Below are 72,089 nucleotides of genomic sequence, written 5' to 3'. Positions count from 1 at the left end.
TTAAGTGGCACATATTTTATAATATGTGGTTTGAACAGTCAGAAGAATAGGATGGTATCCCCTGTATCAGGTATTTTGCTTCCTAAATGCACCCTGACTCCCATTAGGTTTTGGGAAGGCTCAGTATAATGTCAGCTCATAATGAGCATTGAATCAACTAAAATCCACTTTCACATAAATTGGTGTTCAGTATAGGTGCATGATTTCTTGACATTAAGTGCTCTTCCTTTTTTAAAAAATTTAAATTCAATTAGCCAACATATAGTACATCATCAGCTTCAGATGTAGTGTTCAACAATTCATCAGTTGTATATAACACCCAGTGCTCATCACATCATGTGCCCTCTTTAATGTCCATCACCCAGTTACCCCACCCCCTCACCCACCTCTCCTCCAGCAATCCTTAGTTTGTTTCCTATATTAAGAGTCTCTCATGGTTTTTCTCCCTCTCTGATGACTTCCCATTCAGTTTTCCCTCCCTTCCCTTGTGATCCTTTCTGCTATTTCTTATATTCCACGTATGAGTGAAACTGTATAATTGTCTTTCTCTGATTGACTTACTTCACTCAACATTATACCTGTCAGTTCCATCCACGTTGATGTAAATGGTAAGTATTCATCCTTCCTGATGGTTGAGTAATATTCCATTGTGTATATATATACCACATCTTCTTTATCCATTCATCTGTCAATGGACATCTCTGCTCTTTCCACAGTTTGGCTATTGTGGACATTGCTGCTATAAACATTGGGGTGCAGGTGCCCCTTTGGATCACTACAATTGTATCTTTGGGGTAAATACCTAGTAGTGCAATTGCTGGGTTGTAGGGTAGCTCTATTTTTAACTTTTTGAGGAACCTTCATACTGTTTTCCAGAGTGGCTGCACCAGCTTGCATTCCCACCGGCAGTGTAAGAGGGTTCCCCTTTCTCCACATCCTTGCCAACATTTGTTGTTTCCTGTCTTGTTAATTTTAGCCAGTCTGACTGGTGTGAGGTGGTATCTCATTGTGGTTTTGATTTGTATTTCCCTGATGTCAAGTGATGTGGAGCATATTTTCATGTGTCTTTTGGCCATTTGGATGTCTTCTTTGGAAAAATGTCTGTTCATGTCTTCTGCCCATTTCTTGATTGGATTATTTGTTCTTTGGGTGTTGAGTTTGATAAGTTCTTTATAGATCTTGGATACTAGCCCTTTATCTGATATGTCATTTGCAAACATGTTCTCGCATTCTGTAGGTTGCCTTTTAGTTTTGTTGACTGTTTCCTTTGCTGTGCAGAAGCTTTTTATCTTCATGAAGTCCTAATAGTTCATTTTTACCTTTGTTTCTCTTGCCTTTGGAGATATGTCTAGAAAGAAGTTGCTGCGGCCAAGTTCAAAGAGGTTTCTGCCTGTGTTCTCTTCTAGGGTTTTGATGGATTCCTGTCTCACATTAGTTCTTTCATCCATTTTGAGTTTATTTTTGTGTATGGTGTAAGGAAATGGTCCAGTTTCATTCTTCTGCATGTGGCTGTCCAGTTTTCCCAGCACCATTTATTGAAGAGACTGTCATTTTTCCATTGGATATTCTTTCCTGCTTTGTCAAAGATTAGTTGCCCATAGAGTTGAGCGTCTATTTCTGGGTTCTCTATTCTGTTCCATTGATCTATGTGTCTGTTTTTGTGCCAGTACCATACTGTCTTGATGATTAGAGCTTTGTAATACAGCTTGAAGTCTGTCATTGTGATGCTACCAGCTTTGGTTTTCTTTTTCAATAATCCTTTAGCTATTCTGGGCTTTTTCTGGTTCCATACAAATTTTGGGATTATTTGTTCCAGCTCTGTGAAGAATGTTGATGGTATTTTGGTAGGGATTGCACTGAATGTGTAGATTGCTCTGGGTAGCGTAGACATTTTAACAGTATTTATTCTTCCAATCCATGGGCATGGAATGTTTTTCCATTTCTTTTTGTCTTCCTCAATTTCTTTCATAAGTATTCTGTAATTTTTAGAGTACAGATCCTTTGCCTCTTTGGTTAGGTTTGTACCTAGGTATCTTATGGTTTGTGGTGCAATTGTAAATGGGATCGATTCCTTAATTTCTCTTTCTTCGGTCTCATTGTCAGTGTATAGAAATGCAACTGATTTCTGTGCTTTGATTTTATATCCTGCCACATTGCTGAATTCCTGTATGAGTTCTAGCAATTTTGGGGTTGAGTCTTTAGGGTTTCCACATAAAGTATCCTGTCATCTGTGAAGAGTGAGAGTTTGACTTCTTTGCCAGTTTGAATGCCTTTTATTTCTTTTGTTGTCTGATTGCTGAGGCTAGGACTTTTAGTACTATGTTGAACAACAGTGGTGAGAGTGGGCATCCTTGTCATGTTCCTGACATTAGGGGAAAAGCTCTCAGTTTTTCCCCATTGAGAATGATATTTACTGTGTGTGGGCTTTTCATAGATGGCTTTTATGGTATTGAGGTATTTCCCTTTATCCATACACTGTGAAGAGTTTTAATCAAGAAAGGGTGCTGTATTTTGTCAAGTGCTTTTTCTGCATCAATTGAGAGGATCATATGGTTCTTGTCCTTTCTTTTATTAATGTGATGTATCATACTGACTGATTTGGGAATGTTGAACCACCCTTGCAGCCCAGGAATAAATCCGACTTTGTTGTGGTGAGTAATCCTTGTAATGTACTGTTGGATCCTGTTGGCTAGTATCTTGGTGAGAATTTTGGCATCCATGTTCATCAGGGATATTGGTCTGTGATTCTCCTTTTTGGTGGGGTCTTTGTCTGGTTTTGGGATCAAGGTAGTGCTGGCCTCATAGAAGGAGTTTGGAAGTTTTTCTTCCCTTTCTATTTTTTTTAAATCGCTTTAGAAGAATAGGTATTTGTTCTTATTTAAATGTTTGGTAGAATTCCCCTGGGAAGCCATCCAGCCCTGGGCTCTTGTTTTTGGGAGATTTTTGATTAGTGCTTCAATTTCTTTGCTGGTTATGGGTCTATTCAGGTTTTCTATTTCTTCCTAGTTCAGTTTTGGTAGTTTATATGTCTCTAGGAATGCATCCATTTCTTCCAGATTGCCTAATTTGTTGGCATATAATTGCTCATAATATGTTCTTAAAATTGTTTGTATTTCCTTGGTGTTGGTCATGATCTCTCATCTTTCATTCATGATTTTATTAAATTGGGTCCTTTCTCTTTTCTTTTTGATAGTCTGGCTAGGTGTTTATCGATATTACTAATTCTTTCAAAGAACCAGCTTCTAGTTTCATTGATCTGTTCTACTGTTCTTTTGGTTTCTATTTCATTGATTTCTGCTCTGATCTTTATTATTTCTCTTCTCCTGCTGGGTTTTGCTGTTCTTTCTCCAGCTCCTTTAGGTGTAAGGTTAGGTTGTATATTTGAGACCTTTCTTGTTTCTTGAGAAAGGCTTGTATTGCTAACTACTTCCCTCTTAGGACTGCCTTTGTTGCATCCCAAGGGTTTTGAACAGTTGTGTTTTCATTTTCATTTGTTTCCATGAATTTTTAAAAATTCTCTAATTTCCTGGTTGACCCATTCATTCTTTAGTAGGATGCTCTTTAGCCTCCATGTATTTGAGTTCTTTCCAAATTTCCTCTTGTGACTGAGTTCCAGTTTCAAAGCACTGTGGTCTGAAAATATGGAGGGAATGATCCCAATCTTTTGGTATCAGTTGAGACCTGACTTGTGACCCAGTATGTGATCTGTTCTGGAAAATGTTCCATGTGCACTCGAGAAGAAAGTGTATTCTGTTGTTTTAGGATGGAATGCTCTGTATATATCTGTGAAGTCCATCTGGTCCAGTGTGTCATTCAAAGCCCTTGTTTCCTTGTTGATCTTCTGCTTAGATGATCTGTCCATTGCTGTGAGTGGGCTGTTGAAGTCCCCTACTATAATTGTGTTATTATTAATGTGTTTCTTTAATTTTGTTATTAATTGGTATATATAATTGGCTGCTCTCAGGTTAAGAGCATAAATATTTATAATCGTTAGATCTTCTTGTTGTATAGACCCTTTAAGTATGATATAGTGTCCCTCTTTATCCCTTACTAGAGTCTTTGGTTTAAAATCTAATTTGTTTGATATGAGGATTGCTACCCCAGCTTTCTTTTGAGGTCCGTTAGCATGATAAATGGTTCTCCACCCCCTGTCAATCTGGAGGTGTCTTTAGGTCTAAAATGAGTCTCTTGTAGATAGCATATGGATGGGTCTTGTCTTTTGATTGGAGCATTTAGTCCATTTACATTCAATGAGTATAGTTGTATAGTATAGTATAGTATAGTATAGTATAGTATAGTATAGCATGGTATAGTATATTCCAGAGTAACTGTTGAATGATATGAACTTAGGGCCATTGTATTACCTATGAAGTCCCTGTTTCTATATATTGTCTCTGTTTCTTTCTGGTCTATGTTACTTTTGGGTTCTCTCTTCGATTACAGGATCTCCTTTAATATTTCTTGTAGGGTTGGTTTAGTGATCACAAATTCTTTTAGTTTCTGTTTGTTCCTGGAAGCTTTTTATCTCTCCTTCTATTCTGAATGACATCCTTGCTGGATAAAGTATTCTTGGCTGCATTTGTTTGTTTGTTTGTTTGTTTTTCATTTAGTACCCTGAATATATCGTGCCAGCCTTCTCTGGCCTAATGTAGGGTGAAGTGCATGTCCCCACTCCGGACTTTGGGCTATATGCCTTTTGACTTGCCTTGGCCAATGGGACTTTTAGCACATCTGATGTGAGCAAAGGCTAGAAAACTGTTCAGGAGTTTGGATTCGACCCCTGGGGCTGCCCCTACCCCAATTTTTAAAACTTTACATTTTAAAATATAACACATATGCAGAAAAATGCACAAAACAAAAATGCATAGCTTGATGATTCATTACAAAGCAGACAGCTATATGGCTAATCATCCAGGTCAAGAAAGGAATATTGTCACAACTTTAGAAGACTGTTGTGCCTCCTCTCTACCTCTGAAGGTGGTATCCAATCCAATATGTATCACTGACTTTCCAAAGTCAAATATTAATCAGTATCTTCCCCTTCTTCCTGGGCAATGAAAAGACCTTAGAATTCTTTCATTCAATGTAGTGCCTCCAGTCTCATTTCATATTTGTCTTTGTTCTATATATATATTTTAAACTTGATACATTATTATGTTTTACATTTAAGGTTCATTTGAATTTATCTACATATTTGTAATTTTTACTGATTTTTATTTCTTTCCATATCTCTGAGCTTCTTTCTAGTTTCATTTTTATTTTTTTATTTTTTTAAAGATTTTATTTATTTATTTGAGAGAGAGAGAATGAGAGACAGAGAGCACGAGAGGGAAGAGGGCAGAGGGAGAAGCAGACCCCCTGCCGAGCAGGGAGCCCGATGTGGGACTCGATCCCGGGACTCCAGGATCATGACCTGAGCCGAAGGCAGTCACTTAACCAACTGAACCACCCAGGCGCCCTAGTTTCATTTTTATTTTGATATTAAAACTACCTATTAGCATAGGTCTGCTGATGATGAGTTCTTAGCCTATATCTGAAAATATTTTTAGTTTTCCTAAATTTCTGATGAGCATTTTTTGGAGTCCTAGGTTAGCAGTAACTTATTCATTGTTCTTGACCTTCTCTGTTTCTATCATGAGGGCAGCAATAGATTTTTTTTTCTTAAATAAAATAGTTTGTATAGAGATAAAATAGTTCTATTGAGATCAAATTGACAATCAGGAAAATGTACATGTCTAAAATGTGCAGTTTGGTAAGTTTTGACGTACTTGAACTATCATGAAATTATGATCACAATCAAGATCATGGACATAGACATAGACCCCCAGCTTCCTAATACCTCTTTATTCTCTTTCCTCCTGTTCCTCTCTCTGCTCTCCTCTGTATCCAGGCAAAAGGGATGTTTTCTTTCTTATAGATTAGTTTGCATTTTAAAAAACTTTATGTAAATGGAATCATATAGGATGTACTCTTTTTTTTTTTTTTTTTTTGGTCTAGTTTCTTTTACTTATCATGATTATTTTCGAGTTCATGTATATTTTAGTAATATTAAAACTTTATTCCTTTTTATTTTACTGTGTATGGATATAGCACAATGTATTTATGCATTCACCTGTTGTTGACACTTGGATTGTTCCTAGCTTTTGATCCTTACAACTAATGCTGTTAGGAGCATGTGTGTATGAGTCTTCATGTGAACATTTGTTTTCTTTTCTCTTGGGTAAATTCCTAGGAGTGGAATGGCTAGATCTTATGGTAGGTGTATATTTAACTCTTTAAGAAACTGCCAAACTGTTTTCCAAAGTAGTTGTAACATACATTTCCACCATCAGAGCATGAGAGTTCTGTTTCCTCCATATTTTTCCCAACACTTGGTTTTGTCATTTTTTTTTTAATTTTAACCATTCCCATGGGATTTAGTGGTATCTTAACCAGTTTTAATTTTCATTTACCTAATGACAAATGATGTTGAACATCTTTTTATGGCTTTATTTGCTATACATATATTTCCTTTGGTGAAATGTCTATTCAAATCAAGTCCAATTTACCAATTTGTTCTTTCCTGAATTGTGCAGTTGCTCGTGTGTGTGAGGCTCTATTTCTGGATTGTTCCACTGATCTGTTTGTCTATTTTTGTGCAAAAACCACACTGTCATGATTGCTGTAGTTTTAAATAAGTCTTGAAATTTGGTAGTATAAATTCTTTAAATGTATTTTGTTTTGCTGAGTAGTTTTGGCCATTCTAGGTCCTTTGTTTCTTCATATGAATTTTAGGATCGATTTGAAAATTTCACAAAAATGTTTACAGAAAATGTTTGTTGTGATTTTATTTGCAAATGCATTGAATCTATAGATTAATGTGGGGAGAATTGACATCTTAAAAATATCAGGTATTTTGCTGTTGGTATGTTGGCATATTTATTCATTTATTCTGGCCTTTAATTTCTTTCAGTTTTTTTTTTTTTTAAGTTTTTAGCATACTGGTAGTCTTGTACATCTTTTGTCAGGTTTGTTTATTCCTGAGTATTTCTTATTTTTTATGTGATTATAATTGGGATTGTCTTTTATGTCACTTTTTGGTTGTTTCTAGTGTAAAGATACTCAATTGATTTGTGCACATTGATGTTACATCCCAGAACTTTGTTACACTAATTTTTCATTTTTGAAAGTGAGTTTTTTTTTTTTTAAGATTTTATTTATTTATTTGTTAGAGAGAGAGAGCATGAGAGAGAGCGTGAGTACAGGCAGGGGGAGCTGCAGGCAGAGGGAGAAGCAGGCTCCTCGCTGAGCAAGGAGCCTGATGCAGGGCTCTATCCTAGGACCCTGGGATCATAACCTGAGCCGAAGGCTGACGCTTAACTGACTGAGCCACCCAGGCACCCTGAAAGTGAGTTTTTTGAAGTGAGTTTATCCTCATCAGATTATTCTAACCATGGAATTTGGGCAAGGGACTGGAGATAAGTTGAAAACATATTTTTCTCCCCCATCCTGGTCCCAGTTTGCCTAAGACAAGGGGTGCTGGATTCTGGAGGGGGAGAAATACTCAAAGGCCCTCCTTGGTGGCTGAGTAGATTGGTCTTACCGCAAAGTGGTCTATTGCAGAAGGCTAAGCCTTTGAATTCTTGGGGCACTGATGGTCAGATTCAGTTTTAAGTGTTCTTTTCTAAGTTGCTTTCCTTTGGGTATACTCAACAATTTGTTAATGTTTTCTTTTAAATACCATAGCCAACTCCTGTACTTTGTTGAACTGAGGGAGTTTTCTCTTTCCAGGTGTGGTTGGCAGAATTCAAAGATGTCTCCCAAGATCCTGTTCCCTATTGTTCATGCCTGTATAATGCCTTTCCCTTGAGTGTGGGTGGGACCTGTGGATATTATGGTATATAACTCCTGTGATTGATGTTTCATAAGGCAAAGGGATTTCGCAGATGTAATGAACATTGCTAATCAGTTGACTTTGAGTTAATCAAAAGGAAGGGTACATGGGCAATCCTGACCTGTTCAGGTGAGCACTGAAAAGTGACAGTAAGCAGTGGCAGACTGTCTCCTGGTGGTCTTTTAAAAAATATTTTATTTATTTATTTGATAGAGACAGACACAGCAAGAGAGGGAACACAAGCAGGGGGGAGTGGGAGAGGGAGAAGCAGGCCTCCCGCTGAGCAGGGAGCCCGATGCAAGGCTCTATCCCAGGACGCTGGGATCACGACCTGAGCCGAAGGCAGACGCTTAACGACTGAGCCACCCAGGCGCCCCCAGTCTCCTGGTGGTCTTGAGGAAGTAAGCTGCCATATTGTGGCAGGAGGGGGCCATGTGTCAAGGACCTGAGGGCAGCCTCCAGGAGCTGAGAGTTGTCTCTGGCCAACAGCTAGCAAGAAAATATCTCAAACATATGGCTAATAACCAGTGAGCTGGCAAGAGGATCTTGATCCTCAAATGAGATGGCAGCCCCAGCTGACACCTTAATCATGGCCTGGGGCAACACTGAGCAAAGGAAGGGACCACTTGTCTGTTTGGGGAATTCTAATCCACAGAAACTGTGATATAATAAATGGTGTTGTTTTAAGCTGTCAAGTTTGTGGTACTTTGTGAAGCAGCGATAGAAAACGAAGATACCAGTAGAGAGCCAAGTGATATGGAACAGCAGCCTCCAAAAGCAGATGTGAAGTAACAAAGGGAGAAGAATGTCGATATGGGGAGAAGACAGGCTGAGGGGAGAAGGATGACAACTGGAGCAGGTTTATGGGATGTTGCTTTGGAGACTCATACAAATACTTAGGGAGGAAACCAAGTAGGTTTTGTATTTCCTGAAGTTACATGAGATAGGGAATCTGACTAATTTGTTCACTGAAGAAAAGTTTTAGTATCTGAATTTTGGAGAACTTGGTGATTTCCTTATCAGATTTTATGTGGCTGGCCTGATGCTAAAAGCTAGGTGTTTACTGGTGAGCAGGACAGACAATTTCTCTGCCCTCATAGACTTACAATGTAGTGGGGAACACAGTTCATTAACTAAGTGCTCACAATAGACCATAATTGCTGTGGTGGAGAAAGGGCAGGTTGCTATAGAAGCATGTAGCAACGGCACAGAATCTGAATTTAGAGATCCAAGTACCCTTCCTACAAGAGGTGAAATATCACTTGATCCTTATAGAGAAGCTGGAGATGGCTAAGTGAACTGGGGATGGTGGCACTGTTTCCTTGACAGAAGGAATATCATGTGCAAACGTCGAGAAGTGAGTGATAACATCAGCTTCACTTTTGAGGAACTGAAGGCGATTCAATATGGTGGGAGCAGAGAACAGGGGGAGGATGGAGTAGCTAGAGATAAGCTGGGCTCAGATCATGGATAGTGTGATAAGCCTTATCAAATGATTTAACTTTCCACTGACAGCAAAGGGAGCCACTAAATATTTTAAATGGAGATGGGCATAAAACATCTTGTGATTTAAAAAAAATCGTTTTGATTATAGTACACAGAATGATTAGAAGTAGGGCATGACTAGAGGCAGAAGGACTAAAAATGTTAAGTTTCTAAAGTCCTTTCAAGGTAAAGCTAAGCTAAAACAACATAGAGTCTATTCTCATGCCAGTGATTCAATACTGATTTTTATTTTAAGGTAACTTCTAGAGTGGACACCTTTCTGTCTTAGCTGGTTCACGTGTTTGGTACTACCTCCCCCAAATCAGATCAAGTTGTGGCTGAAGCCCTCCCCAATAGCATTAAGCGCATGTTCTCTTCCTAGTATAATTAAATAAGTCATTCTATATATGCCAGTAGGTTGGCTATGACTTCTTCAGGAGTCTCATCCTGGCTTGGCTTGCCTTGATGTGGAGCCAGAAATCCTGTTGCAGTACATTCTGAAATGCACTGCTTTTATTTAGGGCTAGCTCATTAGGAGAAGAGATAAGGGGAGTGAAGGGCCACCCTGCTGTTACTTTGTGAGCAAAGAGCAGCATCTGTCTTCTTTCTCACCCACAGATAGGCACTGGTGTAGGTTAATGCTTCCTCTCAAACCTCTGGAACTCTTGAATCATTTTTATTCTTCAGAGTGGTCCAAATGTAAAGCAGATACTACTGTCTACTTTTAATCAATTGTAATGTGGATAAAGAGTCAGGATTTGTTTGGAAAAATACAAATAAAATTTTATTTAGAAAGTTACTGTAACAAAAATCACTTTAGTATATACACAGTTCAACTTCAAGGAAGAAAGTTGGATTAGACCTGGAATGCCAAACATCTGAATTAAAAAAGTTTTGGTCTATTAAGAGTAATTGATTGGACTGATCCATGAGAAAGATTGATGCTCTTCAGGAAAGATGGTTGTAATAAGTTAGTGATACATGCCTAGGCTAGATCTTTTCTAAAGCAGCCTTCTAGATCTGAATTCTATGCTATATATTTGAATAAGAACAGATTTATGCTACTGCGACCAAGTTGAGGGTTGCATGAATTTTAGTATTCAAGACAAAAATTCTAGCTTTCTTCAAATTCATAGGGCTTACATACATGTGTGCCCTATAATTTCCTACTGTGGCAGGAATGTCCTGATCAAGAGAAATTTGCTGGTGTCACTTACAGCAAGATGTTGATGAATCATAAGAGTTCAATATTAAGTATACAGGAATTGCCTTATACATATACTGATTACATCATGACGAGTTTCTATCCTTATCATCTGACTTAGTTAACGTTATTTTGTGAACTCCATATTAAATAAGAATATATGTTTTCACTTTGCCAGAGAGTCCTAAACTGGGGAAGACAGAAAATGACTATTTTGTAGCCAAGAAACATTTTACATACCAACACGTAGGCTAGGACTGACCCATATTCCCTTCTGATTCAGGGTCATTAGCCACATTCTTTTCTCTGCTTGGGATGCCCTTGAACTTAATTGGATTTCTCCCTCCCTCCCTTCTTTATTTTCTCCTTCTCTCCTTTCCCCCCTTTCTCCCCTTTAAAAGTTGTTCAAAAGTGCTTTCCTCACGGAGGCCTTCTCTCACTTTGAAGACTTGATCAGGTCCTCCTGCTTAGGTTCTGATAATTCTATTTACTGTTCTTTCATTAAGATTACCACAGTTGTAATTATATACTTTTATGACTGTTTGGTTAAGGTCTGTCTTCCCCCACTAAACTGTAAACCCCCTAAGATTGAGTTTATGTTGTTTTGCTTTTGCTTGGTGCTCAGGCACATCTATGGTGCTCTGGAACAGAGAAAGGACTCAATAAATATTAGTTGAATGAATGAAGTTTATAAATAATTTTAATATGGTGGGATAAGAGCAAACAAAGATTGTACCAATGATAGAGAGGTCTTCACCAGGGATTTAAAATGTGAGCTATCTTGAGCGATGAGAACGAGTTCACTAAGGGAGAGAATGGAGACACATCCTGTGAAGTGAAAGCTGTGTGTTGACAGAGACAGGATGTATGACAGAGAAGAGGGGGAGTAATTGTATGGCTGATGCCACCGAGGGCACAGAGGGGCAAGGCTGGAATGGCCTGCAAGTCAGTTAATGAAGGCCCTGTGATTCCCCTGTAAGAAGTGTCAGCATTATCTTCCAGAAGGTTATGGGGAATGATTGAAGGATTTTCAGCAGAGCCAATTTGATCACATTTTTACTTTAAAAAATTCATGGAAGGAATGAGATTGGAGTCCGGGACTGTGGTTAGAAAAATACTGCAGGCTTCTAGGCCAGAGATGAAAATAGCATTAACTAAAGATATGAAGTGGAACTAGAGAAAAGGAGATAAAATTGAGAAATATTTCACAGGCACAATCTATAGGACGTCGTGGCTGATGGAATGGAAATGGGGAAGTGTGTGCGAATAGACATGCACTCCTGCTGGGTCAGCCTGGCCTGAGCTCAGCCCAGAGGAGGGAGGTGGGTAGATGTTGGGAAAAGCCGGGCAGGGGAGGGATAGGATGCTGCATTGGGATCCTTTTACATTCTATAAATGCTCATCACTCCCTTTTCTGTATTTTCATGTGGCTTTGAAGCATACAAGAAAAGTTATAAAATTTAGACGAGGAAGGTTTTTAGTTGGGAAGAAAGCACTAAAATTAAATTTTACTTAGGCCTTTGACCAGGGCTTTTCCTTTATCAGGGAAGAATATTTAGTCAGAGATCTAGCCAGTGTCTTTGCCTATGGTTTTCTCTGATTATAAATTCTCTGAGGAGAATGAATAAATTATGGAAAACAATTGAGATGTGATGATATATGCTAAGTTGCATAAAAGGCTGAGGCCCTGGCCGGGCGGGTGGGAATGATGTGCTTTTGAATTTGGTGCAATTAGAACAGCATGTTGTTCTAAGTATCTAAAATTTGGTGGATGATTTATGATATTTTAAACATCATATGAGACTTAAAATAGTGCTAAAAGACTAATGAATGATCGACTGTTGTATCTGTCCATGGACGACCTAAATATCGTGTCGCCAGTTTGAAATAACAGGTACAACAAATTAACTCAATCTGTCGATTGCAAAGTCTGCAGAGAGCCCTAGTCCTAGGGATGGAAAAGTTAGGCTCTTTCTCCCCTCGTGCTACAGGCATAGCATGGACTCAGAGCCTCCCTTCATTTCTAATTCAAATCCTTCAAATTGATGTAAAAGCATTTAATGGATTTTTAAAGGAGTATCCCCCTTAAAACAAGCTCTCTAATGAGTAACAAAGCTAGCTCACTATTTATCAGAAAGCAGATATTCCTAAGACTTGAAAGACCTGAATTATTTCCCCAGCTCTCCAGGGACATGGAATATAAAAACCTTGCTCTCTTCTCTGGACTTTGTTTGCCATCACTGGTGTATAAAATCTGGATGATCGTCCTCCCACTGGTATCCCTCGTGGGAAGGTTGTGCACACAGAAGTTATCATATCTGAAAAATGCTGTAAAAGAAAATCTCTTCATGAATATGAAGGAGTAATGCTGTTGCCTTGGTCCTAAGTGCTCTAATTTCATACTGTTTGATGCGATATGATTTCAGCGCCTTCTTTTCTTAGTGCTTAAAAACATCTAGTTGAAGATCACAACCAAGGGGTACTTGTTTCTGGGTTGGCTTTATGAGGGTAGGTGTCGTGACAGTCTCTGAAAAGAAGCGAGGGCAAGCTGATGTTAGAAGCAGTCACGGAGCTTTAATGAAAAGGCTATGCTGGTACCTGTCCAGGCGTCTGGCATAGAGAAGCAAGACTTTACCTGTCTCCTACCAGAGAAGATTCTGAATGATTGTCCATAATGATACATCCATATACCAGCTGTGCTCAGCGTTGAGCTAAGCCATCTGACTGTTTTAAGCATTCCTGTCTTGAATTTATATCCAAGGAATATCAAACCTTTTGGACAATGACAAATTGAAGTAGACCTCCATAGGATTAACTGATGCTGGCCTGTCAGGCAGCTATAAGCACTGTTGCAAAGGCTAACAATGATCAGTCCTTCTAATGGTAAGTGAAAGCATTTAATTGGATACTGAGATGTGATTGGGATGAAATGTCGAGGGGAAAGTGAGAAATTCAAGGGTATTGGTCTGCCTAGTCTTGTTTTAAAAGAGACATATGCTGGCAAGATCTGTGGTTTAGCATTCTGGATTTGGCATTAAAGAGGAGTTTCAGGGCTTAATAGTTTTAGCCATGGTCCCCAAACTATATCAAATTTAATTACTTCCTTTTCTTGGCTGGATTAAAAGGAAAACTTTAACAAATAAAAACTTGCTCTGGGAAACGTTACAGTTATACTTGTCTAATCTTTTGGAATATGAATCATCCAATAAAATTTAGAAAGAAAAAATTCTGTGTCTTGAATTGATATGCTAATTAGTTTTACAACCCTACAAGTATCATATATGTCCATTAAGGTCATCTTTATGCCACTTTAAACCAGTTGTTTCTAACTGATGGCACAGTCATGGACCTTGCATTATTGGGAAGCTGTTGCAATGTGAAAATAGTGCTTTCTTTTCTTTTCTTTCTTTCTTTCTTTCTTTCTTTCTTTCTTTCTTTCTTTCTTTCTTTCTTTCTTTTTCTTTCTTTCTTTCTTTCTTTTTCTTCCTTTCTTTCTTCCTCTTTTTCTCTTTTACTTTAATAGAAAACACTGAAAGTTTTCATTCTTATGCCTATAGTAATGCTTAAGTTGGTTATGATAAGAGAGAAAGCCTTTCCATTTGTATTTGATTTTACAGCCCCATTAGTATTATGTGACATTTGGGTGTAGAGCAGTGATTCTTAGGTGCTGCAGGGGAAAAAATCTCTACTAAAGTGTTCAACAATGGTGTCAGAGATTAAGTAACCAAAAGGCAAGTTGCTCATTTTGCTTTCTAGAAATTCATGGCTCAGGGGAACTACCAAATAGATAAAGAGCTCATGACAACCTTTGAGTGGACATTGGATGACACTAACACATATTCCCCCCGTCCAGGGAAAATTCCCCTAGCTCAGACTGGTGAAAAAGTGGATGGCTCTGGGATGAAAGGAGCTGGGTATCTGCTTCAGCTCTGTCTTTCATACCCATCTCCTCTGTAAGTGATCTTATTTACTCATCTGTAAAATAAGGCTAGTCTTACCTTTCTTACAAGGTCATTCTGAACATTGATTAAGGCAGCTTTTTATGGATTAAGACAGTCTTAGTATAGACCTGACATATAGTATTTGCTAAATAAATGAGACTTCCCTTCTTCATTTCCCCTTCCAGCTTTAGTGTGTGAAGTTTAGTTTAGTATAATTTAGGGTGGTATCCAACTCCCTCCTCCCATCCCCAAGTGTGGCTGTTGGTTGCTTGGTCATGAGCTCTGTTGCAGTTATTTTTGAGTCCAGGCTTAGTGACGTTGAGTAGGGCTCTGAGGTTGGCCATTTTTTCTGTTCAGTTTTTCTGTAATTTATTCTATTATAAACCCAAAATGTATTATGTATGTGATTATCACAGTGCTTATAATAGTTAGCCTTCCCCCTGCCCCCCCAAATACTAGACCCAAAGTTCCAGAAGACTTTGTTTTAGGTTTGACAGACTTCCTAGAACCAAAAGCCAATTAAATGTCAGATGAACAGATGGAACATGGTAACATAGATCTTTCTCTAAACTGGCTTCTTAGGATGATACTTAGAATGGTTTATTCACAGTACTAGGTTGTGTTCATTGGTCTAGAATAGTTCCAACTATAACATTAATCAACAGCTCAGTGTCCATTTCTATAAAGGGGTAAGATTGGAACAACTGTATGTACTATAGCATACATAGTTTCAGCTGTTTGGTTGATTAGACTTTAGAGCAAAATTATTTCAGAATGATTTTTTTTTGTGAATCAATCCAAATGTGAGGTACTTTATAGTATTATTTTAATGTAGTAGATACACAAGTGGTTATAGATCAAAGTTAGTGTAGAATTGGAAAGAATATTTTTTATAAAGAAAGCTGAGTGCTGAATTCTGATAGCATTTCTAATTGGACGTTGAGGCTCCACATGAGTTTGGGAAAGCTTCTGGGGAGTTGAATTTACCTGAAAAATTAACTTTCAGAGGTCAGTATATAAGATCAATATTCTTAAAGTTCTGTAAAAAATTTTATATCAATAAGTAATGTTTCAGTCTTTTTCCTTCAACTTCAGCTACCCTTATGCGTGTTGGAAGCTAACAATTCTAAAATAGTACATTTTAGAATATACTAGCAATTATTATCTTTGTTTTGGCAATAAATACCTTCCTAAATGTCTGTATCTTATTTATTGAAAGCTCAACAAATGGTATTCTAGAAGGGAGAATTTTCAGGATGCTATCATGGGTCACAGCATGAGATTTTATATTATCACACAGTACCATGTAAAGACTTTCTTCTGCAAAGGAACGAGCAATAATTACTTCATTAGTTACATAAGAGAGTCATAGGTCTTCAGCATAAATTGAGTCTGATTCATCAAGGATATTATTAAGCTGTCAAAATCTGTCAATATGGAGTGTGACAACAACATGTAAGATCCCATTAAAGGGTCATTAGCAAGGATTTCAAGCTCATGCTTAGCATTTTCTCTGAGTTCCTAATGGAACTTTTCTCAAAACAGGATTTAAGTCAGGTGTCTCATAAACTTTAATGCTGTTGAAAGTTGGCTGTTGGAAGAAAGTATTAGTCTTTTCTGAGTTTTTTAGTTCCTGTGTCAGCCAAAATGAAACAGCAAGCAATTAGGTGCAACCATAGTAATTTTCAAGCCTTGACATTTACACCCATTATTTTTTAAATCTGGTAAGCTCTGAAGATGGGCTTCAGTTGATGACATATTAGTTTGTATGTAGAGACTTAAACACTCCTCTGTCACCAACTGAGTAATTATTGAATTTTTGCCATTTTTTGATAGTTTTTTTTTCTGTAGAAGAAAAGGAAGTACAGTTTGTGATGAAAACTTATTTTTTCTTTCATTATACTGTCAATTGCTAGATGGGTGGTATTTGCAAATGACAGTGTCCAACATGAGAGTTAGTGCAATAATTTTTTTCTTTCTATAGAAATATCTGACAACCACAGAAAAAAGAAATGAGTGATTACCACTTTTTCTTGTTGCCATAAATATAACGTAAAATGCCAAATTGATCAAGTCTCAGCATTGTAGGTGATGGCAGATATGATCCAAATAACTTAGTTTTTCATTTAAATGGCAGACAGGCAGAGATTAGAGCTATTCTATCATTTTAATGAACACTAAGAAAAAGTTATCTGTGATGCATAGAGTAACAAGTTGAATTCTTTGAAAACAAAAATAAAAGTTGGAGCTGTCAAAAAACTTTATAAAACTTCGAATAACTAAACAAAATTTCTTATGCTCGTTCCTAGTATTTTTATTATTTATTTATTTATTTTATTTTATTATGTTATGTTAATCACCATACATTACATCATTAGTTTTTGATGTAGTGTTCCATGATTCATTGTTTGTGTATTAACACCCGATGCTCCATTCAGTACGGGCCCTCTTTAATACCCACCACCAGGCTAACCCCTCCCCCCACCCCCCTCCTCTCTAGAACCCTCAGTTTGTTTGTCAGAGTCCATAATCCCTCATGGTTCGTCTCCCCCTCTGATTTCCTCCCCTTCATTTTTCCCTTCCTGCTATTTTCTTCTTCTTCTTTTTTTTTTTTTAACATATAATGTATTATTTGTTTCAGAGGTACAGGTCTGTGATTCAACAGTCTTACACAATTCACAGCGCTCACCATAGCATATACCCTCCCCAATGTTGTTCCTAGTATTTTTAAACAGATAATTAAGATATAGTTTGGAGGGGCGCCTGGGTGGCTCAGTCATTAAGCGTCTGCCTTCGGCTCAGGTCATGATCCCAGGGTCCGGGATCGAGCCTCGCATCAGGCTCCCTGCTCAGTGGGGAGCCTGCTTCTCCCTCTGTCTGCCACTCCCCCTGCTTGTGTTCCTTCTCTTGCTGTGTCTCTCTCTGTCAAGTAAGTAAATAAAATCTTTAAAAAAAAAAAGATATAGTTTGGATAAAAGATGAAAATACATTTTGAAAATTTGGGATCAGATGATGCATATATAGTATATGCATAGGTATAATTTATTTGATAAGATCCTGGAACTTGAGGCCATATTCACCTGATGGAAGGAGAAAGTGGGAGTATACATACACTTGCCAAGTAAAGATTAATTATAAGTGTGAGTGCTGAGCCAAATAAAGGAGTGGAGGTTGGAACTTGAGGCCATATTCACCTGATGGAAGGAGAAAGTGGGAGTATACATACAATTGCCAGGTAAAGATTAATTATAAGTGTGAGTGCTGAGCCAAATAAAGGAGTGGAGGTTGCAGGATAACCTTGAAAATCAGAGTGAGAAGAGCTGGAAGGTAAGAGACCATAACACAAGAGTAATAGTAAGAGGAGATTTAAAGCAATTAATAAGATATTTGGGGTGCCTGGGTGGCTCAGTTGGTTAAGTGTGTGACTCTTCATTTCAGCTCAGGTCATGATCTCGGGACCCTGAGATTGAGCCCCATATGGAGCTCAGTGCTGAGCCTGGAGCCTGCTTAAGATTCACTCTCTCCCTCTCCCTTGGCCTCCCCCCGCCCCCACCATGGGAAATTTATAAATACAGTCGAATTGGAATAATAATAATATTTCAAAATAAAAAGTTTTTTTTTTTAATGTGAAATAATATTTTGAGGATTAAGAATAGAAAGCAGTTTCTCATGGAGAGAAGAAGGAAAAGATGAAAAAAAAAAAACAATAGACAACATCCATGTAACTAACGGACTTGAAAGATCATTATGATTATGGAGAAAAGTTTGAGTTCCCTTAAGTCAGAGTTTTAGGACAATGATTTCTTCAAAGCTGCTGGGATTTATTTTTTTGAACCAATGATTTCATTTGCCAAATCCTCTATCTGTTTTGAAGGCCATTAAGGTCTCTCAGGGATTTTCTTACAGGTTATTACAATGACTCTTTGGAGGAGCTTATCTCCTTTTAATTTCTTTGAACTGACTTCTCAAACTTTTAAAACTCATTACACACTTGTGTTCATGACCTATCGTCCAGGCGTGGCTGCTTTTCCAGCGAGAGTGATCAAGAGGTCTGACAAAGGCAGTTTCCCACCAGCGGCTGCCGCAGCGGACAGCTCAGGGAGCATGCGCAGCTTACATCGCTCGGCTAAGAATGTCCAGGAGCCTCTCATTATAAATAGAGGGATGAGAAATTTCATGTGTGTAGTAAATCACAGTTTATAAAATTCTTTCAAATGAGCTATTTCAAAGGTCACCTTGTGAAGGCTTTATTTTTTTTCTTTCTTTAGGTTAACTCCAATAATTTGTGTGTACCATTTTTATGGAATTTCTTCTATTTTACTGTATTCACAGGTATCGTCGCCTCCTCTTGGCTATAATAAAAGGGTGCAGATCATCTTTTTTTCATTTTTGTACTCCATGTCTAGTTTGGTGCTTGGTACAGTAGGTACCTTATGACTTTTGTTTTGTTTTGTATTTTTGAACAAGGAACATAAGCTTTGGAATAGGTAGAGCCATTTTTTATAGACCTATTTGCCCACTTAGACATTAATGAAACTTAACATTTCTGAGTCTTATTATATGTGATGATTGTTAGTTGGGTAATCAAAATGTACCTGTATCATGTTCTAAGACAGTTGTTTCATATTTTTAACTACATGATTTCCTTAATTTGTGCTCATTTCTAAGTTTTTGAACTGTGTTTTTCTTTCTGTTTGTTCTTTTAAAGTTTTCACTGTAGTTTTTGTAACTCTTGTTTCTTCCCAAATACACAGAAATATGTGATGGTTTTATCTTCTAGTTTTATTGAAAATTTTAATTAGTTAAAACGAGATTCATAGGTAAACATGAAAAGAAATACTACAAATGGTAGGAAAATAACATCATGTTGAGTTATTGAGAAAGATGAGATATTTTTGTATTATGAGATTCTCGTGTTGGTCAGCGGTATTTAGCAAGGTCAGTAAGGGCACTGACAATTGGTAAAAGGTCAGAAAAAAGGTTTTAACATTGTGTTTAAATTCAAAGTGTTGTCAAAAGTTGAATAAATTTATGATAACATTAAGAACTGCCATCGGGTATTTGGTTAAATGCACAATGAAAGATCAGTTTTAAGAAAAATCAGAGCTGTACGTTGCATTGAACAGGGTAAGTACCTTGTCAGCCTAAAGGCTGTATCTCTGGCTACTGATGTGTAGATGGCAAAGGACTAAAACTGTGAATGCAGAGTACCCTCTTTTCCCCATCTTCTATGGAGAGTATTCCAGACAGGTATGGTGCTTGCTTTTCACAGGGAGATATGTCCCCATTGGCTATTGGCATGTGTCGTGAGCTAATTTAGGTTCCCTGAGCATACCTGAAAATCTCAGTAGCTAAGCCCCTCATTACTGTGTCTGAGACTTTTTATTTTGTGATGTGGATACAGTAAGCAGGAAGAATAAAATTTGCTCAGATAGGATTTCTACTCAGAAGCTTTCTCAAAGGAGGCTATGAATTATAATGCAAAAGGCCATTGCACTCACTGCATGGTGATCTGGTTGTGAAAGCAAAGCCTTTCTTTGAAAGCTGGAGAACAACTAATTCTAAAGATCAAAATACTTATCATAATAATAAACCCAAATGTATGCCTGTGTATGTATTCTTTCCCAAAATATGTCACCTCAAATTTCAAAAACTAAAACGAAACGGGGATCGTGATATCGTTACTGGTCATTCTGGGCAACCAGGTGAATTTTTTTTTAAAGCCTCCAAACTTTTCCTTCACTGCTGCTCTGTTATCTCTTTTTTGAGGACACTCTTCAGGTTTCTCTTTCTCTTTCTGGTGCCTGGAGTTTCTGGCAGTGTGACAAGATAAACAATTGACTACAGCAGGCGTTGACAAACTGAGGCCTACGGGTCCCATCTAGCCCCTGGCCTGTTTTTGTACCGCCTGCAAGCTAAGAATGGTTTTCATACTTTGAAAGGATTGTAAAAAGCAAAAACACACAAACAAACAAAAAAAACAAAGAATATTTGATAGAGACCATGGGGTGTCCTGCAATGCCTAAAATACCTACTATCCGGCTTTTGACAGAAAAATTTGCCAATCCCTCTGCTTCAGGACGAAATTCAAATGCCTTAACCTGCTATTCCTGCTTTCTTTCACAGCTTCCTCTCACCTCTTCTTACTACTTCCCACGCACATCTTGGCCTCTATAGCCGCATCAGATGTCTGTCAGTTCCTGCAAGGCTGAATTCTAGCCGCCGCACCTGCCCACTGCCCCGCCCCAGGGCCTCTGTGTCTCTTCATGTGCTCTTTCCTCTTTCTGGAATGTTCTCTACTACATCCTACATCTTTTGTGATCTGTACTACCTGTTGTGCAATTTATTTATCTTATCTTCACTTCTCTGAAAATAGCAATGTATATAATACAGATATCTAATGAATATTGACTAATTCAATAAATCTTATTAAGTAAATAATATCTAGAGCCAAAGAGAAAATTACAGATACTAGACGGAAAACTAGTGAAAAATTTGTGGTTCCTGCTGTTATTGGTCATGCTGCTGTTGTTGACAGCTCTCTTCTCACCCTGCCTAGGTTATTTACTATCAGCATAAATAATGTAATGGTTATTTTTTGATCTTTCTTTTCTCATTTGTGTTTTATTGATATTTCAAGGCATAGAAAAAAATTAAGCTCAGGATTTTAAAGATTAGTCGCCTGGTGCTTTAAGCAATGGTTAGGAAGGAAGGTAACATTTTAAGAGAGAAAAAGCAACTTGTAACAGCAAGTGATTTTGCAGGGAAGATATATGCATCAGATAGTGTGTTTGTTATGGAAAGGAATTAAGATTATTAGCCACAATCAGCCATTTTAAAGCCTTGGGTCTTACTAAGGCTCCACTGAAGAACCTGTCATGATCACCCTTGTAGTACACATAATGATAAAGGGAATTTAATGCATTTAGATACAGATATGAATAATAAAAAGTTTGTTTTCAAATCTAAAGGAAGGAAGTGAAAATGAATTTGTTTGGCAGCCTCCCAGCTATGGGAATTAGAGGTTGTAATGAAACTAAGATAATTGGTATACGTGTTAGGTTATAATAAAGATGTGGTAATTTAACACTGATCCTAAAAACATGATAAAATATTCTATTGTGAAATCTTGACAAGAGGGGAAAAAGGGAGTAGGAAATGAAGCATACCTAGTACCATGAGGTAAACAATACAGGGGTTCTTTTTTTTTTTTAAGATGTTATTTATTTATTTGAGAGAGAGCACGCACGTGTGAGCATGAGTGTGGGGCGGGAGGGGGGTATAGGGACAAAGGGAGAGTGAAAAGCAGACTCCCTGCTGAGTGGGGAGCCCGACTTGGGGCTCCATCCCAGGACTTCAGGATCATGACCTGAGCCGAAGGCAGACACTTAACCGACTGAGCCATCCAGGTGCCCCAACAATACAAAACTTCTTAAATGATGGTTTAGAAATAATAAAGTAAAAAAGGTAACTTATCCTTTCCCATTCTTAATTTCTAGGTTTGGAGCATGCTTGTAATTTTAAGCTGTTCAAAAGCAGTTCTTGTTCATTGCTTTCCCATGACCTTTAAGGAATCTGTGATTAAAACTCCACCTCCATATTTTCCCATTTTAGAGCTACCCAACAGAGCTGTTCTTTAGTAAATATAATGCCTTCATTTCTTGTTCTGACTTGACCTGAATTTTTTTTTTTTTTTTTTTGTGATACTTTTCTCCTGGAAAAACCTGTTTCAATCTTTGGCATCCAACTCACTCCTTCTGTGGGCAAGTAAAATAGTGACAAAGTGTCAGATTCCATTCACTTTAATTTCCTTGAGAATCCAGCTATCTCATTTAGCTGTTCATCATCTTCCCGGTGGGAAGTAATTGCTACTGTCATTTTTATTAAGATTCACTTTTCGTTGTCATTTACAGAACATCCAAATGGATGTGTCACCATCCTTTTGAGATGGGAGGTCAACAAGTGACTATGTGGCTGACACTGTATATTTTATTTTATTTACCTGATCTGGGAAATTCTTGGTCTCCTTTAGAGAATGAGGAAAAAAAAAGCCTTAAAAAGGCTTTGTAAAACTCACTTTACTCAATACTTTGGTTCATACATTCACCAAATTGAAGGAAATCATGTCCATTTTTCTAATTTAAGTCTAGTGGACCATTTTTGGGTACCCATTTATTTTTGCTCTAAGTAATTTCATGTGTTTTGAAACTTTGGATTTTGCATTTAAATGTGATTCTGAAGTTCCTAGTGGAACTTGGAGAAGAAAATTTCAAATATTGTCAATCAAATCTCTCTCTCTACCTACCTACCTACCTTTTGATAACTATTATTGTTCACAGTATCAGGACTAGACTTGATGAGACTGGAGATGCTGCTCTTTCTTCTACACTTACCCTTTCAAGGGTGTGTAGATCACAGTCGGGGAGCTTGTCAGCACACAGGCCCATGGCTGTGCTAGGGTGTAAACCATTAATCCTTCCCTCCCTAGTCACTCTCTTTCAGCCAGCTGACTTAGAGCAGTCACCCATGACCCAAGGTCAGCCAGTCTAGGTAATAACCTTTGCATCAACTGACAGGAAGAGATGAGTTTGGAACATCAGATTATCTCTTAGTAATTTTCATTAGAAAACATGGATAATCCTTGCAATTAAAAATGGAGGGCAGTGGAATATTAGCCAGAAAAAGGGATGAAATCTTGCCATTTGCAATAGCCTGCATGGACCTGGAGGGTATTATGCTGAGTGAAATGAGTCAGAGACAGAGAAAGACAAATACTGTATGATTTCATTCATATGTGGAATCTAAAAAACAAGACAAATGAATAAGCAAAAAGCAGAAACAACCCATAATACAGAGAACAAACTGATGGTTGCCAGGGGAATAGGGGTAGAGGGATGAGCAAAATGGGTGGAGGGAAGTGGGAGATACAGGCTTCCAGTTACGGAATGAATAAGTCACAGGGATAAAAGGTACAGCATAAGGAATATCAATGGTGTTGTAATAATGCATGGTGACAGCTACACTTGTAGTGAGCATAGCATATAGACTTGTCAAATCACTATGTCACACACCTGAAACTAATGTAACATTGTGTGTCAACTCTACTTCAATTGAAAAAATGGAGGATGAAAAGGATGCAAAGAGGGAAATTGCATGGTAGGGCTGGGGCCATGAGGATTTATGAAGAACTGAAATTATAATCTAACGTATTTTCCCAGAGATGGAATATGAGACCGTATGACCTTTGGGCATGACTGAAAGGTCAATTCCCTGAGTTGCCTCCATGTTTGACTAGTTCAAGTCTGATTTCAGTTTATATAGCTTTATGACCCTACCTTTCCAAACATTCCCCCCCACCGCCTCCGCCCCGAGGTAACTTGAGTTCCGTACGGTCAAAAGAATTAACCAGAAACAAATGAGCTTATTGTCATTTAGACCTTCCTCCCTGAGCAGGATATCAATATGCTCCATCTTACACTCCTGCTCTGTACATGCCTCAGTGTGCGCTGTGCACAAGGGTCCGACAGGCAGCCATTTTCCATTCAGGGAATGTCATGCTTTTACTGTTTTCCCTTGGACAGCTGGGAATTGTAGAACTATCAAAATTTAAACATGGCGCAGCTCTCCTTAAATGTGCCTATGTGAGGAACATATGGTATCTTTGCACTCAATAGGTGATCTAAGTATTTCTGGATTGAATTGAATTGTATGTGTATTTCATACTTAGTTTTTCTTGTGCGAGGAAAACACTACCAGCTGAGTTTGCTTTTGGGGTAGTTGAGGGGCAAAGGCCCTACTCTGTCCCCATCTTGACCTTAACCTTTACTTTTGTATCTTGCTTGCTTGAAAGGTATAAGCCCATATAGCTCAAGACACTTGCAATTGTTTGGAGAAAGGTGTTGTCTTCTACTAAGCTACACTCTAGGATATTGACTTGCTGGCTCCTCCTTTCTGTCTCCTGACATTCTTGGCTCTTCCTCAGGGCTGGTGCTGTGATATTATTATGTAATAAAGGTATATACAGGGGAGCCTGGGTGGCTCAGCCGTTAAGCATCTGCCTTCGGCTCAGATCATGGTCCCAGGGTCCTGGGATTGAGCCCCACATCGCATCAAGCTCCCTGCTCCGCGGGAAGCCTGCTTCTCCCTCTCCCACTACCCTCCCACACTTGTATTCCTTCTTTCGCTGTGTCTCTCTCTGTCAAATAAATAAATAAAATCTTTAAAAATAAAAAAATAAAAAAATAAAGGTATATACATTTGGTCTTTGTCTCTGTTCCTGGCACAGAGCTCCTAAAACCCTTGTAATTTCCTAAGACATATGAGTATCTTTTTGTGCTAATGAGATGACTGGTGGTTTTAGTTTCCTAGACAGCTGCAGGATGGAGGCTGGTCACCAAAATGACCAAGGTATGTTTAGAGGGTTGGAACTTTCAGCCCCACCCCCTGACCTCTGGGGAGCAGAGAGGGGTTGGTGATTGATTTATCACCAATGGTCAGTGATTTAATCAAGCATGCCTAAGTAATGGAACCTCCTTAAAAACCCTAAACAACAGGGTTCAGAGAGAGTCCAGGTTGGTAAACACATCCACGTGCCAGGGAGGTGGCCCATCCCTACTTCATGGGGACACAAGTTTCTGTGCTCTGTATCTTTCTGGACCTTGCCCAATGTACTTCATCTGGCTGTTAATTTTTATCCATTATAGTATCTTTCCTAATAAACATTTACAAGTAAATGTTTCTCTGACTTTTGTGAAACATTCTAGCAATTTATCATAACTGAGGGAGTGATAATGGGAACCCTCAACTTGGTAGCCAAGTTGGACAGAAGTCTGGGTACCCTGGAGACCCATTAGTTGCAGCTGGTATCTGAAGTGCGGGCAGTCTTGTGGGACTGAGCCCTTAAATCTGTAGAGGTGGACACTCACTCCAGGTTGGTAGTGTTAGAGTTGAATTAAATTATAGGACACCCCCTTGGTGTTCAGAGAGTTGGAAAATTGGTTGATCCCCACCCCCAATTTCATGTCAGAAGCAATGTGAATAGAGAAACAGTTTTCCTTTGATAGTAAATATTTATAATATACTATTTATAATAGTAAATATAATATACTCTGGGCACATGGTAGGTAGTACTGAACATGAAAAGTAAATCAGGTAGCCATTATATAATGAGCAATTTTATTAAATATAGTTTCATTCAACCTTGTGAGTTTCCTTTTTTTTTTAATTTAGGGGTAACCCATTTTCTAGATACATTTATTTTATGGAGAGAGGCACCTTTAAATATGTATGGGACTATAAATAATGCCCTTAAGTAAACATTGTGCTTTATCTCATTTAATCTTTCTAAGAATACTACAGATAGGTATTTTATGAATGAAGAAATTGAGGCTTAGACTCATTAATGGACATTGCCCAAGGTCTGCTAAGAGACAGATCTGAACCCATATCTGATGTATTTCAAAACCTGTAATCTTCCCAACTTGACATAAAGATAATTGGAATACAAATGAATTATCCTAGTATTAGTCTGAAGTGCCTTTAAAACTTTTTTTTTTTGTAAAATTGATAAAAAAATTTAAAAACTCATCTTCAGCAACATTTCATTTCTTTAAAAAAAAAACAAAACTTCTGAACTTGGAGGCATTGGCTGAGTAACAGCGGGTTTCTGAGGGCATAGCTCATTGTTCCTTATCGGGTCATAGAAGATTTTTTCTATTGCCTTGGCTCAGAGTAAATGCGTATCTATCTATTTATCTGAGCAATTAATCAGCGACCTAAGTAATCAAAGCTGCAGCCAGAATTCCCATGTTGGACTTCCATGCTACATTCAACCATTCTCAGCACTTTAAATGATTTCTTACCCAAGCAGTGCAAAACCATATGAATCATATGACCAAGTACTAGCTATAGTAGGGGATGATTTACCTATCCCAGAGAATGCATTTCAGATGACTTTGCAGGAAACATAAAGAAAAATGATTACAGTAAAGATATTTTTAAACTGAAAAGCATTCGATAGTTTATATTCCTAGAATGGCACTACTGTGGGCTTTACATTTGTAGTCTAAACATTATGTTTTATAGAAGCAACGGGTGTAATATTCAATTAATTTAATAAAGAAAGCTTCTGTGAAACATCTTTGTTTAACAATGTGCACTTTTACACAGCTCAGCATCTATATAATGGCCATTTTCCTTAGTTGTCTCTGAATGGGTAGGAAAAAAAGGACAGACCTGTGGCTTCCACTAACCAAGATTCAAAAAACAGAACTGCCTCTGACCAAAACATTGAATGGCAGATTTATGTTGAATGATTCAAAATCATTTTGAGAAACAAGACAGAGGATCATAGGGGAAGGGAAGGAAAAGTGAAATAAGACGAAACCAGAGAGGGAGACAAACAATAAGAGACTCAATCTCAGGAAACAAACTGAGAGTTGCTGGAATGGAGGGGGGTGGGAGGGATAGGGTGGCTGGGTGATGGGCATTGGGGAGGGTATGTGCAATGGTGAGCTCTGTGAATTGTGTAAGACTGATGAATCACAGACCTGTACCCCTGAAACAAATAATACAGTGTATGTTAATTAAAAAAAAGATTCAAAATCAATTACAACATTAACCAGTAATGAAAATTTCAATTACTGTTGAGCTGCCTAAAGCATCTCTCAAAACCAAATTGACTGAGGCTCAAGGAACTTGAATTTTGGAAGCTGGGTACAAGACTTAAAAGGCTTCCATAAGGCTTCTTCTTAATAAGTTTATGGTGTTAGGTCTGCACAATGTTTTATAAATTAAAAGTCAATGGGAGGATATCACATAAAAATCAGGAATTTTGCTTTCTCTTGAAAAAAAATGTGGCAACACAGGGCCTTTCTGTTGAGGTATGTGCTTTCCAGTTTTCCTCATTCTCTTCCACATAAAGTGTGTGCAGATTCTCCTCCACAGCTGACTTAACTCATTTAACACTGCCTGTCTAGTCCCGTAGGCACTGGAGTTTCAACCCATATTCTTTTTTTTTTTTAATTTTTTAATTGTTATGTTAATCCCCATACATTACATCATTAGTTTTAGATATAGTGTTCCATGATTCATTGTTTGTGCATAACACACAGTGCTCCATGCAGAACGTGCCCTCCTCAATACCCATCACCAGGCTAACCCATCCTCCCACACCCCTCCCCTCTAGAACCCTCAGTTTGTTTTTCAGAGTCCATCATCTCTCATGGTTCTTCTCCCCCTCCGATTTCCCCCCCTTCATTCTTCCCCTCCTGCTACATTCGTCTTCTTTTTTTCTTTCTTAACATATATTGCATTATTTGTTTCAGAGGTACAGATCTGAGATTCAACAGTCTTGCACAATTCACAGCGCTTACCAGAACACATACCCTCCCCAGTGTCCATCACCCAGTCACCCCATCCCTCCCACCCCACCCCCCACTCCAGCAACCCTCAGTTTGTTTCCTGAGATTAAGAATTCCTCATATCAGTGAGGTCATATGATACATGTCTTTCTCTGTTTGACTTATTTTGCTCAGCATAATACCCTCCAGTTCCATCCACGTCGTTGCAAATGGCAAGATCTCATTCCTTTTGATGGCTGCATAATATTCCATTGTATATATATACCACATCTTCTTTATCCATTCATCTGTTGATGGACATCTTGGCTCTTTCCACAGTTTGGCTATTGTGGACATTGCTGCTATAAACATCGGGGTGCACGTACCCTTTCGGGTCCCTACTTTTGTATCTTTGGGGTAAATACCCAGGAGTGCAATTGCTGGATCATACGGTAGCTCTATTTTCAACTTTTTGAGGAACCTCCATACTGTTTTCCAGAGTGGCTGCCCCAGCTTGCATTCCCACCAACAGTGTAGGAGGGTTCCCCTTTCTCCGCATCCCCGCCAACATCTGTCATTTCCTGACTTGTTAATTTTAGCCATTCTGACTGGTGTGAGGTGGTATCTCATTGAGGTTTTGATTTGGATTTCCCTGATGCTGAGCGATATTGAACACTTTTTCATGTGTCTGTTGGCCGTTTGGATGTCTTCTTTGGAAAAATGTCTGTTCATGTCTTCTGCCCATTTCTTGATTGGATTCTTTGTTCTTTTGGTGTTGAGTTTGATGAGTTCTTTATAGATTTTGGATACTAGCCCTTTATCTGATATGTCATTTGCAAATATCTTCTCCCATTCTGTCAGTTGTCTTTTGGTTTTGTTGACTGTTTCCTTTGCTTTGCAAAAGCTTTTTATCTTGATGAAGTCCCAATAGTTCATTTTTGCCCTTGCTTCCCTTGCCTTTGGCGATGTTTCTAGGAAGAAGTTGCTGCGGCTGAGGTCGAAGAGGTTGCTGCCTGTGTTCTCCTTCAGGATTTTGATGGACTCCTGTCTCACATTGAGGTCTTTCAACCATTTTGAGTCTATTTTTGTGTGTGGTGTAAGGAAATGGTCCAGTTTCATTCTTCTGCATGTGGCTGTCCAATTTTCCCAACACCATTTGTTGAAGAGACTGTCTTTTTTCCATTGGACATTCTTTCCTGCTTTGTCAAAGATTAGTTGACCATAGAGTTGAGGGTCCATTTCTGGGCTCTCTATTCTGTTCCATTGATCTATGTGTCTGTTTTTGTGCCAGTACCATACTGTCTTGATGATGACAGCTTTGTAGTAGAGCTGGAAGTCCGGAATTGTGATGCCGCCAGCTTTGCTTTTCTTTTTCAACATTCCTCTGGCTATTTGGGGTCTTTTCTGGTTCCATACAAATTTTAGGATTATTTGTTCCATTTCTTTGAAGAAAGTGGATGGTATTTTGATGGGGATTGCATTGAATGTGTAGATTGCTCTAGGTAGGATTGACATCTTCACAATATTTGTTCTTCCAATCCATGAGCATGGAACGTTTTTCCATTTCTTTGTGTCTTCCTCAATTTCTTTCATGAGTATTTTATAGTTTTCTGAGTACAGATCCTTTGCCTCTTTGGTTAGATTTATTCCTAGGCATCTTATGGTTTTGGGTGCAATTGTAAATGGGATTGACTCCTTAATTTCTCTTTCTTCTGTCTTGTTGTTGGTGTATAGGAATGCCACTGACTTCTGTGCATTGATTTTATATCCTGCCACTTTACTGAATTCCTGTATGAGTTCTAGCAGTTTTGGGGTGGAGTCTTTGGGATTTTCCACATAAAGTATCATATCATCTGCAAAGAGTGAGAGTTTGACTTCTTCCTTGCCAATTTGGATGCCTTTTATTTCTTTTTGTTGTCTGATTGCTGTGGCTAGGACTTCCAATACTATGTTGAATAGCAGTGGTGATAGTGGACATCCCTGCCGCGTTCCTGACCTTAGGGGGAAAGCTCTCAGTTTTTCCCCATTGAGAATGATATTCGCTGTAGGTTTTTCATAGATGGCTTTTATGATATTGAGGTATGTACCCTCTATCCCTATACTCTGAAGAGTTTTGATCAAGAAAGGATGCTGTACTTTGTCAAATGCTTTTTCTGCATCTATTGAGAGGATCATATGATTCTTGTTCTTTCTTTTGTTAATGTATTGTATCACGTTGATTAATTTGCGGATGTTGAACCAACCTTGCAGCCCAGGGATAAATCCGACTTGGTCGTGGTGAATAATCCTTTTAATGTACTGTTGGATCCTATTGGCTAGTATTTTGGTGAGAATTTTTGCATCCATGTTCATCAGGGATATTGGTCTGTAATTCTCCTTTTTGATGGGGTCTTTGTCTGGTTTTGGGATCAAGGTAATGCTGGCCTCATAAAATGAGTTTGGAAGTTTTCCTCCCATTTCTATTTTTTGGAACAGTTTCAGAAGAATAGGTATTAATTCTTCTTGAAATGTTTGGTAGAATTCCCCTGGGAAGCAATCTGGCCCTGGGCTTTTGTGTTTTGGGAGATTTTTGATGACTGCGTCTATTTCCTTAGTGGTTATAGGTCTGTTCAGGTTTTCTATTTCTTCCTGGTTCAGTTTTGGTAGTTGATACATCTCTAGGAATGCATCCATTACTTCCAGGTTATCTAATTTGCTGGCATAGAGTTGCTCATAATATGTTCTTATAATTGTTTGTATTTCTTTGGTGTTGGTTGTGATTTCTCCTCTTTCATTCATGATTTTGTTGATTTGGGTCATTTCTCTTTTCTTTTTGATAAGTCTGGCCAGGGGCTTATCAATCTTGTTAATTCTTTCAAAGAACCAGCTCCTAGTTTCGTTGACCTGTTCTACTGTTCTTTTGGTTTCTATTTCATTGATTTCTGCTCTGATCTTTATTATTTCTCTTCTCCTGCTGGGTTTAGGCTTTATTTGCTGTTCTTTCTCCAGCTCCTTTAGGTGTAGGGTTAGGTTGTGTACTTGAGACCTTTCTTGTTTCTTGAGAAAGGCTTGTATTGCTATATACTTTCCTCTTAGGACTGCCTTTGCTGTATCCCAAAGATTTTGAATAGTTGTGTTTTCATTTTCATTGGTTTCCATGAATTTTTTTAATTCTTCTTTAATTTCCTGGTTGACCCACTCATTCTTCAGTAGGATGCTCTTTAGCCTCCATGTATTTGAGTTCTTTCCGACTTTCCTCTTGTGATTGAGTTCTAGTTTCAAAGCATTGTGGTCTGAAAATATGCAGGGGATGATCCCAATCTTCTGGTACCGTCAACCCATATTCTAAGCCCTGTTTCCTGGTAGTTCCCAGCACACATGGCCATACATGACTTTTGTCTTTTGAGACACTTTCTCAGTGTTCCAGAGATGATGATTATTACATTTGCAGTTTGGCCCCATTATTATTTTTATTTAAATTCAATTAGCCAACATATAGAACATCCTTAGTTTCAGATGTAGAGTTCAGTGATCCATCAGTTGCATATAACACCCAGTGCTCATCACATCATGTGCCCTCTTTAATGCCCATCACCCAATTACCGCATCTTCCCACCCACCTCTCCTCCAGCAACCCTTGGTTTAGAAACCGTCTTTTAACTAACATCTTCTTTCATGAAGCTAGAAACGTTTTCAAATGTATGTGTGAAAGCATAAGGAAAGTGCCATATATTTAACTCTAAGAAAGAACACTGTATATAAACCGTCTTTCAACTAACATCTTTTTTCAGGAAGATAGAAGCGTTTTCAAACGTATGTGTGAAAGCATAAGGAAAGTGGCAATTTGGCCCTATTATTAAGATCTCAGAGACTTTTTTGAAATCATATGGACCTTAAAAGGAAAAAGTCATTGGCATGAAGAAAATATAAAATAGAAAATAGTGACATTAAAATTATGAAATTTGGTAGCATTATTTGTTGTGAGGTATTTATGTATTAAGAAAGGTTTGGAACAAACCATAACAAAATGAGGAGAATTCAGGACAATCTCAGTTATACAGAGAAATTAGCTCCTGTAAGGTTGGGAATGTAACAGGAAATTCTATGCTTTACCTTTGCTTTTCTTATCTGGCCGCTTGCTCCCCCTGCCAGTGAATAAGGCCAAAGAGAAACAGAATTCATAGTAATGAGATTCTGAAGTAAGGGTACATCCTGCTCTAATTTAGCATGTTAGAACTGGATATAGAAAAGTGTAGAGTGGTCAGATTTAGCAAATAACAATACAGGATACCTCATTAAATTTAAATTTCAGATACACAACAAATACTTTTATAGTATAAATATGTTCTATACAGTATTTAGGGTATATATTATGGTCTAAATGTGTCCCCCCCAAATTCAGATGTTGAAATCCTAAAGCCCAATGTGAGGTATTAGGAGGTTGGGGCCATGGGGAGATGATTGGATCTTGAAGGTAGAGCCCTCATGCTTGGCATTAATACCTTTATAAAACCGGCTCCAGAGACCTAACAAACCTGTGAGGTAGATACTATATTATCTCCTGTTTGTATAGGTAAGGAGACTGAGTACCAAAAAGAAAATGGATTTGCCCAAGTGACGGAAATGGCAGAGCCCGAGTTTGTATTTCAGTACCTACTTACTAAGTAAGTGGAGTATTAGGTAAATAATGATTATTTATTGAATACTAAGTACTTTATAAATATGTCACGTAATTTTTACAGTAATCTCATGAAGTAGACATTATTACCAAAGATTAAAAAAAAATCTATATGTTCTTTATGGGGGTAGAAATTGTTAGAAACACTTTCAGTAATACAAGCTCCTTACAAATCACTGCGGTGGTGAGAAGCTCAGAGTATATTACTTTTCAAACACCAGAAATTACATCAAGTTTTATACTTTTAGAGAAAAGAAGACAGAGAGAAGTGGGAAAAGGAAAAATTTTTAATTAGCAATAATCGTGCCTCGGATAAACCTCATTGGCTACGATGTTGCCACTGCGCGAAGCTTAGAAGTGGGAAAAGGAGAAAGAAGCAAACCAGAGCAAGTCCATTCATGTGGTAAATGATTTGCAATTTGCATCAGGTACAAATTTATATCCTATCAATATTTCCAACGGCAGTCATGTCTGTCTTACGATTCCATATTTTATAAAGCTCAAAGTCTATATAACACAGCTGTTTATATAAATACACACACGTATACATACTCATACATATTTATAAAGTTTTATGTATTTTATTATGTGTTATATATGTATATATTCTGATACAAAGATAGCTCTGTACAAATCTGCGAGTGCTCATATCTAGTTGGTCTTGATGCCAAGAAACCTGGGGAGGGTGAATGCCCATGAGAAAGAAAAGAATGGAGAGGTGAGACTAGCTCACTGATAGTAGTTCAGCCTGCCAATGAGCTTGAAAACCCAAAATGGTATTGTCAGTTTCTGGGCCAGAGACAATATACTCCACTGCCTCTGGATAAATAAAAACTTCATGTGGACCTTTGAGTCTACTTTTATGAAAGCTTACTTATTTCTTGGGGTGCCTGGGTGGCTCAGTTGGTTAAGTGTCCACTTTTGGCTCAGATCATGATCCCAAGGTCCTGGGATTGAGCCCCACGTCTGGCTTCCCACTCAGTGGGGAGTCTGCTTCTCCCACTCGTGCTCTCTCTCTCTGTCTCTCTCTCTCGAATAAATAAATTAAAAAAAATCTTTAAAAAAAAAAGCTTACTTATCTTATTTTTGAATATATCTCAAGAGCAGGTTTTTATTATTTTTGTTTGCCCTTTGTTTTAGGATCTCAGAAATTATAGGTGTCCCCCTTCTCTCGGCCAGACTCTGGTTCTTTTAATACAAAGGGAAGTAAATATGAGGACAGTAACAGACAGAAAATAGTCAGAAGTTTTCATGTGACCTTTTATTCCCTATTTTTAACGTAGTTCTCAAAGCTTTCAGCTCCCTGCTAGAAAGTGAACAATTTCAAGTGTCTGAGGATCTTGTGTCAAGCTTGTGTTAAATGCTAATGTTTGCAGTGGAAAATCAGAGGGCAATGCAAAAATTTACTGCTGGACTACTGTGGAAAATTTTTGGATCATCCTTCTCTAGCAACTTATAACTTTTCCAGCATCCATAAGGCAGAGGGCGTGGCTGAGGAAGAAATTTTGAGACTCTCTAGGTTTTAATCCTACTGCTCTTTTGCTCAGCTCAAACAAGGATAAAATGTAATACCTTAAAAAAAAGGAGAATCATTTGCTTAAATAGATTGGGGCAACTGATATGTTATAGGATGAAGTATGACTAAAACAGGATGTGGGATGTACATATTCATTCTCCCTGAGGGAAACGTGTAGGAATCTTACATGAAACAATGCAGTGCTGGGGCACCTGCGTGGCTCAGTCATTTAAGCATCTGACTCTTGGTTTCAGCTCAGGTCATGATTTCATGATCCTGGGATTGAGTCCCAAGTTGGGCTCCACACTCAGTGGGAGTCTGCTCTAGAATCTCTCTCTCTCTCTGCCTCTGCCCCTCCTCCCCGCTCGAGTGTGTGCGCACGCGCCTGCATGCTCTCTCTCGCAAATAAATAAATAAATAAATCTTTATTTTTTAAAAAAAGAAAGAATGCAGTGGTCTTAGGCAATCCATCCCGGGAATAGAAGTTTGCTAATATTTTCTTTTCTCTTAATCAGGAAAGAAAAGTCATTATGTGGCATGACCATAGAAAGTTCATCTCCATAGGGTACATATTCCCTTTCCCCCAAATTCCCCATTATATTTTATTATTCCTATTTTTATTATTGAGAAACTGAGGCTTAGAGAGGTCAGGTAAAATTGCTTAGGATGATATACCTAGCTAATGATAGGACTCCTCAGATTTGTTTAACTCCAAGGTCACGTGCTTTCCCCATATATCCTCTCCTAGGACAAACTGCTCAGTCCTCCCAGCTTCATTTTCTTCACCAGTGAAACTGTGATGCTATTACCTGCCTTGGTGGGCTATGGTGAGGATTAGAGATAACTAATGTAAAGTTTTAAGTACAGTGACCGGGCTATAGTTAAGCTTGGTAAGTCCGAGTTTTTACTGTTGTTAAGCAGGTAACAGGTAAGTGGTCAGAACACAGTGTCAAGAAAGTCTAGTAGGAGGCACTAAACAGAGGTCCAGGTAGATAGATAATAGGTTTCATGGAATTCTGAAGACTAACAGTAAGAGCAGTTGGCTCAGGGGAGGGATAGACTGAGAATGAACAAAGGAACAGCCTTTTGCAGAAAGTGAAGGCAGGAGTCTAGAAAGGAGATAACTAAACTCACTCCATCCAGAATGAATTTGACCTTGAATGAATTTTCTTGGAAACAGTGGAGCTTAGCACTATAATTCCATTGGTATTGTCCAAGTGTTTTCTTGCTAAATAATTGAAATGATTAAATTTAAAAGAATATATTTGCTAATAAAAGAATCCAGTCATTTTTTTTAAGCCACAAGCATGAGAACAACAGAAGTCACTGTTGGTTTTTCTTTTTTCTTTCTTTCTTCTTCTTCTTTTTTTTTTTTTTTATCATGGTCTAGATTTGGGTGGGATTCAAATAATTTTTAATTTGTTATTTCACATGTAATCAGGACTAAAATTTTCTTTAGCTTTTTTTTATGCAGTGTAATACAAGTTTGACATTTTAAAAAAAATGATGATGTGTGACAGCAAGAGTACTTTTGTATGTGGCTATATAACCTGCCAAAGAATTTGCATCAGGCCTTTCTGAAGTGCTGTCATTCTCATTCACAATAAAGGCCCTCAGGCCCCTCACTGTCCTGCAATAAAGGCTGTCACCCAGTCAGCACCGATTTCATCCGTGTATGAGGCGGCAGCGATACCGCTGATGCATGTCAAGCTCTTGTTAAATTCACTGTGGGTCAACTACCTAAATGTTTCTTTTAAATGATTCAATCATAAAGCACAGGCCCTGAACTACCTTGAGAAGTGTGGCAACTGGCATCTTTATGATGGATGCATTAGGAGCCTGATGAATGAGGGTAGGTGCTGAATTTAACACAAGTACCTGTGAAAATGGATTGGTGGAAATTTCTATAAATGTATTTTGTATATTTATATGTTATTCCAAAGACATTTGGTTTGACAAGTTACTGACTTTCTCCTGTAAAAAAATGGGATGGTTGTAGAGTCTTATTGAAAGGATTCAAATTGTTATTCACTCATCCATTCGTTCATCCATCCATTGATTGATTGATTGATTCATCAAACTTTCCTTGAGCTACATGCCGTACTAAGCACTGAAGATACAAAGACAACTCCGACTTGGCTTCTATCTTCTTGGGTCTCACAAACTATTAGAAGAAGAAATTTCATTGGATTAACGAAATTGAGCAGAATAAATTCTCAAACAGAAGAATTTCTGTTTTTGAAATTTCCCTTTTTCTTGATCCCATAAAACAACTTCCCTTGCTTTGCTCAAAAGGCATAATAGAGTGCTTTCGAAGGCGTGGAAGAACAGGAAAGCAAGGACAATACTTGTTCTGTTCTGTTTCTAGTCTGTATCACACAGTTTCTTGCTACTCTCAGTTTTCCTATATTTCTTGGTAGGAGACAGAGATGGAGGCTCTATCTATGTAAGGATGAGGGTTGTTGGCTTTTGAATTTTTTTTCCAGTAGAAGTTGTTGCCCCTCATTGTCAGCCTTCTTCACTTTGAATAAGAGTCTCCTTTTATTAGTTCGTAATTGTAGGGTCTCAGGAAACACATCTGAAGTTAACTCTGGCCTCCCTGGACCCATAGAATAATTTAGAAAAGACTTAAAACTGTGATCAAGTCTTCTTGATGCTTGCATGTGTTTTTACTCCAATGCCCTTTTAATTGTCATATAAGGGTATTTTATTTTCTATATTACAGGATTAGTATCTATTTATCAGAGAAAATTCCAAAGAAAACAGAGAAGAGAAAAACAGAAAATAAAATTTTACCTGCTGCCTCAACACCCAGATAGAATCACTATTGATATTTTGTAGACTGTTCTTTCAGGCATCCTTAAGGCACTAACACACTTTTCCTTTACACAAAATTGGGATTTTGATAGAAAAAATTTCTGAAGTGGAAATGCATGATCAAAAAACCTGAACATTTTTAAACCTTTAAAGCATATCACCAAATTTCTCTTATGAATCAGCATAGCAATTTATACTTCCATCAGCACTGTGTATGAGTGGTTGTATTTCTGAATTTGCCAAAATAAGATATTATTTTAAAAATATGTCAACTTGATAAGTGAGCTCTTTCGGTTTTTACACATTCTTGGTATAATCCTTGGGCTTCTGATTGCCCCTTGGTCCTCTTTTGGCTCAAGATACTCTTTATCTTTGGTGCTTTTCTTCCTGCTTGCAACCCCTTTCCTTATCCAAACTTGTTCTGGCTCCTTGAGATCTATTTGTCGTTGCCATTGTTGGTAGTCATTGGTTGGCTTTGTCTTATGCATGCACTATTTTTCTACTCAGAAAGAGGCCTGCTCCTAGGAAGGCCACCATAACTAGGAGAGATTTCTACTCTTTCCTTTTATTAATCTATGAAAAAGCCAGTATTGAATGCTCACTAATTTATGCACAACTTTTTAGGAAAGTAAAACCCTTTCAGTTGATTGTCATTAGGCTCTCTGAATAGGAAAAGTGAAATACAATTATTTGGATCAGGAAAACAGAAATCATTTTAAGTATTTCTGGCAGGATGGGATTTATTTCAGAGGCTTCCAAGTTTGCACAACTGTTAGGATTAGAGGAGAGAAGGTCAGTGGCCATATGGAATATGTAGAAACCATGTTTTCTATGCAGAGTATTTGTATTTGATGATACACTTGGTTGGACTAAGGTCATTTCCATAATGAGTTTTCATCTCTTTGTCTCTTTGCATTTTAGGTGATGTTTAGTTCCTTTTTATGAATCACCATTTTCTCTTAGATGTTACAAGCATTTCTGCAAAAAAAAAAAAAAAAAAAAAAAATAGCCTCTTCACCTCTGTAGGCACGCTAAGCTTGGTCTATCTGCTGCTACTGTTATTTTCTGATGGGCAATGGCAATATTATGTTTCTTGAAGTTGTCTCTGTGTACTTTTATGCCCCTCCTCCAGTCCTCCTTGTTTGCTGTCATCCTAATTCAAGTTGCTGAGCCACAGCTTCTTGATATCTGGCTTGAGTCCATCTTCCTCTAATGTACATCCTCTGATGGTGAGTTTCAGTGAGCAAAGCTTCAGTGCGCCAACTGGCTATGCTCCAGGCCTCAGCTGCTGATAAATCTGCCTTGGCATTTGATGTTAAGTATAGCTCTCAGATGATGGCTACATTTTTTGAAGCTGCATGCAACATTTTGATAGGTTGTTATTATAAACCAGCACCTAAGACTAGAAACAGGAATGGGAAGGAATTTTCCATGCAGAGAAGCCCGTTAGCAGTGGTTGTCCTTTTCTGCACTCATTAATGTAAAGTCTAAAGATTTTTAACAGAATGTGATCCCCCAAATCAAAAAAAAGCAGGCTAGGGCATAGTGACCCTCAGGGTGACTTCGATTTGAGGGCCTTTGCAAGCAGTATTATCAGTAACCTTAGACAGCCTTTGACCTAGGATGTCCTTGAAAGTATGGATAGTGGCCTATTAAGTATCCCTTCAAGAGAAAGTAGTGCCTGATATAGACATATAGGAAACGAAGATGCCAATTGACTCCAGCAGTTATCGATACCTCTCAGTTTTATTAACTTCAGGTCAGTGTTTCTCAAAGTGCTTTTCAAACCTGGAGCCTTGAGAGGTACTCCAAAAAAGCTTTTCATGGTCAAAGCAATTTGAGAAGTAATATGATTTTTACTCCTATCTTGAGAGTTACAACTGACATTTTAAAACTCAGGACAAATCCTATGGTAACAAAATCTACTTAATTTTGTTTAACCCAGCATTCCCCGCCACCAACCCACCCTACTTTTGTTTTGGATTTCCCCCCCCCCCCTCTCATTTTCTCCTATGGCAGTTAATTTATTCTAGATGACTATACCTGAGGTTCTTCAAGTTGCTGAGTCCGTGGCCCCTATGGCAATCTGGTGCCCGAACTCCTCAAAATGAATTTTCCTCTTGCTGATTTCAAGATTTTCTCCTGTCTTTGACTTTCAGCATTTTTACTGTGATGTGCTTGTGGGTCTCTCTCTCTCCGTGGGCTTTCCTGCTTAGAGTGCATTTAGCTTCCTGGATGTACTGCGTATTACGTTATTGTTTTTCAATAGATTTGGGAAGTGTTCAGCCATTATTTCTTTCAATATTTTTTCTTCTCTCCTTCTCCTGTCCTTCTGGTACTTCTATCTGTGAGTATGTTTAATGGTGCCCACATTTATTTGAGGCTCCATTTTTCTTTATTCTTTTTTTTCTCTGTTCTTCATCTTACATAATCTGTTAACAGTCCATCTTCAAGTTCACTAATTATTTCCTCTGCCAGTTCAAATCTACTGCTGTGAATTTTAAATTTCAATTATTACGTTTTTGATTCTAGAATTTCCATTTGGCTCTTTTTCCTAATTTCCATCTCCTTATAGGTATTCTCTGTTTAATGCAACATTGCCATCATACCTTCCTTTATTTCTTTAGTCATTCTTTCCTTTAGTTCTGTGAATATATTTATAATGGCTTCTCTGAAATCTTTTAAATTTTATTTTATTTATTTATTTATTTATTTATTTATTTTTTAAAGATTTTTTTTTATTTATTCATTTGAGAGAGAGAGAATGAGAGAGAGCAAGCACATGAGAGGGGGGAGGGTCAGAGGGAGAAGCAGACTCCCCGCCGAGCAGGGAGCCAGATGCGGGACTCGATCCAGGGACTCCAGGATCATGACCAGAGCCGAAGGCAGTCGCTTAACCAACTGAGCCACCCAGGCGCCCTATTTTTTTTTTTAATAGCAGAGTTTTTTTTTTTTTTAAAGACTTTATTTATTTATTTGACAGAGAGACACAGGGAGAGAGGGAACACAAGCAGGGGGAGTGGGAGAGGGAGAAGCAGGCTTCCCAAGGAGCAGGGAGCCCGATGCGGGGCTCGATCCCAGGACCCTGGGATCATGACCTGAGCCGAAGGCAGACGCTTAACGACTGAGCCACCCAGGCGCCCCAAATCTTTTAAATTTTAAATCTGACATCTGGTCACTCTCACTGGCAAGTTCTGTGCCTGCTTTTTTCCTGGTGTAATGCTTTCTGTGACTCATAATTTTTTTGGAACCTGGATATTTTTTATATATTACAGCAAATCTAGGTACAGCCCCCTCTCAGCACCTCCAACTCTTGTTATTTGCTAATTTTTTAGTGGTTGCCTGAATTATTTTAATGAGGTATATTTTCCTCCCTCTCCCTGCCCCACCCACAGTGTTAAATCTTGAACATCACACTGCACGAGGGTGTAGCTTTGGGTAGGCCAAGAGTCATTCTGAGATGACAGTGGTCTTGGTACGGCTCGTGTTTACTCCCTAACCACACTTAGCTGTTAAATTTCACTAATTGGTGACTGATGGCTTTATACTTTTCTGCAATGCTCTGGGGCATAAATTCCTAAAAAACTATCCCAATCAAATTGTGGCTCCTTCACGGTGCCTGGGTGGCTCAGTCGATTAAGCATCTGCCTTTGGCTCAGGTCATGATTCCAGGGTCCTGGGACTGAGCCCTGCATTGAGCTCCTAGCTCAGCAGGGAGCCTGTTTCTCCCTCTGCCTGCCCCTCCCCCTGCTTGTGCGCTCTCTCTCTCTGTGTCAAATGAATAAATAAAATCTTTAAAAAAAACTGTGACTCCTTCATAGTTCCTGAGGTCAGTGTTTGATATTTCCTGATCCTGGTTCTTTTTCTACTGCAAATTAACCAGTTTACAATCTAGGTTGTATCTTCGTTAGATCCACACATCTCCTCCTGCTGCTTTTCACCCTCCACTCTTCTTGAGAGTCTTAAGAAACTTCTCCATATTCTGCCGCAAGTTAAGTTTGTTCCTTTGGGAAGGAATTAGGAGCTGTTTCTAACAGCCTGCTGCTCCCCACAAACAAAATCTCTGAACTAGGGCTCTAGAGCTTGGGTTGGGACAATCGCAAGCTTTCTCTGTGACATCCCTGCTCTGGGAGCTGAGACTCAGTGAAGGGGGTTCAGCGTCCCTAGGTCCTCTGGGCTTGCTTTTGCTTGTGTGGAACCATCATCTCCTGAGTTGAGAAAGGGCTATTGGGCTGACACTATTTTCAGCGTACCATGCTTGATGCAGATCCTCATTCCACGAGTAGGGTTTGGACAAAAAAGGGAGCCCTCGCTTCTCACCAGGACTCATTCACCTGGGGGTGACCTCAGCAACAGCCAGCTAGAGGTAGGAGGAGAAACACTGAAGCTCTGCTCCTTCTGGGAAGAAAGCCCTCTGCCTGGAGCCTGGGGGGAGTGGGAGCCCCGTGTTCTTGGCCACAGCAGTCTGGAGTAGAGTCTTTACCTTGCCGAGCTGAGAGAAGGGAGAGAAGGAACCCGTCTTGGTTCAAATACCATACTCTTGCCCTTCTTACTGAATTTTCATACATTTTATTAAATTGCTATTTGTTTATTTTCTCTTTGCACTGAGGACTGTTTCCAGAGTCTTCAGATGATTGCTTTTTTAAAATAATTTTCACCAGTTTCACTGGGGAGCAGCTCAACAAAGCTCCACCGGTTGTCATGCTGGAAGTTGAATATAGAATAAATTGTAAATGCATAAAATAAGACACATAGAATTACAAAAGAAATCAATTATATTGAAATACAGTCATCAAAAGATTTAAAGGCTGTGGGTCCAATAATAATAACTTCCATACTTTAATGTAGAGATGAGCATGAATAAGGCATACATTTTGGGATATTTGCAACAACCAAAGTGTGTTAAGAAAGTATCTATGATTGCTGTTGGTGGCAAAGTCATAAGGACTTTAATACCACTGTGGTTTGTTGCCTGCACTCATAATTTCGGGAAATCCTCAATTTCAGTTAAAGGTCAGTGAAAAATAAAAATGGTACTTCTTTTAATCTACATTCGCTGATCCCCTGAATTTTATCCACAGCCCCTTTTGGGGGGTGCATGTACCCAGGTAAAGATTGCACATAAGATTCTAGACCATAACAGAATCTAGAGAAGGCCTTTGAACAACCTATGTGTTCAGTGACCTAAGAATTCCTCTGATTCTTCTTTTCAATGACAAATGAAATGACCCCTAGGAATTTTGAAGTCCTCTGAAGTCTTGTGTGAACTTTTCCTGGAAAGCCATGGCCTCTATCTGTTACCAGTTTTGTCACTTCTCTGCATCCTTTGACTAGAGTAGCCTTGGAAATGATGGCACAAGCATGGACAGGGAATTTTAATAAAAAAGTACATTATTTCCATTGTTGTAACAAGAAAACTATTGGTGATTTTAGAAAAATAGTACTAATTCTGGAATGTGCAAATCTGAGCGCTTTGAACTGTAAATATCAGGCAATATAAACTCAAAGAGATTTAAAGTTAAGAAAAAGTATTTAAGGGCGCCTGGGTGGCTCAGTTGGTTAAGCGACTGCCTTCGGCTCAGGTCATGATCCTGGAGTCCCTGGATCGAGTCCCGCATCGGGCTCCCTGCTCGGCGAGGAGCCTGCTTCTCCCTCTGACCCTCCCCCCTCTCATGTGCTCTCTCTCTCTCATTCCCTCTGTCTCAAATAAATAAATAAAATCTTTAAAAAAAAAAAAAAAGAAAGAAAAAGTATTTAAGTAATTGCCTACTAAAATTTTCATGTCTCTAGAAAACATCTTTGTGAAAACACAATAATCCTTTTAGAAACCATAATTCACTTACATAACCCCTTTAAAAGGAAAAATTGTCCAAGCTTTACATGATGGAGAGAAAATTATTCTTTAGCCACTACTCAGTTCAGTCTTTTATTTAAATTAATTCAGATTTTGCTTCTACCACTAAATATAACTATTTCTAAGATACAAAGTTGCCTTTAGAATTACTTCCTCCAGGTTTTATGTAACAGCATGTTGTGTGGGAAGCTTAGTTCATGCTGTTTGTTTATATCACCTTAACCAATGATCTGTTATTTTTAAGAGGCAGTATTAAATATTTGGAAATATGAAGCTATATAAATTGTGAATTACATAAATTATACATATGCAATTTTACTTTCTTCACCATAGTCATCAAATATATCATTAAACATTAGCCATATGTTATGAAATAAAACAAAACCCTTATACTCTTGTACCATTGCACCTTAAGACATTTAGGTTAGATATAAAGGGTGTTTTATTTTTTATTTTTTAAAACATCAGCATTATTAAATATGAGAAGGTAGAGATCTCTTTCTGTAAAAGTTGTTAAAAACTTCTGTCTGTGGTGATTTGAGTGTCCTCTTGTTGCCTGAATGTAGTGGGTTGGACTACATCACTTCTCAGTGCCTTGCTGGCCATTTGATTTATGATTCTGTGTTCTGATGTGCAAACACAGTTCGGTATGCTGAGGTGCAAATGATCTGGCTTGACTAAATCACATCAAAGCATTCTCCCTGTTTCAGTATTTTTCTCTCTTACAAAAAAAGGATTCTATTTTTAGAGAGAGAGTAAGGGTCAATTATTAGTGTTTGCAGAATATTTCACAAGATGAAAAGAAATAAGGAAAGCAAATTTCATACTTACTGTTGAAACTTTTTGTGGTTGTATTGGCATATTTTTTGTCTTTCCCTCTATTGTGGAATTTTATCCCTTCAAAAGCATTAAAGGTTACCAAAAGAGTAATTTTGGTGCTAGGACTGGAGAAATACATCTGTTCTTCCGGGACCAGAACTCTAGGGTGGTTAGTGCTCCAGGGATGTATGAAACCATACATCCTATGGTTTGCCTTTACATGAGAAATCACCTCCTTCTTCAAAGCCTGAAAACCCCTACAGAGTTATGACTAACCTAGCTCACTGTCTACTGGGAGGGCTGTGGAGGGGATGGCATCACACTGAGAAGGAGGGATAATTGGGAGGGCCACAGAGGTTTTAGAAGACAGACTGCTTGGGTGGAAAAATAAACATTAAAAAGAAATGCAATACAATATAAGTACAATCAAAATATTTAGATAAACTGGAGAGTAAAATAATCATGGTCTAAAGGCTCAAGTCTCAGAAATGGACAGAAAATTCAGGGATGGTACATTCTGATCCTGGCACTCTGATTAGCTCAGTGTGTGTCCCTGTACAGCAAATCACTTCCCATCTAAGGTTCAGCCTCTGCAGGTGCGTAAGTTCAGAAGGTGCGAGCATACCTAATGGGCCCAAACATATTTTGCTTTCCTCTTGTGGAGTCTCTCTCATAATTGGGAGATCAGAAGAAACGTCATTACTTCCTTACAGCTTTCTTTGTTCATGGCTACCCCCCCATACCATTCACATTTAAGATTATAGGAACTGAAACTAGAGACATTTTATATAAAATTGTACAAAAATTATTTTGCTGAAGTCTGTTCACTGGAGAAGTTGGAATAGAAAACATTACTACCTTTAGCCATTTTGACCTCACACAAAATTGCTGGACATCAAGATAGACCTTATCTTCAGACCGTCCAAGAGATAGGTTCTCACCATGTGGCTACTTTGGGGACCAAGTCAACTCCTGGCAGGTACAGTGATGCCTTTATTCCACTTTTCCTAAAATTCTAGAAATGCAGCTTCCAAATGATACCTTAGAACAATCTGGAAACTCATGCGGATTTGAGGTGTGGATATCCATATCCTAGCTTCTTTATTTTCACATGGTCAGAAATACTTGGGGGGTTGGGTCAGGAAAGCAAAGTGTGCAGTGGAGATACTATAGAGGTGGTGAACATTCACTTGAGTTTTGTCTCTAGCTTCGTGCATTTGGCTTTCCTTCCCCTTCCTGTTCATCAAATGTTTCTCAGATTTCCCAGCTTTTCCTCCTTGAGCCTGGATTGATTTTTCTTGCTTTGACTTTCAAGCTTATTTATTTACAATTAAAAATACTATTTATGGTCACATAAACTTTTTTGAATGGATGCTTCAAAACTGAAAACAGAACATGAGGTATTTCTTTTTTTTTTTTTTTTTTCAAAGCAGATAATCTTTAATGAGCTTTAAGATACCTATGATTTGCTTTTCACACAGTAGGTATTTCCAATACAATGACAACTCTTTAGAGCACCAGGGTTCTACTTTGGAAGGAATGTATGCTGCTTGTATAGGATTAGTATTTATTTTCTATATCAACAATCTTTACAACATGACTGTTGTAACTCTTCAGATAAACCACTGGTGATATTTAGATAATAAACCACTGTTATCACCCAAGGTTAACCCTTCTTCCTGTTCCTGATCCTAATCCTTCACGCATCCTCCAAGACCTTGCTATACCAATTTCATCTTCCCTCATAACCATTTTTAAACCTTTTCCAGAATCTTAAAATATTTGTATTGAGTGTCTTCTGTGTGTTAGCCGTGGGTTAGTTGCTGGTGAATGACACAACATCTGCCTTTAATTAACTTACAGTCTAGTGTGGAGGAATGAGAAGTAAACAGGCATTGTAAGACAGAGGAATGAATACTTTGAGAGTTTGTGATATTAGCACAAAGAGAAGAGCCCTAATTCTTCCTGCTATGTCAAAAGAATGCTCAGGATTCCCCTCTCCTCAGTAACTGCCACTCAACTTTACTACTGTACCCCTTTAGCTACTAGACCTTTCCATAGGACATTGGCTTTTTCTCCTATTTTACAGTTGAATTTACTATCTCTACTATTCAGGCTCTTGCTCTTACCACTCTACTGCTACTGATGTTTATCACTGAAGGATATCTAAAGGTCAAATCCAGGGTCTTTTTCTTAACTTATTTCTTCTGGATGAAGCACTCATCATTGCTGACCAGCCCAAGCTCATTGATTGGGTCTGTGAACAGCTGCCTCATGTGTTTTACATTTGTCTTTGTCCCTATTCACTCCCAAGATGTTAATCATTGTCCCCAGCTCCAACTCCTCTCCTGAGTGCCATCTTTCATTTTCAGCTGTGCATTTTCTCCTAGATACTCTGCCAAACCTTTAATTCATGGATATAAATACTAACTCATCATATTCAAACTTCAAAAAACGTGTCTTTGACATAATAGTTTCTCTTTTAAAAAAATATTGAATGGTTCCTTGTTGCCTACTAAATCATATACAAGGTCTCCAGTATAGTATTCAAGGCTCTACACAATATATCCTCAAACCATATTTCCAGCTTTTTCTTTTTCATTACTTTTCAACACACACCCTGAAGACTAAGTTAAGAGATTGCTGCATTTTAAATATTCCCATATTTTTCTGCTTCCATTTGTTTGCTCGTTCTTGATTCTTGGGCTGGAATTCTATCTACTCCCTTATCCTCTGTCAAAATGCTAGTACTCTTTCAAGACCCTCATAATAGTTACCTGCTTCATGAAGTTTCCCTATACCCCCCAAAGAGCTGTTATCATGTCTTTTTAGATGCTGTAACATGTTATTTTTCCCTGTCGTTGTCCACTACCAGTTTTCCATATATGTAATGTGCTTCTCTGATATGTTATAGAGTATCTTTGAGAACTGTACCTAGCAAACAGCTTTGCTCACATACCTTAAAAATTTTTTGTTGAGCTGTACACATCTCCTCAAATCATCATCTTTTCTTGACTCGCTTATTTCCAATGCTGTTCTCTATTACTCAGATGTATATTTGCTCTAGTAACTTGTGTATAGATATAAACATATGTGCAATAAACTTGAGGATTATGTAAATTTGTGACTGATAACAACATGTTGAGTACAAAGTAAGGAGCCAGAAAAGCAGGCTGGGTTAAGCAAAAGCAAGGTTAATGGTTAACTTCGATCTAAAAGAAACCACTGGCCGGAAATGGAAGAAGGGAAAATGGTAGCCTATACACAAGAGTATTGAGAATTTGACTCTGGGGTGAAATCCAAATCAGTCAATAGTCAACAAGTTCTTCAGTTCTACTCTTTAGTAGCAGTCAAATGTGGGGAAGTCACTTAATTTCTTAGAGTGTTTACTTTTTCTTCTATTAAACATTATTGAGTGCTAGAACTATGTATCAGATATTTCTAGGCGTTGGAGTTACAACTATGACAAAGAGTACCTGTTCTCTGTTCTTATGAGCTAATACATTAGTTTAATAATATTTGTTCCACATTATAGAAAAATAATATTCATCTCAAAAGGTTACAATGCAGAAGATTAAATAAGGGAAGGACAAGAGAATAAAGAGGAGAGAAATTGACAAATATTATGGAGAGGTTAAGAAATATCAAAGTACAGGTAAAAATGTGTAATATATTACCTGGATATGTTTTTGATATGTTCTTACTCTTAATGATATTTTATTTTCACTGTGATGCATCAGGGTGTGAATTTATTCATTATGCTTGGTCCTAGGAGTGCATTCTTAATCTGAGGATACATATACTTTTTCACATTTGAAAGTTTGTTAGCTGTTGCTTCTTCAAATATTCCTGCTCCTATAGCCTACATTCTTCTCTTCTGGAACTTCTCTTGTATGTATGTTGGAGATTCTCAATTTATCTTCCATATTTTTTGATCTTTCTTTTAAAAAATGCCTTTGTCCCTTTGTGCAGTATTCTGGGCAATTTCCTCAGTATTTGCATCTAAACCATAAAGTCTCTCAATGGTGTCCAGTCAAAATTTTCTAATCTATGGAATTAAAAATTTTTTTTCACGACTCCGTATTTTATTTATGAGATTTCTAACTTATGTATTTTTTAAAGTTTCCAATTTCTAATTTATATCTGAACATTGTAGTTCCTTTTTCCCTTTTTGTTTTATAATTTCATTTTTCATGCAAGTTTTTCTTTGATACATCTCCTTGGACAACCTAAGCATACTGACTTGAAAGTCTTTGCTGTAGTACAACTTAAATACATACAATTAAGAAAAAAAGAAAATATTTTTACTTTATATACTGTTTCATAAAATTAATTTCTAGTGAATGTGTCACCTGATTTTTGACTTTTTTTTGGCATTAGATATCTTAATGGGGTTCTGGAATTTTGTTTGGTAAGATCAGTTTTTATGGGAGATTTTGTATTTATTTTTCCCTTTCTCTACTTCTGGATCATTCTTTACAGTCTGTTATCTTTGCAGTTGTTTTCCTACCAGCCCTCTGGTGTTTAAGATCCAAGTCTTATAATGGTACCTAGGGTCATTGTCTATAAGCAATAATGCAGATCCAACCACTAACCCTAGTGAGGCCTGGCTTGACTTTGATGAGGCTGTGCTGTTCTTCTCCTGCTTTCCTAGGCCTTATAAAGCTGCACCCCTTCAAGAACAAGTTGTGTGGGTTACAACACCCTTGCTGCTAACTTCCAGCAGTAACCGACTTTGTTGCATAATCTCACTCGGTGAACATTTAGTTCCTATCATCCTGCAGGAGCAACACTGAGCCACTAGTGCCTGCTTCTGAGTCAAGAGTAGAGCAGGCCTGTGACTATACGAGCACACGTTGTCTTCAGTGTTCAGCTTTTTTTTTTTTTTAAGTACACAGAGATGTTAAATATCTTTTTAAAAGTTTCCTTTGTCTTTGAGTTGAATAATTTTTTCACATACATTCAACGTGCACAATTATTTTTGGAAAGCTTAAATTGGTTAATTTAAAACCAGAACTGAATCAAGGCAGCAGATGTCCAGTTATTTCGGCAGTCACCTAGAGAGAAATCAGTGAAAAATATTTACCTATTAGTAGAAACTACACCTTGAAATTCTTATATACCTATCACTGTAAACTTCCAACCAGCAGCAAGCTTGGCTGGCCCTTATTTTTTTCAAACATCTTCCTCTTTGTTTTTGGAGGCCTCTCGTTGAGTTCTCATTGAATATTCTTTAAAACTTTATATAATTCATATAAAAATACTGGGAGAGGGAAGGGAAATAAGAGCTAGGGGGTAAGATGATTAATCTCAACCTCACATTGCAGAGATGAATCTATACTCTTAGTCTTACTAGACAGGCCACTGTATATAGTTCAATCCACATCGTATTAGTGGTACAGTAAGTATTCTCTGGCTTTCTTCTTTTTATTAAAGCAAAATTTCTCCACTTTTCCAGCAAAAGGTAATAAAATCTCCACCCCTTCTCTCTGTGTCTCTAATTTCTAGTACTTTACATGTATCAGAATTCAATAAATATTTGTTGGATAAAATTTGCTACAAGCTTATGTACTTTGATTGTAGGATTGTAAGAATGAAATACATACATTTTCTTTTTCTTTTTTTTTTTAAGATTTTATTTATTTATTTGACAGAGAGAGAGAGATAGCAAGAGCAGGAACACAAGCAGGGGGAGTGGGAGAGGGAGAAGCAGGCTTCCCGCAGGGCAGGGAGCCCGATGCGGGTCTTGGTCCCAGGACCCTGGGATCATGCCCTGCATACATTCTTGAAAATTCACTCAAGTTCATATAGTCTATATTTTATATAAACTTCAGTGGGGTTCATAAGTCCTTGAAGCTGTTATGTAGACTCCTAAAAGTGCTTTCATTTAAATTTATCATATCTAGCTCATTCATCCATTCATTTATCCGTCAAATAAAAAGACAAATAGGAAATGAGTTTTCCTCTTAAGGGACTTTTAGTCCAGACTAGAGGGAAGCCACTAGAGGGAAGCAGTGTGTCCACCATATGCAATAAAATGTTATAGGCATTTGTGGACTACAGAGTAGGCCTGAAGACTGAACATTTTGATTCTGTTAGGAGAATATTAAGTAAAAAAATTCAAGAAACAGATTAACCCCCTAAATGAATGCCTTTATTATTTTACTTCTACATTAAAAAAAAACTGCGATGGTGTTCTATGAACAAAGGAAAATGAACAAACTTTTCAACTCAAAATTTAAGAACCTTGTTAGCCAAACTCCAGTCAACATTTGTTCTGTCAGTTATCAGCAAAGTCACATGGGTTAAGTTAAAAACAAACAAAAAACTGATTTTCTCATGTATGATTATAACAGTAGTAACACAAACACCGAGAGTAACAAATGAGAACCATCTTATCGAATTTTGGAGACTGATGATATCAACAGCAGCTACGTCTATAGGCATTATAATAAAATCTTGCATTTATTATCTCTAGTGTATCAGAATGGCTAAAGATGAGGACTTTGGGGTCAGCAATACCTCTGATCCATCCTGGCTTTGCTAATTTTTGCTTGTATGATTTGGATCAAGTGATTTGACCTGCTTATCAATTTTCTCATCTGTACAAAGGGAATAATATGCACCCTGAGGATAGCTGTAAGGATTAAATGAGACAATGTAAATAATCTGAGCATGGTACCTAGCACAATACTAGATTATTATTATTACTATTGAAAAAAATGATACTTTTTTAGGAGATATAATTATCACCATTTACATGTAAGGAAACTGAGACCCAGATAATTAAATAACCGTATTAGATTATACAGGCCTTGAGAAATATAACTGGGGCTCAAGTCCTCTGACTCCAAAGACCATGGTTAATTTCAAGAGGGTGGGATAGGAGTAGGGAGAGAAGAGAGAAACAAGGGGGAGAGAATAGCATTGGTGTAGTCCTTAGCATGTAGCTATTAGTTTCCTTCTCTTTTCAATCATTATCTTCCAGTTTGAATTTTCCACCTCACCTGGTCTTAGCTAGTCATTGACCCAGAACAATGTTGTCTCTTTGCAATTGTCCATGCCCTGTCCTATTTCTTCTCTTTAGGTACAATTACTACTCCTGTGGAATGCCCTGGGGAAGACCCACTCACTAACTTTTGGAGGCTGTGGAGACCATATCTCTTGGGAGTCATCTTTTGTAACCTTAAGCCTTCATAACACTTATTTTCTGTATCACTTACTTCCAGCTTTTTACCGTTACTTTTTAGACCCTTGTATTTTTATCACAGCAGAGGGGTCACAACTCCTTATAAGGATGAGTCATGGTTTGAACTCGCAGTGCCTTTATTCTTGTCTGACAGGTACTAGCATCCAATGAGTATCTTATTATTGATTATGTTTCATTTTGAAAGATAACTTTAAAGAATGTCTTGCTTCAGTATGAACAGAACTCTGAAATCACAACCTCAATCATAAGGAAAATTTGTACGCTGCTTCTTTAGAAATATAGCTAATGTGTATAGTAATGAGCACTTTTATTCTTGTAGCTGGAAGATGGATGACAAGATAATAGTGTCATGGGTTTGTAGAAAATTGTGACATCAAGGGAAATGTGATAAAATGCAACAGAGTTTATAATTTTGATCTCTTTCCTTCCTCCCTCCTTCCCTGTCTCTCTTTCTTCTCTCTCCTCTCCTCTCCTCTCCATTCCTTTCCTCTCCTCTCTTTTCCTATCCTGGGAAAAATAAGTTACCATAGCACTTTAAGACTCCATTCTTACAATCTTGTTAATGTACCAGTAATATTCTTAACAATATGTTATTTACTTGCTGTATGTAGCACATAGGTGTCAGGCAGTGGTTAAAATTCTTTTTTGAGTGTGCTATACTGTGTGCAAGTTCTTAATTGTTACATGATTTAAAGAAAAAAGATACTTAAAGATAAGAAATAAAGACAGCATTTAAGCTTTTTTCTCAATGGGCTTTTTTTTTTTTTTTAAGTTTTGGGTTGTCATAGTTTTGCCCTTACAGTTTATGGTTCGCTTTTTGCCTTATATTGTCTCTCTCTCTCTCTCTCTCTTTTTTTTTTTTTTTTAAGATTTCCTTTTCTTTTACTCAAATCATTTTCCATAGGTAAGGAAGACTAGGGAAAAGGAGACTTCAAACAGATGGACACTGGTGCCTTGGGTCTGATATTAACAATCAGCCTGCATCCTGCACTGTAGGAAATGCTGTTATTGAGGTAACTAAGCATAAGGCATATGGTCATGCCATGTTGATTTTGGGAATCAAAAAATAACATTTTCACTTGTGTCTGGCAGAAAACCAGTTTACTTAATAGTTTTTCCCTTAACCTTAAGTAGAAGAATTTGGGACTAGAAAATTTAAATTATATGGTTATTAGGGCATGAATAGACACTATCTCAGAGGACAGTTTGTCATTGTGCTTCTGAAATAATGCTTTTTTTTGGTTTGGTTTGGTTTTTGCTTTGTTTTTCAATGGCTATTTCTCAGTCTTCCTCTTACTTGACCACTCAGAGCATATGACAGTTGCTCACGCCTTCTTCCTTGATGCCCCTTTGTTCACATGATTTCTAGGACTTCTCACTTCTGTGGTTTTCATCCTACTGCCCTAGCCGGTTCTCAGTCGGGGATGCTCTCTGTTCTCCCTGTCCTCTGATTGCTAGAGTGTCTGTGCATTCTCACTCCCTTAGTGGTTGCGTCCAGGCTCAGAGCTTAAATACCAACTACATGCAAACAAATCCCAAATGTATATTCCCAGCCCAGAGCTCTAGCTTGAACTGTAGACATCAGTATTTAACTGCTGTCTTGACTTTTCTACTTGGATGCCTAACAGACATCTTAAACCAGATCTAAAACTCGTGCCTTCTGAACCTGCTCAGTCAGCCTTCCCTATTTCATTGGATGGCACGTTCATCATTTGAGTTGATAAATTAAAAATGGTTCATTCATCCTTTACTTCTCCATTCCACTCAAACCCCACTTTGAATCCATTAAGAAATCCTGTTGACTGTAATTTCAAAATATATCCAATTTCAGTCACTTTTACCACTTCATTCTACGTCTGGTCCAAAGCATTATGAACTCTTGTCTGGATAACTATAAGGGTATCCTAACCGAATTTGTCTCTCTTCCTACCATTGTCCACCAGATCTTTATCCCTTCGATGGTCTGGTCCTAACATAGCAGCCAGAGTGATCTTTTTAAAAAGTAGGTCAGATCATGTGCTCTTTGCCCAGAACCCTGCAATAGTAGTCTCCTTCCTCCTCAAAGAAAGTCAAAGTAATTCATTGGCTTTAAGGTCCTACATGATCTCACAATCTGTTACTTCTCTGATTTTACCTCTAGCTATTCTTCTCCTTGCTTTTATTATTCTACCTTTACTGGCCTCTGCTTTTGCTCCCACACAGGAATGTTTCTGCTCTTTCCTCTGTCTACATCACTCTTTGCCTAGGTATCCTCTTTCCTAACTCCCTCAACTCCTTTGAGTCTTTTCCCAAATGACATGCTCCCAGTGAGGCCTTCATTTCCTGACCACCCTATTTAAAATTGCAAGCCCTCCTCCCCACACTTACCCAACCACCCAACTCTCTATATTCCCCTTGCTCTATTTTTCTTTTTTTTAAGTAGCACTTCCTACTTTCTAACACACAATGTAACTTACTTATCATATTTATAATTTATTATTATGTCTATCTCTAACTTTTGCATTATAAGCCTCATGTATGTGGGAACTTTGTTTTTTTCATTGGTGGATCCCAAGAGGCTAGAATTTTCTGGCATGTTGTAGGTACTGATAAATATTTGGGTAATGAATAATGGGTGAATGAATAGTGGAGCAACAGTGACCTGACAGCTTCATTGCTTGTGCTGTGGGCTTGTTCAGTATTGGAGAGATCATCCCACCATAGTCCAATTACTGTTGATTCTTTTGAAGAGAAAGGCAGTTGGGGCTAGTCAGGACTTTAGTGTATAGAAAGAGTTTTTAAGTATGTAGCTCCTCTTATTCTTCTCCCTCTGGAGAGGGAGGGCCTCCATTTTTATTTTAATCTTCTTTTCCTTCTATCTCCTGGATGTTGGAAAGGAGGTTATTGGGGAAAGCATAACCTCACACTTTGGTTGTAAATTTGAGGTGCTGCTCAAAACTAGGAATTGACAGAGAAAGTCAATTATCACATGGTTTCACTTATTTGTGGAACATAAGAAATAGCATGGAGGACATTAGGAGAAGGAAGGGAAAAATGAAGGGGGGGGATCGGAGGGAGAGATGAACCATGAGAGACTATGGACTCTGAGAAACAAACTGAGGGTTCTAGAGGGGAGGGGGGTGGGGGGATGGGTTAGCCCGGTGATGGGTATTAAGGAGGGCACGTACTGCGTGGAGCACTGGGTGTTATACAAAAACAATGGATCATGGATCACCACATCAAAAACTAATGATGTATTGTATGGTGACTAACATAACATAATAAAATTTAAAAAATTAAAAAAACAAAAACAAAACAAAACAAAACAAAAAACCAAACTAAGAATTGATATCATAGCACCATTTTCTTTCCAAACATGCCCACACCCTGACAACGTTTAAATAATTTCTGGGAGATGAAAACAGTGTAAGTATTAGCTAAGTATTAACATAGCTACCAGTGTGGTAATAGACAGCCCTATCTGATTTGTGGATTTGGGGAAGGTGCTCTGATTCCTTTACATAGTGCATATTCTAATTTCTGGACCTCTGGGTTTACTGCAGTAGAATATGGCTGATTGCCATCAAAAGCAAGCCAAGCTGGGAAAGGTCTGATAGAGGAGTGTAATTCTCACCAGTTATTGCAGTGGTATTTTTAGTAATCATGGTATTTAGTAATATTAAGAATAAAGGAAGCATGTCATGCTGTCCTGATTTCTAAATATCATAGCATTAAATGAAAGTTGACTTTTCTTGTCATTTCTTCCTTCTATCATTTAATGTCTGTTTCATACGCTAGCCAAGAATTAGCAGGTAGACATTTGCTACCCCATTACTTAAGGAAACCTTTTTTCTTTAGAGGAATTTTCATTCAAGTTGTGTTTAGTATGTGGTAAGTAGTTTCCCAGGATAGCTGCCCCAAATTTCCTCTGTTTCCTGTATGTTCATTCTAGTCCACTCATCAGCAGGTGGGATCCGTCTCCTGCACAACCTTTCCCTCCCACCCCTTTCAGCTGGCTTGGCCTTGTGACTTGTGTTGACCAACAGAACACTAAATAGACAAATAATAGATAAAAAAAGTGATGCTGAACCACTTCTGGACCTGGTTTTAAGGGGAGTGGCAGCTTTTGCCTTTGCTCTCCTGGGACCCAGCTGCCATGATGTAGGGAAATCCAAGCCATCCTGATGGTGAGAAGAATCCTGTGGAGATGCCCTAGAATATGAGTCATATGGAGGGAGAGGCCACATGGAGAAAAAATGAGTTGTTTACCCAGTAGTTGGTGCCAACACCCACCACATGAGTGAGGTCTTCTTCACTCTTCCAGCCCACCTCAGCTACCAAATAAATGCAGCTGCATGAGTGACCCCACTCAGCACCACACGGAACAGAAGAACCACCCATTCTACTTTCAGAATTGTGAGGAATAATAAAATAATAAATTTCTCTTGTTTTGAGCCACTAAGTTTCGGAGTGGCTTGTTATATTGCAATGGAGAACTCATACACTGGACTTTGGGGGACCAGAGGATTGTGTTCTAACCTTTAATTTTGGACCTTGCTTGAAGTTATTTGGTGGGTTTCCACAAAGTTAAGAAAGTGGTGTATTTCACTTAGTCAATACTCACAGAAGAGGTACTATAAGAGTAGCAAGTGATTGATGATAAGCTGAACAATGGCAGTGCTTCTCAGGGTTGTCATGGAGGTGAGGCCACCAGTTCCTTCCTCTTTTATCACAGCCCTGTGCCCACAGGATGGCTTGGAGAGGGAGATGCCCATGGGTGGAGGGAAGAAGAGAGACCAGAAATGTAATTCTTTTCTTAGAGCAGGTATAGGTCTAACTGACAGATGTACTGACACATTAAAATGACAATGACTCTTGGTAGATTGAAATCCAGAGATAGCAACACCTTATTCACTGTGTATCAGTGATAGATGTGTAGAGGGCAAGTGCTCACTTGGTAGGTTTGGATATAAATTATAAAGTCTTTTTTTTTTTTCTAAAAAGAAGCAGTGATATATTTGAAATTGCTGGATGTATATTTCTGAGCTATCTGTTTTCAAGAATTTCTTACCTTTTTATAGACTCATTTCAACTTTGCATTTGAAACCAGATGGTTTCTTCTTGAACTGCAAGACTGAATATATTAACCTTTAATGTAAATTCACTTACTCATTGAGCAGTTGGTTACTCCTACATTTTTATATATGACCTTGGTGATAAAGAACCACTTCTTGATTCTTATTTTTTTTTAGTGCTTACTAGGAATTTTTATTTGAGAGTTTGCCAAACCATCTGATTTGGATGCTTTAAAATGTAAAAGTCAGAAATAAATTGGCATTGCTAAGGTACTGTGGATAAAAGGGTTGCCAGCACTCTATAATCTCGAGTTGTAAAGAAGCAATTTGAGTTATTTTCTATGTGGGTTGACAATTGAGCTGTTTTGTGGGCTAGAGTTGGTAAAACAAAGACTTATTCAAGCTGTGAAATGCATTCAAGAGTAAACAGCAATACATGACCAGAGGTCTGTTTTGTCAGATATGTTTTTGACTGTTGTACAGGCTTCTGATTATGCAGGAAAAAAAGGCCTGTTTGAAATTTTGGAATGATGGATCTTCCATAACGGGGATAGGTCGGTTTGGCTGAAAAAGAGAACAGGTTGGAAAGTGGGAAAGCTTTATCTTGAACTGGAAAGCTATCAGTTAGGTTTTCCTTATCTTTTAAATATCATATGTTCTTAATAGTTTTTAAAGTTGAACTTTTTTTGTGGTTTTATATAATTCTTTAGAGCTTTTTATGTAACTACTATTTTCTGGTTCTGGCCTGTTCTAAAAACGATACTTGAACCCATCTAGTCCTGTAAAATATCAGACATTGTATGAATTGGTTTTTGAGTTGTGTTAAGATATTCAGCCCTATAAAAAATGAACTTGGTGGATTTCAGTAAAGTTTAATAAAGCTGTGGCCAAATTCTACTAAATGTCAAAGCTTCATTCATTGTTATTTCCAAATACTTCCAAAGAAAGAAAAGTGATGCAGAATTATATACTCTGACTAGGTTATTCTAGTGAAAAATAAGTAAATATGTTGGGATTAAAGTGCTTTGCAGCAAGGTGGGATGAAGTGCCTTGAGACTGACTGTTAAATATAAAAGTGGAACGTGGATGTGGAATTAGGTGAACAGGCAGGTATCCTTACAAGTTAATTTTTTTTTTTTTTTATGTTGAAGTGAGCTATAATTCTAGCCATATAAATCCAGTAGGTTCTTTCTTTCTCATTACTACAATCAAAACCTGTTTACATAAAGAACTCAAGGACATTTGCTACATTGGAAAATTTTCCTTTTAACGTACATTAAAAAAATTACATTCTTTCTAAAATGGTGTTGCAATTTTAACCTCAGTAATTTTGCATAGCATAGTTTTTACATTATAGGGCCGGAGTTGAAGAGATTTTCTGACAACTTAATTGATTTGTATTTCGTGTTCTTTGGCTTATGTGTTTGGGCTAAAAACAACCCTCTGAAGTGATCTCATTTTAACTATTTAAGGTTTCAAGTAAATGGCATACGTGGGTCTTCAGCTTCATTTAGGTTTTAGAGAGTTTCTGTTGGGTATTATGGAGGTTGATTCTGATATTACGTGTTACTATTTCATTGCCTCTCAGAAAGCAGATTTAGTAGTTTAAGGGAAAACTATCAATAAAAGTTGCTTGGTTTTGTGATTTGATTTCATTAATCAGCAAGAAATATTGATGTTTGTGGATAGAAACTGCTTAGATTTTTCTTCCTGACCAAATGAATATGAGGTGGCATTCATTACTCTAATGGATAAATGGCCTGGAGCTTATTAGTATTATTCATCTGTTTGCTCACTCACTATGTGTGAACTTTATTTCTTTCAATATGCTACCTGATACAGTAGTAAGCTTGGCTTTGCGCTGTCTGAAGCATGTAAAATTTATTCAGCCATTTTCTCTTAAAAATAATATTAGTTATTTAAAATATTAAGTCAGTTTTAATAAAAACTGATTTAAGCTGTATAATAAAACCAGTTATTTTCCTTCCTGTTTATAATTTAATTGGAACATTTGGAAATGCACTCTCATCATTAAACTTTCTTTACCCTTGAAGCTAGCAGTAATGAATTCTTTTTTTTTTTAAAGAGTTTATTTATTTATTTGACAGAGAGAGAGAGATGAGAGAGAGAGCAGGAGCAGAGGAGCAGAGGGAGAGGGAGAAGCAGGCTCCCCGCTGAGCAGGGAGCCCGATGTGGGGCTCGATCCCAGGACCCCGGGATCATGACCTGAGCTGAAGGCAGATGCTTAACTGACTGAGCCACCCAGGCACTCCAGTAATGAATTCTTTAACAGGATTTTAAAAAGGACTAGAATTTCTAGCATTTGGGTTAGGTATAAATTTTGGGTGACCTTGAAATCTTCCAAATTACCATTGACTCAGATTATAAATCAGCATAATATGCCTGTGTGCTTTAGGATATATTGATGCCTTGTAATAACATGTAAAATTAATGCACAAAAAATCAGTAATTTATGTGTTTTGGTTACCAGATTTCATGAAAGAAAAAGCTCCAATGTACAGTGGCAGCATAAAATAGAACTAATATTAAGAAATGTGGAAGAACTATATGAGGAAAACTTTGAACGCTTGAACAAGTGAAGTGACATTCTTTGTTCTTGGATAGAACAAACTCTGCATTATAGAGATGTCAATTCTCTTGTTAGAAATTCAACACGATCCCAATAACAATGGAGACAAGTTTTTTTTTTTTTTTCTTCCCTTTTTGGAGTTAGACAAGTTGGTAATAAAGTTGATGTGGAAAAATCATGAAAAGGGAACCGAAAAAGCCCTAAAAAAGAACAGGAATAAGGGGGATATTGAAACGTTCTATCAAGCCTCTATAATTAAACCACTGTAGTATTAGTTCTTAATTAGATAGTCTAATGCGAAGAATGGAAGTTCTAGGAATAGACCCAAGTACATGTTGAAATTTAGTATCTAATAAAGATGGTATCTAAATTTTCTGTGGAAAAGGTGAAATTTTAAGATAATTAGCACTGAGAAAACTGGGCATTTCAAAAATGATAAAATAAGGTCTATGCTTTACATAAAACACTAGAATAAACTGCAAATGGATCAGAGATTTATATGTAAAAAAATGAAACTATTTAAGTACCAGAATATAACATTAGCAAATTCCTTTATAACTTTAATGTGGGAAAGACCTTCTATTTATGACTCAAAATTCAGAAGTAGTAAGATAAAAAATTGATAAGTTTGATGACATAAAACTTTTACCCTGGAAAAAACTCATCAGCAAAGTCAAAAGACAAATGATCAATTGGGAGAAAATATTTACAACTCTTATAATAGATAAAGGGCCAACTTTCTTAATACTGAAAGGGGCTCATAAAAACTGAGCAGAAAAAGGCTACAACCTGATGAAAAAAAAAAAAGGGCAACAGACTTAAACAGTTCACAGAAGATATCTCATGTCTTTTAAATATGTGGAAAGATCGAAAGACTGGCAAAAACATAAAAGCTTGAAAATATACTTTGTTGGTAAGGCTGTGGAGAAACAAGTATCATCATGTATTGTTGGTGTGAGGACCAATGCTATAACCCCTGTGGAGGGAAATTTTGCAAACCTAATAAAATTAAATATGTACTTACCTAGTGACCATTTTAAGAGATTTACTTTGAAGATTCATTTACAAAAATATGAAATAAAAAATGTAGAGAGTTGTTGATTGTATGACTCTTTGTTATAGTAAAATATGGGAAATAACCTAAATACCCAACTATATAAGATTCGTTGTGTATGGTATAACAACAACCAGTGGAATACTGTACAATTATGAAAAAGTTTTTATAAACTGACAGTAAATAATTTCTGCAATTTTATTTAAAAAAACCCAAACAGATACAAAAGAGTATATATATATTTAGTTGTGGTAGGCAGCTGCTGGCATGGTTTCCAATGATTCCCCACTTCCGGTGTTCATGCCTTCCCCTTCGGGATAGCTAGATTTCATGATTTGCATCTCACAGATTATAGCAAAAGTGATAAGGTGTCATTTACATGATGAGGTCACAAAAGACTGTGACCTCCAACTTGGTGGTGTCCTCTTTCTCTAGGTCCCTGATGGAAAAGGCTAACTGAGTAGTCTCCTATGAATAGCCTTGCAAGGAAGTGAGGTCCTCAATCCAGTAGTTTGTGAGAAACCAAATCATCCCAGCAGGCACTGAGTGAGCTAGTCGATTCTGCTTCAGTTGAACACTGAGATGCCGGTGACCTGGGCTGCCACTTCGATTGCAGCCCTGTGAGGTACCCTGGCTGACACTGATTGCAGTCCCATGGGAGACCCTGACACAGAGGAACAACCTAGCTAAGCTGTGCCTGAATTATTAACCCACACAAACTGTGAGATAGTAAAGGTATATTTTTCTAACTGCTGAGTTTTGCAGTAACAAGTGAGGCAGCAGGAGATAACTAATACAATAGTATGTATATTTTGTATAATAAAGAAGGCAAAGTAAAAAAAATTTATTTACTTTTACAAAAAAAAAAAAAGCACATGGGAAAGATAAATTAGCAGCAAAAAGTCAAGGTCTGAGTGTTTGAAAAACCAAACACTGAAGTGAATTAGAACCTCATGACCTGACTGTCCCTGAGAAACTTTACTATTTGAGTATACAGATGCATTGTTTAGTGTAGTTACAGCTTTGTCGTAATGAGTTTGTATATAGATTTACTGGAATTCTAATTCATGATAAAACTTGAAATATATACATGTTTCGGGTGAGATTTTGGCCCTCAACTCTGTGAAGAATTTGTTTCTGGAGATACTCTGAACTGGAAGGCTGACTTGTTTTGCCTCATAATGATTTGACTTTGTTCACTGAAAAATGCTTGAGTTAAAGGAAGTTCTTATTTATATGCAGCTTTTCCTAAAACACATTTAGTGCAAATATTTAACAAGTCTTTGAGATAATTTGGGTGTTTTTAAAGAACTGTGAAACTACCTCACAAAGTGATTCTTTTCTTTTACTGAAGCTCCCAATGAATAACATATATAAATTTACAAATACTAAGCAGGTGGTAAGTTTCAATATTCCTTTCACAAGCTCTAACAACTTGCTGCATCATTCTAGTTATTTGGGAAAGAGTTGGCTAAACATTGTGGATTGAAAGATAATGGGTCAATGAGGCTATTCTGGAGGAGTCAAAGAAGTACCCCCTGCTGCCTTAATCTCTGAGGGAATTTATAGTATCTTATATGAAGGTGAATAGCTTTAGTATAAAGCAGTAATCTTTTGAAAATTCTTCACATACTTCAAAATATCACTGGCTCTACTTTTTCTTTTTCTTTTCTTTTTGCTTTTCCCTCCCATAAGCAGAGCCATAGCAAGTCCAGGTGAGTTAATTACTACATGGGGAAAAATAATTTTCTTTCATTTTGTCTGTGGATTATTCAGTTATATCACCCTTTCTGTGCATATGGGGACATCTATCACAACTGTCTTAAAGTTTAAATTCCTATCAAACAAACAAACAAAAAATAAATAAATAAATAAATAAATAAATTCCTATCAGTCTAATTTATTCAAGGTCTCAGCCAACCATAACAGAATGGATACACATATTCATGTACTTTTAGCTATATATTTTTTAAGTGATAAAGTGATCCTTCCAAGCAAAAGAAGGCATGGTGTCATTGGCACTACTTGGTATAGATACCATTTTCCATGGCTCATCTGGCTCTTAATCATGAGGGCTTGAGGGTAAGAATGACCTAAAATAGTAATCCCCGGTTCCTCAAATGTCTAAGGGAAAAGTATTGTAGAAGTGATCTAAGGCTTAGTTAATTTAAGTTCAGGCTATAAAAAAAAAAAGGACCTTCCAGGGTATAATGAATTGTGACTGTGGAACATTGGATAAAATAAACTATTTGTTTTAGTTCTGGCAAATTGGAAATTTTGCCTCACTCACCTGTTGTCCTATTGGCTAGAGACAGAATTTCTTTGATGGAATTTTCCTAGAGAGAATACGATTAAAAAAAAATGTGCCTCCAGGGGCACCTGGGTGGCTCAGTCGGTTAATCATCTGACTTTTGATTTCTGCTCAGGGTCATGAGATCAAGCCCCACATCAGGCTCTGCACTGGGTGTGGAGCCTGCTTGAGATTCTCTCTCTCCCTCTTCTTCTGCTCCTCCCTGCTCGTGTTCTCTCTCTCTAAAAAACAAAAACAAAAACAAAAACAAAAACAAAATGTGCCTCTGAAAACCCCTGGCTTGTTTCCTTAAGAATGAACCCTGAGTGCTTCTCCACTTGGACTCAGCTGAAACACAGCACTCTTTCTTATAGGTAGAAGGGAATCATACTTTGAAATCTGGCATGAATTAAAGTTAGATCTGGGACAGACTACTGCTGTACTGGGGTTTTTGTTAATGTGGGTTGTTGACTTGAGGACTTTTTTTTTTTTTTTTAGTAATCCCCATTAACAACTCAAACCCAAAATGTATCAGAGTAAAACAATTGGAAATATGCAGGGAAACAGCATTCACCAAGCCAGAAGAAATGAAGAGAAACTTCCCAGGATAAAATGGACAGTGACTGTTGTGTGGCTGGCTGGAGGCCCAGCCCCACAGTGAACTTTGGTTGTTTGGAAGAGAGAAGGAAGTGAGAAGATCATAGAGAAAAAAAAGCATGAAATATGTCTGAAATTTTGAACAAGTAAATTAAATCTGTGGTGGTGTGGGCAGGCAGCACAGATGTGAAATTGTAGCCCTTGAAAAAGAGGAAATAGAACATAAGGTTTGTGTTACATATGTGATTAAATCTCATGGGTCTATGGGGAGGAAAATTGAGATGCTGGAGAAACAACTGATGTTGTAAAAATTGAAGTTCACTGACTGAGGCGGAAGGTGAACATCCCTGAGGGAGGTAAGATTGTTTTAATGATTTCCACTTGGAGCTAATTATGAGGATAAGCTGGAACTTCCCACCACTGAAGAACGTAACTCTCAACCTATTCTTGTCACCACATGTAGCGACTATTCTCGTCAATACTGGCTGCTAACTAGCTGCTGGTTCCTGACTGAAAAAAAATCAAGCAATTCAGCAAATTCTTACCTTTGAGTACTTCTACTGTATTTGAGTACTTGCTGGGCTCAACAGTAAGAGTTTTGCTTTTATTTATTGGTGCTCTTCTATTCTTTCTATCCCTAGATTGTAATCTCTCTTTTTTTTTCTTTTGTTCATATACCTACTTTAGAGCTCAGTTATATGAAACTTTTGCCTGAAACCATTTCAAAAGAGCTTCTAGTAATTGAGTACGATGTGTATGTGTGTGTGTCTGTATGTGTACTTATATATGTAAATACTTATATATGTGAATATTAAAAATAACTATTAACCAAATCATATATAGTGCTTGAGAAGTCAGAATTGCAACAGAAAGTGGAATCCGATACAAACATTAATTATTTTATGGTCTTTGAGAAAATGTTTAGTTCTTCCTATATATATTTTATTAAATATTTAAATAAAGAATGGGATGAGAAGGTTAGTATCATTTTTATATTTCCCAAACCCATTATCATTTTTGTGTGCATGTGTGCAGGAAATCACATTGAATCAATTGATTCAGAGGCTTTTTAAAAAATTTCAGTTTTATTGAGGTATAATTGACATACAAAACTCAGAGATATTGAAAGTGTACATTGTGGTGATTTAATATATGTATACATTGGGAAAGATTCCTCCAACTAGTTAACACATTCGTGATCTCACTTTCTTTGGTGAGAATACTTAAATTCTACTCTCTTAGCAAATTTCAGTTATTCAGTATTATCGACTATAGTCACCATGTTGTATATTAGATCCTGAGACTTTACTCATCTTATAGCTGAAAGCTTATACCCTTTTAACAACCTCCCCCTATTTCCCCCACCCCCTTGCCCCTGGCAACCACTTTTCTACTCTCTGTTTCTATGAGTTTGACTTTTTTTTTTTTTTTTTTTTAAGATCCCACATATAAGTGATACCATGCAGTATTTGTCTTTCTCTGTCTGGCATCTCACTTAAGCATAATGCTCTCAAGTGCCATCCATGTTGTTGGAAATGGCGGGATTTCCTTTTTTCTCACAGCTGGATAATATTCCATTTTATATGTATACCACATCCTCCTTATCCATTCATCTGTTAACAGACATTTAGGTTGATTCCTTATCTTGGGTATAGTGAATAATGCTGCAGTGAACGTGGGAGTGCAGTAAAGACTTTCAGATACACATCCCTTCATATGACAGCTAGTTGAGGATTGACGTTTTTTTCAGTCAATTCCCTGTCTCCCCAACTGCCCTGCCTCCTGCCCAGCATCTGCCTCCCCCTTGAAGACCTTACCTTGCTTCTGGTATGCTGCTTGAGTGGTGTTGGTGGGTTACAAGCTGGGGAAAAGGTGCCCTGAAGGAAATGGCGTGCCATCTTCCATGTTTCTGTGGATGGACCTCAGTCAGCCGTGGTACAGACCCTATTCTGTCATTACAGAGCAGGGCAGGGAAAGCAAAAGAGGCAGAACTCAGATTGCATGGAGTGTTCAGTCCAAAAGACAGAGGTTCAGTCAAAATATGATTGATGGCACATAGTCTGCAGAGTATGTGGAAGAAAAAAGCTTCCGTGGGAATCTGTTGAAAAATATAGGTATTTAAAGTCAACTTGGAGCACTTGTTGGCAACCCCTGAGGAGGTCTGCAAACAGTAGTAGCAATTTTCTTTCAAGTACATGAACATCTTCATCCCTATTGAATCATATAGAAGAACAGAAGAATATGGAACATTCCAGGAGAAATCTAGAGCAAACCAAAACAGGAACGGTTATCTTAGTCACACTTGTTTAAGAGCTTTAGAATTTCCTCTGAAGGGGAATTAGAAACTGATATTAGAGTTTCACAGTATATTATGTGGAACGTATTATACATTCTAAACTGAATGTATGTTGTAGAAAGCTGCTTATTTTTCTCATGCCATCATGTGAGTTCAGTCATTTCCAACTTCGTGTGTGTGTGTGTGTGTGTGTGTGTGTGTGTGTGTGTGTTATAGAGATCAGAGTTAAAGGACCCCTTTGGGTATTCTCATTTTTAATATTTGGAGTTACAGGTATGCTATCTGACTTTTGCAGTAAAGATTCTGATGTGCAGAATGAACAAAACGGGTAGGAAACATCACTTACTAAAAATGGCTTAAATGTGGTATGTTAAAGTGCAGTTACCTAACCCTTTCACAAATCACCTTCCAATATCAGCCATTTTGGTAGGAAGTGGAAATTTACACGGAGTAGTGGGTCTTCAAGGCTTTGAATCATGTAATTAGTGGTAATTTTATTCAGTCTTAGGTAGAGTTGTGGGGCTACAAAGGAATAAAAGTGATGACCATTCATTTGGTTGTTAATTAATTAGACCAATGATTATTCGATATCTACTACGTGTTGGGTACTGTGCTAGGTGTTTACATTAGTGACTCAAACACACGTGGTCCCCGCCCATGTGTTTTAGAAGAGTGCTGTCTGATAGAACTTTTGCAAGGATGGGAAAGTTCTTCTGTGCTTTTCAGCACGATAGCCGCTAACCACACGTGGCTTTTGAGCACTTGGATCTTGACTAGTGTGACTGATAAATTGTATTTAAATTTTATTTAGTTTTAGTTAATTAAAAAGTTTAAATTTAAAGAGCCACATGTGGCTAGTGGCTTCCTTTTTTGGACAGTGCCCAGAATGTGAGGCAGTTTTATGGTCCTAAGTATCTTGTTTGTTTCTATTCTTAGATTAATTTTTATAGAAAGGGGTCCATTACCAGCAGAACTTTCTTTGTTTGGGGGTCCTTATAGTAAGTAGATAGAGATTCTGCCATTTGCTCTTAATTCTGCTTCTACTGGAGCTTTCTTTCACATCCTACCTCTGAATCCAGTCCTGTGAACATGAAATGAATTCAGAGGCCACTGCACACACAGCATATGTTGTTGATGTTTTGCTAAAATACACAATTGAACTGATATTTTTCGAGGTTACTGTTCTTTATTTAGCACATAGGTGAAGTCAGTTTTCAAAATTGGCTTTGAGTGTGTTTTCTTTGTATATGAGCTTTTTAAAAATAAAATACTCACTAAAGGGCAACCTTAAAATGTGAGAACATTCTTTTTTTGGGCTATTAAGCATATGGAGTATTTGCATTTTCAGAAAAGAATGGATTAATGGAAAATAAGATTCTGTTATGCACTGGTGCTGCAGCTTTGCGACATAATGTATCCCAGGCTGATTACAATTCAGTCTTTCAGTAGGATTATACATGATCAAAGCTTTTGGATTTAGAATTATTTGGCTTAAATGATTTGAAAATAATGTCACTGTTTAAGTTATTCTATCTTCTCTCTGTTCTGATAATGATGCTAATGGTGTGCTTAAGTGAGACTCTCCATCTCTGATTATATCTAACCAATTATGCATATATTCATCCAATACATAAAAATCTCAGAAGTTTACCATAGGTTTGAGTTATTAGGAGGATTAACCATTTTACCTTACAAATATTAATATTTAAAGACCCAGCTCTTTCCTCTCTTCTTAGAATTCTTTTGCAATGGACTAGCATGAAAGAGAGGACATAGAATGAATTTCTCTTTGCTTGATTTTTCTCAGATGAAATACAGTCCTGCCAGACTCTGCCAAATTATTTTCAAATCTCAAAGAACAGGGCTATATTTCAGTTCTTTCAACATAGTTACTTTTAGCCCATGACGTTGATCCTAATTATAGTCAATAAACATCTATTAATTCAAAGGATAAGAATAATGATAAGGATTGATCATTGGAGAAGATAGAGAATATTATACATATCTGTTGGTTATCTCTATCTAAAACCTTTTGCACTGCCTTTGCTTGATACCTGTAAGCCCCTGGGAGACATTCGGAGAGCTAGACTTTTGATCTTCAGGAGGACATTAACACTTTGGCAGGCATTTATATATCTGATCCCTTTCTGAATGTGTTAGGCGAGCAGCACACTTTTGGAACAGGAAAGTTTGGACATGGCAAGGAAAAATTGCAATGGGATGAAATGAGAAAGAAAAGCTCTGAAAGAGAGTGGAAGAATCAGAAACAGTCTTCTCCTAGTTTGAATTTTGCTTGCCTACACTTGATGATGAAACAGAATATGATATGAATAAGAGACTGTCAATTCAGCTCAATATTATTTTCCCCCAGAATTAGTTACTTGAGTGATTTAGTATTTACAATTTAACTGGAATTTTTTGCCTCCACAAATTTTTTTATATTTCCTAAGTATATATATAAAAAATTATGACACAGCCTAAAAAATTAAAAGATACTTTCCCTCAGTAAGTACGTGCACACATATAAGTATGTAAATGCATTATATGTATATATATGTCAACTAAATAAATGTGCTTTAATATATAATATTTATACATACATGCTTTCATGAAACTTAATTATTGAGATTAAATGCAACTTGCTAGATTCTCCCAGGATATAAACTCCCTTTGAAGACTCGGGTACTTAGAGGAAGAAAAATACTAACCTCTCCGAGTCCACTGATTTACTACCTAGTGGAATTCTGAGGTAATATTTTAATATTTTCTTGCTTATATAGTTTTATTTATCTTAAATCACATTGTGCTTATTTGATTTATGAATATATAATAGCAAAAAATTATTGGATTACTATTTAGTCCTTATTCATTCCTATTTTCTGTATTTTGAAGTTTTTTTTTAAAGCATTTTATGCACTTATTTTAAACTCTTGACAAAACCAATCCTTCCAATTACTCAGATCACAGAACTCAGTATAAAAAGTTATAAGAATTCATTTAGACATATACCAATTATCACATTGTACACTTGAAAATCTTAGTTTTGTCATTTACACCTCAATAAAACTGAAAAAAATAAAAGTAGATGGCTCTGTTCCAATATAAGACAGGATTTTTAATTATTGTTACCTGATTTGTTTGAATATATTTGAAACAGATTGTTTATTAAAAACGTTATTTTGGGGGCACCTGGATTGCTCAGTCAGTTAAGTGTCTGCCTTCGGCTCAGGTCATGATCTCAGGGTCCTGGGATCGAGCTCCGCATTGGGGTCCCTGCTCAGTGGGGACTCTGCTCCTCCCTCCGCGCTCCTCTCTCTCCCTCTGCCTCTCCCCACCCCCCCTTACTCGTGCTCTCTCTCTCTCAAATAAATAGATAAATAAAATCTTTAAAACCAAACCAAAATCAAAAAAACATTGTCTTGTGCCTTTGGGGGAAAAAAGAACTCTTTTAGGATAAATGGTGCTATAGTGGGAGCACGTGTCTGGGAAGCAGACATCTGGGAAGAGAAAGTCTCAGGTTCACGTCCTGGCTCCTCTTCCTAACATCTCTGTGAGTTTAGGCAATCACTTATAAATCTCCAAGCTTCATTTCCATCATGTAAATTGTAGATAAAATGCCTTCTATTTCTTCTTCATTGACAAAGATTACATATGAAAATGCATCAAAATTAGAGAATATCAGATGTCAAGCAGTACTATAACTCAAGTGAAATCGTTCTTTGAAACAGATATTTTAAGGCCAAATATTTTGTACACAATTAGAAAAGATGCCAGTTTCTCAACTTAAGTACCAGACTGGTCTTTCTGAACTGCCATGGGCTTAAGATAACTTCAGATGGAAGGATAAAGTACTTTCTGTGGTTATATAGTCTCAGGACCCTAACCTTCCTCTTGTTTAATAACAACAATAAGTAGAACCATAGCATGCGATGTATGTGTGTATATTATCTCATTAAATGGAATGCTGAATTATCTTCATTAAACAGATGCTGTATTACTCAATAGGAAAATTAAGAACAGTTTATACTACGGTGTTTCAGAGCATGTCCATCAACTTAAAAAGTTCTCTCCTGCCAGTTTGTAGTCAGTTCCTGTTCTCTTCTGCAGCCCATGTCCATAACCACTCCTTTCCATTCTGTCTCTGTAGGTTTACCTTGTACAGAAATTTCATATAAATGGAATCATATACCATGGAGTCTTTGTGTCTGGCCTCTCTCACTGGGTATAGTGTTTTTGAAGTTTATGCATGCTGTAGCCTGTATCAGCAGTTCCTTAAACTGCTGCTAGTTCACTGAATGGATATACCATCTTCACTCACTGGTTAATCTATGTTTGCGTTGTTTCCAGTTTGAGGCCCTTGTGAATAATGCTGCTATGAATATTTGTGTACAATCTCTTTCTTTTTTTTTGTGGACCTAAGTTTTTATTTCTCGGGTAGATACCTACGAGTAGAATTACTGGGTTGCATAGTAAGTATCTGCTTAACTTTTTAAAAAATTGCCCAATTGTTTTTCAGAGTTACTGTGTCATTTTAAGTTCTCAACAGAAATTTATAAATGTTCAATGTTTTCATATCCTTACCCACGCTTAGTATCATTTGTCTTTTGAATTATGGCCACTCTAATGAGAGTGTTGTGGTATCTTATTAAGGTTTTAATTGCATTTCCCTAATGAGTAATGATGTTGAACATTTTTTTCATGTGCTTATTAGATATTGATATATCTTCTTTGATGAAATGTTTACTCAGATCTTTTGCTCATTTTTAAACTGAGTATTTTCTTATTATTGATTTGTAAGAGTTCTTTATATATTCTGGAACAAGTTCTTTATTAGACATATGATGATACATGCTTTGCAAATGAATTCTTCTAGATTGTGACTTGTTTTTTCATTTTATTTTCTCCTTTGCTCTTCTTTTGAAGAGCAAAATTTTTAATTTTGATGAAGTCCCATTTTCAATTTTTTAATGAATCCTGTTCTTTGGTGTCAGATAGAAGAAATCTTTGCCTAACCTAATATCACAAAGAATTTTTCTAATGCTTTTTTCTATAAGTATTATAGATTTACATTTAGATTATGATTCATTTTGAGTAAATTTTTGGCTATAATGTAAAGTTGAGGTAAGCTGCTAATATAAATTTTTTTGGGGAGGGTATATTGATAGGCACTGTCTGTCAATGTTTGTTGAAAAGACTATCCTTTCCCCATGGAATTGCCTGAATTGAATTGAATTACTTTTTTCCAAATTCATTTGACCATATATGGGTTTCCTCTGTTCCATTGATCTATGTTCTTATTCTTATGCCAATACCACACTGTACTGATTAGTGTAAATTGATGAAGAGTTGACATCAGGTAGGGTGAGCCTAATTAATTTCTTCTTTTTCAAAATTATTTTGGCTATTCTATGTCCTTTACATTTCTATATGTTTTTGGTTTAGATTGTCGAATCTACAAAAACGTCTCTGGGAATTCTGATTTTTGTTTTGAATTTGTAGATTAATTTGAAGTAAATTACTTTGCTAACAATGCATGAAAATGATATATTTCTAGATTTTTAATTTCTCTCTGCAATGATTTCTAGTTATCTGTGTATAAGTCTTGTACATCTTTTGGTAAATTTATTCCTAAGTACTTTAATCTTTTTGATTGTATTGTATGACTACATTATCATACTACATGACTAACTGAATGGGATTGTCTCTTAACTTCATTTTTATATTGTTGTTTCTTTCTAGTGTATAAAAATAAAGTTAACATTTTTATCTTGTATTCTATGACCTTGACAAACTTGTTTATTATTTCTTGTAGTTGTTTTTTTTTTTTTTTTTCTTCTATAAATTCCTTAGGATATTTTACACAGACAATCTGGTCATTTGTGAATAAGCCCAGTTTTACCTTTCCCCTCACAATCTGATGCCTTTTATTTTTATTTATTTATTTTTCTTTCTTTATTGCACTGACTAGAACCTCCAGTACACTGCTGAAACAGAAGTGGTGAAAACTGACATTCTTGTTTTGTCCCTGATTTTAGGAAAGAAAGCATTTAGTCTTTCACCGTTAAGTATATGCTAGCTGTAAGTTGTTTATAGATGTTTTTATGAGGTTTAGGAAGTTCCATTCTAATCCTAGTTTGTTGAGAGGTCTTCCTTTTTTTCATACATTGTGATTTTTGTCCTTTATTCTATTGATATGGCATATTACATTAGTTGAGTTTTAGATGTTAAATCAGTCTTGCATTCTTAGGATAAATCTCATTTGGTTATGGTATATAGTCCTTTCTATATATTGCTGGAGTCAGCTTACTAATATTTGGTTAAAGATTTTTTTAAGCCACATTCAATATATGAAGGAAAGTGATTTGTTGTTTTCTTTTTTTGTTCCTTTTTTTGGGATTCCATTTAGTGTCCTTTGTCTCAAAGACTACCTTTTCACTGCGGCAATTTGTTTATTTCCTTATTGGTCTTATAATAATCATAGTCGTGCCTTACATTATCCTCCGTACTGTCACAGAGGCCTCAGTTGTCCATCAGACTCAAACCAAAGTCTAATCCAGCACAAAGCTGCACTAAGTCTGTGCAGAGGATTCCAGAAGGAAGCCACACTTAACATTAAACTGCTATCAGGGAGTGTCTCAATCTGTCAGACGCTGTTTGCTAGACAAAGATCTGGGATTGTTTTGAGTTTGAAGTGCAAGAGCTAATTCTAAGCCAGGTGAGCTAGCTCAGCGAAGGTGCTTAGTCTGAAGATCTCTTAGTTAGCCATGTATCTAGGAATAGTATGTGACTAACAGCCACTCTCCAGCAGAGTGTGGGGTCATCAATCTAAAATTCAGGCTTGGGGTGCCTGGGTGGCTCAGTTGATTAAGCGTCTACCTTCGGCTCAGGTCATGATCCTGGGCTGGAGCCCTGCATCAGGCTCCCTGTTCAGCAGGGAGCCTGCTTCTCCCTCTCCCACTGCCCCTTCCCCAATTTGGGATCTCTCTTTCTTTCCCAAATAAATAAATAAAAATCTAAAAAAAATAAAATAAAATTCAGGCTTATTTATTAAAAAAAAAATCCAGGTAAATACAAAATCAGGTATATTCTGCCAGGAAGATTCTTTACGTAAGAAATAAGTACATCGAAGGGTGCCTGTGTGGCTCAGTCAGTTAAGCCTCTGAGTCCTGATTTTAGGTCAGGTCAAGATCTCAGGATTATGAGATTGGGGCCCAAGACAGGCTCAGCAGGGAGTCTGCTTGAGGATTCTCCCCCTCTGCTCTTCCCCCCACTGCCTCCCTCTCCCTCTGTCCCTCTCTTTCTCTGAAATAAATAAATCAATCTTAAAAAAAAAAAAAAGAAGAAGTACATAGACGCCACAGGAAAAGCCTTGTTTTTTTCTGGCTATTAAATTCTATCAGTACGATAAGGAGTTCCAGTTGAGGTCAAACTACCTCAAGTGTCCCTGAGGAAGGAAGGACTGAGTTACATATATGCTGTTAGTCCTTTCCTT

The 72,089-nt window shown here is 37.4% G+C and overlaps 1 pseudogene; it reads right to left on the bottom strand.

Annotated features, from left to right (window-relative positions):
* Positions 1 to 32,702: 32,702 nt before the first annotated feature.
* On the bottom strand, positions 32,703 to 32,852 carry LOC116638388 (annotated as a pseudogene).
* Positions 32,853 to 72,089: the final 39,237 nt, after the last annotated feature.

This window comes from Phoca vitulina, unplaced genomic scaffold (genome assembly GCF_004348235.1).
Source record: "Phoca vitulina isolate PV1807 unplaced genomic scaffold, GSC_HSeal_1.0 scaffold1, whole genome shotgun sequence".
NCBI classification, from domain to species: domain Eukaryota; kingdom Metazoa; phylum Chordata; class Mammalia; order Carnivora; family Phocidae; genus Phoca; species Phoca vitulina.
This window is presented reverse-complemented; position numbering and strand designations above follow the sequence as displayed.